General features: G+C 42.0%; 1 protein-coding gene across 2 annotated transcripts; it reads left to right on the forward strand.

Annotated features, from left to right (window-relative positions):
• Positions 1–31,247: 31,247 nt before the first annotated feature.
• Fbxo3 (F-box protein 3) lies at positions 31,248–59,767 on the forward strand. 2 transcript variants are annotated; one of them, XM_075961577.1, is made up of 11 exons: positions 31,248–31,408; positions 33,814–33,903; positions 36,888–37,051; positions 42,593–42,707; positions 44,590–44,794; positions 45,876–45,921; positions 48,350–48,434; positions 49,170–49,292; positions 51,356–51,471; positions 53,224–53,414; positions 58,067–59,767. In XM_075961577.1, the coding sequence occupies exons 1-11, from the start codon at positions 31,305–31,307 to the stop codon at positions 58,259–58,261; spliced, it is 1,434 nt and encodes a 477-aa protein (XP_075817692.1). In that variant the 5' UTR covers positions 31,248–31,304; the 3' UTR covers positions 58,262–59,767. The 2 variants fall into 2 exon arrangements, with proteins under 2 accessions (XP_075817692.1, XP_075817693.1); XM_075961578.1 differs by lacking the exon at positions 58,067–59,767 and adding an exon at positions 54,334–56,435 and having other exon boundaries at positions 31,249–31,408.
• The last annotated feature ends 1,181 nt before the right edge of the window (positions 59,768–60,948 follow it).

Below are 60,948 nucleotides of genomic sequence, written 5' to 3' on the forward strand. Positions count from 1 at the left end.
ATAGAAATTTTGGGAAATTATAGCATTATCATAAGCCCCTGAGTTTTGCAATAATTTGATGTGTAGCCAGCTGAGATGTTTAAATCCAACTGTCCACGTGATCTCTGGGTTTGTCTGTGAGATTGAGTTAAAAACGAGATGACTCACCCCAAATGTGGATTGCACCGTCCGGGGGCTGAAGAGGCAGAAAGCTGAGTAGAAAGCAGTATATAACCTCTTTCTGCTTCACGACAATGGGTGCTATTAGTATCCAGGCATCTGTACTGGCCTGACCTTGGGGTATACGTCCTCAGCTGTAGCCACTAAGAGTACCGCCTGTGCACATTCACTATGTTCCCTTTTAAAAGGGCCCTGCTCACCTCCCATCTCTCTCTTTCTCTGTCTGTTTGTCTGTCCCTCCCCTCCTCTACTGCTGTCCCCAGAGGCCAGTCTCCCCTCTCCCTTCCCCTCCCCCTAGCGTCTTTCTCTCTGAATTACAGCAGGTACAATATCCTAACTGCCTCATCCTCCTAACACCGCCTTCCCCGACATGATAAACTGCTTCATCAAACTGTGAGCCAAAAGAAATCCTTCCTTCCATTAGGTATTTTGCCATAGCAATGAGAAAAGCAACCAATATACAAGCTATAATTAAAACACATTTAGTAACTTTTATAGCCATTTGATGGAGCAATTTTACATCTAATGACTCAGTGATAAAAATATGGGGCTTTTATTTTGTATGCCTTTTTAAAATTGTGTGTTCCTTGTCATCCGGTTTTTATGGCATTACACAAAAGCATCAGCAAATGGTAGATTGAAGAATTAAAAAATAATTGGCCCCACTCCACACAAGTTTGAGAACATTAATCAGAATATTACAATCTTTGTGGCAAGTTGAAAGGGTTTTAAAATTATCTGGTCTAACCTCCCACTCGGTGATAAATTGCCTTTTACCGTTTTTCAGCGATGAGGTTCTGATTCTTGGCAGTGTTGTGACCATCAATGCTACTCAATATGGCTTTCTCTGAGTACTTGCCCTGTCAGTGCCATCCCGGGCATTTATGGTCCATACGGCAACACTGCTCAGCAGGTACTTCTAGCCTCTCATAGAAGAGGAGATTGAAGCTTGGAGTAAATCTGGCATTTTTAACTAATCCAGACCATTTGATTCCAGACTCAGGGTATGGCCTCTGGCTTTTTCAGTGTATTTGTACCCAATACGCTTCATTTTATCTAGTAGAATGATATGTTTTCTCTGCTGGAAGTTGCACTTATTTAAAAAGAAAAGGACATGTAATATAGCCCATGAAAACAGAGTGTTTGGGGGGCAAGAGAGATGGTTCAGTGGTTAGAGCACTTCTTGCTCTTCCACAGGACCCAAGCTGACTTCAATCCCTAGAATCCCCTGCTTCGGTGCTGAGGCAGAGGGTGAGATGGGAGAGCAGCCTGGAAACTAGCTTTGATAGCCTTAGCAGAAACAAAAGAAACCCTGCCTCAAAGTAGAAAGGGAGAATAACATCTAAGAAAGTCATATGTGGCATGTGTATACACACACAAACATATTTTTTTTAAAAAAATGTATAAAATAATAATCACTTCTACAAGTCCACATACCACAGAGATTGTTTGATGATAATAAAGTCTAGAACATATCAGCCACCATATCCATAGGTTCCACAAGCAAAAATTTAACCAACACCAGCCTCAGAACATCTTTTAAAAACCTGCACTGATGGACAGCTTGGTAGTTAAGAGCACTTGCTGTCCTTGCAGAGGACCTGGGTTCCAGTTTCCAGAACCCACGTGGTGGCTCTCAACCATCAGGAACTCTTTTCCAGGAAGCCAATTACCTTCTTCTGGTTGCCAAGGTTGCACACACACACACACACACACACACACACACACACGGTGCACTTACACACGTGTAGGCAAAACACCCATGCACATACAAATAGATAATTCTTTAAGAACATGCACCTCTAGTGAGCATGCCCAGATTCTTCTTGTCATTGTCTAACAGACTATACTAGCTCCTCACATGGTGTTTACACGGTGATCGTGAAAGGGCTCTGGAGATGGGTTTTACGGGAGGATGTGTAGAAGTCATATGCAAACCAGGTGACATACATGCTTGCCCATCCACAGATTTTAGAATCGGAGTGGAGCTGAGAGTCAGTCCCCACAGTTCCCAAGGGGTGACTTATTACTTGCATGGTCACACCCTAAGTATTAATTATTAGGTTAAAGAAAAGCCAAATGCTAAATTCACTCAAACTATTTTTTAAGAGTGATTTTTGTAGCAAAGATGGGATAGAGACACATGGGACTTTGGGTAAAGTTATTGTTAGCGTTGTTACCCGAAATAACAGAAGCGGAGAACTGGGAGCCTGGAAGGGAACCTAGAAACATGTTTCTTTTTCCCGAAGGAGAGGAGGAGATCCAGAAAAAGTCAAGACAGTGAGCCTGAAACTGCAAGGAATAGCTAACTGCTCAATACCTGTCCAAGATTCTCCAGCTCACAGTCCTGGATACAAAGGCTTAAAAGAATAAAGTGTTTCAGGACCACTCAGCACTCCTGCGAGCAAGAGCACTCTATTTGGGCAAATAATAAACTCGGAATCTGCTTATCAGCTCTCCTAATGGAAATGACAACCAGCAAGGCAAAAATGCCTCTCGATTCTCAGGATAACACAACCGGCTCAGGGGATCTCCAGTTATTACTGATGGAATCCTCCCAGCGATTACACCTCGGAAGAATATTAACGCGGGCAGCCGGCAAAGACAGAGCTGAAGGAGGGGGAAGTAAGGGCTGCAGCTGGCCCTGCACAATACGGCCGATATTCAAATTGGGCTCTCCTGAGCTCTGTCTAATATCAGCCAGCACCATTTTTTTAAAAAAGAGACTTATCAGTTGCAGTCAAGGTTTTTATTTTACTTTCCCCCCATTCTTCACTGCCTGGATGAGGGAAGTGGGGGAGAAAAACGAAAAAATAGAGTCACCAGCTACATTGCTTTTTAACTTAATGCCCTTGAGTAAGGGCAGTCACAACGAGGCGTGCTGGAGACAGCGGAGAGAGGAGAGCAGTGCTGTCCAGGAGTCTGGGTTGCCGCAGCTATCCGGCAACATTTTCTTCAGGTAAAACCTTGCTTCCCATTGTCATGGCATCTCTGCATCAAATTATTTGAATTCCAGACACATCGACAGCACAATGAAGGGCCCCTGCCAATTTTTGCAGCTTGCTTGGAAAAGAGCACCAGGAAGCCTGCATTAGTCATTTCTACGACTCCCAGGTTCCTGCTGTAAATTCAGCTTGCGGGCCTGCCTCCAGGTGAGGCCCTGTGGCTTCGCTCTCTAATCTTGTAACCCTTTGCAGCCAGTTCCTTCCCATAAACATGTGCTTAAAACCCTGGCTCAGATTGGCCACCTCTCAGAACCCTTTTTTTTTTTTTTTTTTTTGTGGGGCTGGAGCTGTCACCACCGCCACCGTTCCTGTTTTTTCACTCAGAAATTTGACAAGGGCCCTCTCATCACGGCGTTGCTGAGGTTAACCCAGCTCGTTTAAATGAGAGATTTTCAAGGTGTCCCTCCACCCCAAGTTCTTCCTCCTCGTTGTTTTTTGTCTCCCTCCCACTCTTTCCTTCCTTTCTTCTTTCTTTTAATTTTAATTTTTTGCTTTGTTTTGTTAGGGACAGAGGCACAACTAACCCAGAATGGTCTCAAACTCACTATGTAGCGGAAGCTGGCCTTGAACTCCTGATCTTCCTGTACCCAATTCCAAAGGGCTGGAGAAATTTTTGAATAATAGTTTTTATGGTTTAGGAAAATTTTCACAATCTAAATAGGGGAAATTGCACATTGTTGTGCAATCTCAAATTTCCATATATTTTATGCATGCACATAGACATACACAATACATATTTAACTAGAAGAAAATATAGCAAGGTGAGTGGTAATTATTCTGTTTCTTCTTTACCTTTTTGTTTATTTTCTAAAACAAGCAAATGTTGCATTTGTAGCCAGGAAAGAAACGCTACTTATAAAGATAATTTCTACCACCAGTGGCGGCATACGCCTTTCTGAGTTCCAGGCCAGGCCAATCTGATCTACAGTTCCAGGACAGTCAGAACTACACAGAGAAACCCTGTCTCAAACAAACAAACAAAGATAACTTCTACCAAGAATGTTTTTAGACAAAAAAGATTGTTTTCACGGGCCCCTGGGCAACAGAGCTGCTCCGAGAGACGTCATCTGTAAACTGGAGAGTTGGTCCTAAGGAGCAGAAGTGACTTCCTTCACCCATTGGCATCCAGAGAGCAGGCACAGGCGTGGGAAAGAAGGACAAGGAAGAAAGGAATGAAAGAGTGAATCCCTTAGCTGGCCAAGTGAGAAGGAGACAAACTTGCTAGCTGATCTGTCCCAGACCCTGGGTAAACTTCCAGTCCAGTAGCTTCTATACTAGGCAGAGCCACGGGTTCTTTTTCCCATGAGGCCTTGATGATTTTATAGTGATTGGATCAGACCAGAACCTTGAGCATATTAGACAAATGCTCTAGCACTGAACTACAACCCAGTCCCCTGATTTGTGCGTCTATATCTGCCAATGGCAGGCAACCGGAGTAAGTCTCCGGGCTACGTGACACATCCAGAAGTCTACTGCTCCAGGTCTTTAGCAGCAGAGGCCACCAGGTCCAGAATTACCGAGTCAGGTTTGGCATTGACTAGATCCCCAGTGCTCTTTATGAACTTGAGAAGTACTGATCACATGTATTGAAGAGGATATGATGTTCTTTCGGTAGCAAAACATGTCTTTTCAAGCCAGTGAGAGGTACTCACCTGTCATCCTAGCTCCGCAGCAAGCTGAGGCTCAAAAGGCCTCTTGAGAGCACGGATTCTAGATCAACCTGGGCTAAACAGAATCTGTCTCAGTAAGCAAGTAAATAAACATTTGCTTTAAAGGTAATATTGTATGGGGGAAATACCTAGAAACAGATCTGACTGATGGCCTGAGTGTGAGATGACAAAATACATCCCTCTGCCCTCTCTGGAGTTGCTATGCTGCAGAAGTTGGCCATTAGTGTTAAGAATCTGTTTTCGCCCGGTGGTGGTGGCGCACGCCTTTAATCCCAGAGGCAGGCAGATCTCTGTGAGTTCAAGGCCAGCCTGGTCTACAAGAGCTAGTTCCAGGACAGGCTCCAAAGCTACAGAGAAACCCTGTCTCAAAAAACCAAAAAAAAAAAAAAAAAAAAAAAAAAAAAGAAAGAAAAAATAATCTGTTTTCTAGTTCTTAAAAAAGATTTATTTTAATCAAAAAAGTATGCCTACTTGCATGTGTCTAAGGGGTGTGTGTGCACGTAACTGCAGGAGCCCATGAGGTGAGAGGCAATGGGTCCTCCTGGAGCTGGGGTACAGACGGCTTTGAGCTGCCTGACGTGGTTCTGGGAACTAACCACTGCTCTCTGAAAGGGCAGTCAGCTCACTTAACCACTGAACCATCTCTCTAGTGCTCGGTTGGTAAGATCCTAGCAATTTGTTTAGCAACTAATCTTTTTGTAGATACCGTAAGCTAATTTTTTTCATGTTTCTAAACCATTATGTCCTCAAGGGAATGTTATACATTCACTTTGGGTTTCCAATTTTGCTCAAAACATTAATTTTATAATCACTCTTCATCAGCACTGAACAACGCGTTTTAAAGAGAACATTTTTCAGAAGTGTGCTACTGGCTTTCCATTTTGGAGACTGTACTTTTCTATCATTGCCTACTCCCACTAATTAAGTTTGATCAGCAAGATGGCAGTCACTCAATTCTCCCATCCTATGCTTAACAGTGACTTAAAATTTTATGTTCCATAATGTCTTTCCAATATACTCCAACATTTGACTGCAGCAAAAAAAAATCATTGTATAATTTCTTGGATGGCATAAAAATATCAATACTATCAAAATAGATTTTTTGCTACATCATCCAATACCAAACTTGAAGCTCGAACAAGAAGTATAGAATAGACTGGAAAGTGTCCCTTCGATAGCTCAGCTGGTAGAGCGGAGGACTAGAATAGACTGGAAATGTAAAGGCTTGTCTGCCTGCTACAGTCTCTTACCTTGTTTGCCAAATGTGTGATGTTGCTGCACATAATTCTGGTTTTAGACCTATTTTCTGCAGGCAAAAACCTGTCTCTACTTCCTTGTTATTAACCAGGCAGTCTCCCTTTCCCAAACCCTCACCAATGAACAGTTTTCTTCTTAGAAGTTCAAAACTCTCCTAGTGTTTGGTTTGTTTATTTGCTTTGGTCTTGGGTGTTTTGTTTTTCTGTGTATGAATTTGTCTGTGTGTATGTGAATGAGGACATGCCATAGTGGTGTGTGTGCAGGTCAGAGGACAACCTCAAGGGTCAGCCTGTGCCTTCTCTCTTATTTAAGACAGGGTCAGACTATCTGGTCCTTGAGTTCCCAGGGAGTCTCTTTCCTACCCCTCGCTTTTTGTCATAGAAGTTCTGGGAGTGCAGATGTGCCCCCGACACCCCCTTTGCCCGGGTGCTGAGGACCAAATTCATGACCTCTTGCTTGTGCAGCAACAGGCACTTAACCCTCCGCTTTAGATACTTTTCTATTGCCGTGATAAAACACCATGACTAAGGCAATCTACTAAAGACACCATTTAGTTTGGGCCTTACGGTTTCACAGGGGTAGAGTCTATGACCGTTAGGGTGAGGAGCAGAGCAGCAGGCAGATACGAGCAGTAGCTGAGAGCTCACATCTTGATCCACAGACATGGGGCCAAGAGAGAGCTAACTGTGAAAGACGTGGACAAACTTCCCCCAGCAAGGCCACATCTCCTAATCTTTTCCAAACAATTCCACCAACTGCAGACCAAGTGTTCAAACATATGCGCCTATGGGGACCATTTTTTATTCAAAACTTCACACCCACTGAACCATCTTCCTAGTCCTGTTTTTCTGTTTTGTTTTGTTTTTGTTTTGAGACTGAGTCCTGTTATGTAGCCCAAGATGGACTCAAACTCTATCCTCCTCCCTAGTGCTGGTATTACAGTATATACCACTATGCCTGGCTCACAAGTCTTATAGCTTTATCTGTTATATGTGGCTTCCCCCACCCCTCCTCCCTCAAGGACATAGGTCTAAAATAATCAAGAGTAATGTGTAGCTTTTCTTTTCTTCCCTCCCTCCCTCCCTCCCTCCCTCCCTCCCTCCCTCCCTCCCTCCCTCTCTTCTCTCTGTTCTCTCTGTTCTCTCTCTCCTCTCTCTCTCTCTTTCTTTTTTCTTTCTGTCCCTGAGACAGGGTTTCTCTGTGTAACAGTCCTAGCTGTCCTGGAACTCACTCTGTAGACCAGGCTGGCCTCTAACTCACAGAGATCCGCCTACCTCTGTTCCTGAGTGCTGGGATTAAAGGCGTGCACCACCACCACCACCTGGCAGCATTTCTTGTCCTTTTCAAAACTGGTTCATTTATTATTGCATCTGCCATAATTTGTTTTCGTATTTCATTCTTTTAAAGTGTGTAGTACTTAGCTGGGCAGTGGTGGTGCACACCTTTAATCCTAGCACTTAAGAGGCACAGGCAGGCAGATCTCTGTGAGTTTGAGGCCAACCTGGTCTACAGAGCTAGTTCCAGGACAGGCTCCAAAGCTACAGAGAAACCCTGTCTTGAAAAAAAACAAAAAACAAAAAAAGTGTAGTACTGAGCCTGAGGAGATGGAACCAAGTTTGACTCCCAGCACCCATATGGCAACTTGAAAAGCCTACAACTGCAGTTCTCAAGAATATGATGACCTCTCCTGACCTCTGTGGGCACCAGACACCCACAGGGTAAACTGATCTACAGGCAGGCAAAGCCTCCATATACGTAAAATAAAATAACAAAAAAAATTAATGTAGTATTCATTGGTGTCAGTGTGACATTATGTTATCAAATGTCGGATGGGTGTCATAAAGGAAGACAATGTGAATTGCTGTCCTCTATCCTGGATAATCTTCTCCCTAGACATTACCTTGTCAAAGCTGAATCATGTCTAATGTGCACACGATGCCATTTCTCATTTCCACATCAATTTGGTTTGTCTCTATCTATATATATTATACCATATTTCAACCTTGATTTCTTAACATGTCATTGAAATGCTCTCTGCCTTCTGTTTATCGAGTGTGTGGTAAATACCACCAGGCCTTGCTCTTGTTTTCAGTCTTTAGTTGATACATTTTTCAATCCTTAAAGAAATTAGAATATGAAGAAGGTGGTGATTATTAAGGTAAGATGTTGATGGGGAGAAGGTTCTGCATTGGCAAGAATTTTTGAATAAATTGTTGCTTAAAACCTCCTACCTGTACTGATGGTAAATTTAAATAATGTAAATTTGATGAAAAATTAAATTTATTTCCTTTCTTCCTTCCTTTATTTCTATCTTATATAGCCCAGGATAACCTTGAACTCCATACACAGCTGGGGATGACTTTCAACTTTTGATCCTCCTGCCTCTACCTCTTGAGTACTGGAATAACAGGTCTATAATTTTCTCTCATTAGGCCATCACATTTGATTTATTTGGTGCTGAGGATCAAACCTTGATATTTGTATGCCAGGCATGCATATAAAATAAAATATTTATTTTACCAACTGAACTATATCCTTAGCCTCAAAGGGTTAAATTTCAGAGATAATGTTTTATAGATAAACATCAGCTGTTTCATGCTAATACTTGAATAGAAAAAAATTCAGTCTCCTGTTTGCTTTTCTGCTTTTTTTCAGGTTATGCTTGACATAAACACTAGCAGCCAATCTATATCTTAACCCAGTATTTTTTTGCTCCCCATCCTATTCATTTTCTGCAAAAATATAGCCAATTGTTTAGTTCGTTCTCTTTCATTTATCCCCCTATTATCCTGTTCTGAAATTGATTTAAAAAGACCTGAGTCTCTAAACAAAAGCCCAGTAGATAGCATCTTACCTGAGAACTTCCATGTACTTAATATACAAAACATACAATTAATAACCTGTTAAATATTATATTACTAATGATCAGTTGATGCTGTTAATAACAGCATAGCCCTAATAATGAGCAATTTCTATTATATAATTATATCATTAAGCACTAACTTCTAATTTATGTTTAGATAATTTATTCTGTGAATTGCTTGATGATGAGTTACATAATAAACTTCTTGTGGATTTCAATTGAGAATTCACAGTACCTTTCAGATACAGCACACAGAGCTGTAGGGAACACTAAATTATTCAGTGCATGACTAACAACAGGGCTTTGATTTTTCTTTTATTATATGTTTACCAGCTAGTAAGATGTGTCAGCAGGTAAAGAAGCTTGCCATGCAAGTCTGACAACATGAGATTAATCCCCAGAACCCATGCAGAGGTGCAAAGACAGAATAGACTCCCAAAATTTGTCCTTTGATGTCTACATCATGGCACACCTTGCCCCATCACACACACACACACACGCGCACACACACACACACACACAATGGAGTTTTGAATTACACACTTGTCAGTATAAGTAAGGATTAAAAAGCAGTTTCTTAGCTGAGCATGACGGCACATGTCTTTAATCCTGAAACTCAGGAGGCAGAGACAAGCGGCTCTCTGTGAGTTTGAGGTCAGCCTGGTCTCCACAATAAATTCTAGGCCAGCCAGGACTACATAGTAAGACCCTGCTTTAAAAAAGTAAATTCTTGTTCATAGTTCATTTTTAAGTGATGTTATATCTTCTGTTGGTTTTGACTGTGGGTGATTTTCCTTGTGTGGAAGCTCAACAAAATTCACAAAACCAGGCACCTTTAATCCTAGAACAAAAAAGGCAGAGGCAGGTGGGTCTCTGTGAGTTCAGGGTCGCTTGCTCTACACAGCAAGTTCAGATCATCCAGGAACACTTTGGTAGGGAGGGACCTAGTGAATCTGGTCTGTTTCAGTGACTTCCTGAAGCTGCTGATTTGTCTATTTCATGAGTCTTAAGGTGCTTCCCTGAAAGACTGGATGCTTTAGTTCCTTTAGAATATCCTGAGTCTTTTTTTATTTTAATTTGTTTATTTATTAAGGATTTCTGCCTCCTCCCCACAACCACCTCCCATTTCCCTCCCCCTCCCCCGATCAAGTCACCCTCCCTCATCTGCTCGAAGAGCAATCAGGGTTCCCTGACCTGTGGGAAGCCCAAGGACCGCCCACCTCTATCCAGGTCTCCTAAGGTGAGCATCCAAACTGCCTAGGCTCCCCCAAAGCCAAAAAAAAAAAAAAAAAAAGGGACAGGGAAAAAAAAAAAGAATATCCTGAGTCTTAAAGAGCATACCTCCAAAATGGCATTTAAAAGTTTTATTTTTTTCTTTTGTGCAGGTATGTGCCACACATGAGTGGAGTGCATGCAGAGGCCAGAAGAGGGCATCAGAAGCCCTGGAAGTGGAGTTGCAGACCATGAGGGTCCTGGGAATTGAATCCAGGCCTTCTGAAGAGCCAGCAATGCTCTCAACTACTGAGCCATCTCTCCAGACTGAAGAGGGAATGTTTTATCTCACAGGAAATTACTATACAACACACACACTGGTGTAAATTCACAATCTCTTTCAAAAAAGGACAGCACAACTCTGGCATGCTTGCTTAGAAACAATGGTCAGAAGGGACCTGGTAAGATTGTTCAGTGGGTAAAGGCACTTTCTAGGCAAGCCTGGTGATAGGAGTTCAAACACCAGATCCTGATGTAGGAGGGTTATCTGTCTATGTGTTAATTTCATTGGTTAATAAAGAAACTGCCTTGGCCTTTTGATAGGCCAGCCCTTAGGTGGGTGGAGTAGACAGAACAGAATGCTGGGAAGAAGGCAGTGAGACAGATGCGATGAAGCTCCGACCCAAGATGGACTTAGGCTAGAATCTTCCCGGTAAGCCACCACCTTGTGGTGCTACACACATTAATAGAAATGGGTTAATCAAGATGTGAGAATTAGCCAATAAGAGGCTGAAACTAATGGGCCAGGCAGTGTTTAAATGAATACAATTTGTGTGTTGTTATTTCGGGGCATAAGCTAGCCAGGAGCCAGGTGGCAGGAACACAGCCTGCTGTTCCTTTTACAAGATCCTATGTGAGGATAGAAGTTGTCCTATGACCTTCATGCATGCACCATGGCACCCCCACCACCATACACCCCAGAAGCAATAGAAAAAGGAATCAATGGTCAGAGATGTATTCGTGTTTTCTGTTTCTAGAAGTAGGCAAACTGTTCAATGTAAAGTTCCTATTACACAATCCCAAGTACTTGAAGTAACTCGTGAGTGACTGTTTCTCACAACTCAGATAGTAAAGTTTAAGATTAGCAGTGACTACCACAGGGCCCCAGCCTGAGACTAGCACATCAGACATTGAGCCCAAAGTGCTTTGTGGGCACTGAGGTGGTAGAATGGAGGCAATGCAGGGGAGGTGATAATGGAGCTAGGTCATGTCAGGGAGTCAGGCAGAGACGAGAGATGGAGAGGAAAGCATCTGTCTGAGCAAGATGCATACAGACAGAGGCCACTGAGGGCATCTAGAGATGCTGGAGGAGGAGAGAACATTAGTGAGGCCATGTTTCCTGTGAGGGAGCTGAGCTTGGATAGTAACCACTGGTTCTATGACCTCTGAGGGTGGACATGGAAGCTCGATTGCAAGGGAGGGGCATGACTGAGCTGGAGACAAGGAGGGAAAGGCTGTAGAGGGCACAGTTATCCAACTCTGCTTTGACTGTATTGACGTTTAATACATTTAATACATATATGTATATGTTTTGAATAATACATATATACATATATGTATATGGCTTGAATAATTGCCTTCTTGACTTCTAACGTAGTCTTAAGAAGGACTAAAAATAAATTAGTAGAAGGAGAAATGTGGGCTGTAACTTTAGTGGTTAGGTCAATGGAGTTGGCCTTAGAGTAAGGAAGGTGTCTTAGGGTTTCTTTTTTTTTAATTTTTTTTTAAATATTTATTTATTATGTATACAATATTCTGTCTGTATGTCTGCAGGCCAGAAGAGGGCGCCAGACCTCATTACAGATGGCTGTGAGCCACCATGTGGTTGCTGGGAATTGAACTCAGGACCTTTGGAAGAGCAGGCAATGCTCTTAACCACTGAGCCATCTCTCCAGCCCCTGTCTTAGGGTTTCCGTTGCCTCAATGAAACACCATGACCAAAAAGTAAGTTGGAGAAGAAAGTGTTAATTCAGCTGACACTTCCATATCACTATTCATCATCAAAGGAAGTCAGGACAGGAACTCATACAGGGCAGGAACCTGGGACAGGAGCTGATGCAGAGGCCATGGAGGGGTGCTGCTTACTGACTTGTTCTCATGGCTTGCTTAGCCTTCTTTCTTATAGAAAGCTCAGGGATGGCACCACCCACAATGGACTGGGCCCTATCCCATCAATCACTAGTTAAGAAAATGCCTTACAGCTGGAATTTTGGAGGCATTTTCTCAATTGAGGTTCCCTCCTTTCAGTAACTCTAGTTTATGTCAAGCTGACATAGACCAGCCAGCACCGCAGGTGTGGTGGCCTGAATGAGACAGCCTGGGCTCATTTATTTACATGCCTAGGCCCCAGTTGACAAGTTGTTTGGAAGGACTAGGAGGGCTGTGGCCTTGGAGGAGGTGTGCCACCCAGAGTAGGGGTTGAGGCTTTAGAAGCCTATGCCAGGCCCAATGTCTCTCTTCCTGTTGCCTGCAGATCAGGATGTAAAGCTCCCAGCCCCACTTCCAGTACCATGCCTGCCTGCTTCCCACAACTAACCTTCCAAAACTGTAAGTAAACTCCCAACTAAATGCTTTCATTCATGAGTCACCTTGGTCATCGTGTCTTTTTATAGCAATAGAACACTAAGACAAGATTGTATTTGTTTTTGGCAAGAAGAGCTAGCTAAGAGGGAAAGGCAGAACCTTTAAGAGGAAGGTGGGGGGACCGGGAAAAATTGCTCAGCATTAAAGAGCACATACACTCTTCCAGAGAATCCAAGTTCAGTTCCCAGTACACCCACGAGACAGCTATGGCCACCTGTAACTCCAGCTCTAGGTTCTAGGTGACTCAACTACCTTTTCTGCCCTCCACAGACACCTGCACCCACATGCTCATCCCCCACGCAGATGCACATACATACATACATACATACATACATACATACATACATACATATTGTTATGATTTACGGCAGGTGGGAGACTGCGGCAGGTAAGGGGCAGACAGATATGCCATGCAGAGAGAGTTTGCGTATGGATTTTAAAAATATAAGAGAAAAGTGGGAAATTGATGGAGCATAAGGATACATGTGAAAGAGGCAGGCCCACAAAGCAGCTGATGTTAAAAACAGATGATAGCTGGAATGAAACTTGGTATAGGGCTGGAGAGATGGCTCAGTGATTAAGAGCACTGACTGTTCTTCCAGAGGTCCTGAATTCAATTCCCAGCAACCACATGGTGGCTCACAACCATCTGTAATGAGATCTGGTGCCCTCTTCTGGCCTGTAGGCATAGATGAAGGCTGAATACTGTGTACATAATAAATAAATCTTTTAAAAAAAAAGAAAGAAAGAAACTTGGTATAGCACTGGTCTAATTTAATACACACAAGGCTCTGGATCTGATCCCCAGCACCGTAAAACAGCAAGGATGACGTTAGCACCTACTGCATAGGACTGTTAGGGATATTGGGTACGTTTGTTTATGTAACACAGAGAGGTCAATACACAGCATCGCACACAGCTCATGGCAGGTGCTAAGGAAGAGATAATGATGCTGATGTTGATGATGATGATGGCCCTGATAATGAAAGCCTTTAGGGGACAGGAAAGATGAAGCCCACAGGTAGGCACAGGGGCACTAATGTGAGAATTCCTTCCACATCAGAGGTAAAGAGTCTACCCTCTCTTTTTAAGTCCCAAGTGACAAACCACAGTATTCTACCAAAGTTCAGCCTGGGGAAGCAGCGGGTTTAAAAGGCACAGGTGCAGGGGTAGTTACAGGCTTTTAGAGAAACCCAAAGCGGCCACACTAGAAAGTCTTCAACAGGAATGATTGTTTTCCCATAGTAGATGGAGTTCCCCTCAGTTAACCTTCCCCAGCCTCTGGACGCTAGTACCTCCAAGAGCCCTAGGCTACTGTCTGCAATTAGGGAAAGATTAAATTCAAATGGTTGGAAGGTACAGGAGGGAGCCTCTGAAATCTCAGGTGACGGATAACGTCTTTTCCCACCAGCTTGCTCTCTAAGGGAGGGTCAACAGTCCAGATCTCAGGGGTGGTCTGCAAATAGTCACTGCTGTAAGTGAGACAAGGAAGAGGCAGTGCTGCGCTTAGCCTCCAGTCGGAAACCACCCTTTAGACCAGCTGCCTTTGTCTGGGGTTGGACTCACCCTTCCCACTGGTTAAAAACTCCCGAGGGTCACAGAGTGTGCACTCTCAGTCCCTGTCCCTTCTACTCACTCATTTAGCTGGAATGTCTTGTCCCCATGGCAGGTATAGTCCACAGCCAGGAGCAGTCCTGTTCGGGTCATATTGTCTCTCACGTCATCCCAAGAATAGGAGGAAGCTAAGATGTTCACACGCTAACCTTAAGGTTGGTATGGACCAACGATGGGGCGTTAGTGTGGAGCAGCAGTGTCTGCGTGTGTGCTTTAGAGTTTCCCCGTGACGATGGTTGGAGTTAGGATGGTGAGAATTAGGTGGGCAGGTGTTCTGAGAAAGGGATAGGGTGCCTAGGTGGCAGAAGAATATTCTTTCCCTTTCCTTGGGGTCCTGTATGGCAACCGCGGCCATGGACCCCAGTATTTGAAGTTCTCCAGTTAATCCGTTGCAGTGATACAAAAAAGGGGGGGGGGGTCCTTCAACCTCAACGTCTGTGGTAGAACTTGAATGGAATGGTTGAGCAACCAGTACCAACGTCATCTGATTTCTAAGGAGCACTTTGCTCTATGAGTTTGGTTTCATCCCAGCAGCGGACACCTCCAGGAGTGTGTACCCCCGGAAACTCTGGGACCTGCTTCGGGTCTTCTTGGCCCAGAAGGTAAGTCCGCGCCATCTGCACATCTTCCAGCCTCCTGAGGGTCCCCTTCTGAGGGACTGGTGGAGTGATTTCGCCTGGAGAGGATGCATCAGATGTCAGAAATCTCAGGAAGCTTCTGCGCAGGTTCACGACGCTGCCGATGCTGTCTCCATGCGCCTAGCGCCACCTTCCGGACATTGACGGTCACTTTGCCCCTGCAAATGTGAGGAACCAAAGAGGAACAGGTTAATGGGAGAGGGGTGGGAATATTAGATGGTAACCCGGAGTGAGGAGCCCAGGCCCAGCAAGGACTCCAGGCTTAATGCTGAGGCTCCTCTCTAGGACCTCACCTGGTCACAGTGCACGGATTTTCCCTGGGGGCTGCCTCCGGACCCTCTAAGCAAAGTGCTCTCCTTCATCCATTCAGACTTCCTCGAAGTGAAGTTGCAAATCTAACTGAATCGTATAAACTGGTTCTCTGCAAATAGAGAAACCATAGCCTTGGTATCTTGAAACAAATGTATTACTTGCCAGCACAAAGAACAAACACAGTTTTGGCGTCTGCATTTACCTGTTTGCCCATGTGAGAATATGGGCATCACTGTTGGGTTGCCAACAGCAATGCATAGGGGTACAGTGCATGCCAGAGGCCCTGGAGTCATTCCAGCACCAACACCAAGATACTCAACAAGACTCCTAGTGTGGTTTAGTGAAAAGAAGACAAACAATACAGCGTATAGCCCAGCGTTCAGGCTGGGACGCCCTTTTTAGAAAGGATGAAAGGAATGCGTTACTAATACTATCCAGTCAAGCTCTGCTCCGTCATGCTCTTCCCACTTCTCTGGGGCTAGTCTCTGAAAGTCTAGAGAGGCTTACAGGCAAGGTTGGGGCTTAGACAGAGGAAAGGGGGAAGGGCAGCTGATAGAGGTGAGGAAAGAGGAGACAGACTCAGGGGAACCTGGAGAGACAACCAGGAGATGCCAGTTGGTCTTGAACCCTGTTGCTCCTCGGTGGCAAAAGACAGGTTGGTGTTTTCTTGGCTTGTTCTGTTTTTGAGATGGCCTCACCCTATGGTCTAGACTGCCCTACAATCTGCGGTGATCAATTGCTGTGACTTCACTCATGAGCCACGTGACTGAGACATCAGCTTTTACTGTTTTGTCCACAGAACTAAGCAGCTTCAGTACAGGGGAAGAGCTGACAGGAAGTGCAGGTTTGGCAGGCTGTGTACAAAGGAAAGGCTGTGACTTCTTCCCTACTCTTTTATGGAGTGGACAGAGCAGGCCTGCAGGAAGGGTAGAGCACCCTTGGGTCCTAGGCAGAATCTAGCCAGAACTGTCCTGGGAGGCTTAAGGAGGTGCCCTGGAGGGTTCCCTGAGGGGTTCTAAGCCCAGCCTCTGCTGACTTTTGACTAAAAAAGCAGAAAAGTATCTGCTTGGGAGTCTGGTAGCAGTCTACACCTCTGCCCTGTCCCCAAGCTCAGCCAGAAAGGATTTGTTTGCAAGAAAATCCAAGGTACTCATGAGGCCCATAGGTGAGGGGGTGACTCCAAGTGGCTTTGTGGGAGCACAAGTACAGTGCCTGCAAGTATTCAGCCTTTAGCTTGGTGTTGCCTGTGGATACACTGGTCAACATTGGTGCACAAAACCATGTGAAGATTAGTGTTAATTATCAGTTTGATAAGATCTAGGCTTACTGGGGATGGACCTCTGAGCATGCCTGGATGGGAATTCTGATTGAAGACCTATCTAGTATAGATAGCCTGGTTCTATGGCAGGGAATCCTGGACTGTATAAAGCGGAGAAAAGTTACTGAGCACTATCAAGCATGAATTCATTACTGTAATGATCTGTCCTGTCCCTTTAAGGGACAAACTCCCCCACCTCCACTGAGGCAAGCAGATCTTCCTTCCAGCCTGAGTCTCTTCCTTTCCAGCTTTCTCCCTAAGAGGCAGCTTCTGCCTTTCTCCCTTTGCCCCACTTCTTCCCCTTCCTCCTCTCTCTTTTTCTCTCCTCTTTCCCCTTTTCCCCTTTCCCATTTTCATTTTCTCTTTCCCCCCATAACCCACTAAATAAATATCCAACCTCACTCTGCATGGTGTGTCTACCCTGTCTGTTTTGTCTCTCACCTGCTGCAGCTGCGGCTCCTCATGGGACTGGCTGCCTTTGTGGCCCGCTGTAGTCTTGTGACCCACTGCCTGCTGGGGACCTGCAGCGTTTTACTTTTACCATAACAATTACTCTCTGCTTCTTAGCTACCTATTAGATCAATCATGCACCTTAGGCAGGCAAGGTGAAACAAATCTAGCACATCTTTACAGCATTAACAAAGGCAGCAGAAAAAAATGTAACACACCTTCACATAGTTAGAGTAACATTCTGCCCCATAAACAACTGAAACACATCTTTACATAGTTAAACTATACCACAGGTGACAACTTGCATCTCTCCCTGCAGACATAATGTGATTAGCTTTGCCTTCTCTACAGTGCTGGCTATTGCATTTGTTTGGGTTTTTTAGGGGCTATTGTTTTGTAGTTTTGGTCAACTTAACAAAAGCTAGATTCATTTGTGTAGTGATATTTTATGTTTTAATAAATAAAGCCTGCCTGAAGATCAGAGTGCAGAGGTAAGCCACTAGAGGCCATGGAGTGGTGGCTCATACCTTTAGCCCCAGGGCTTGGAGACAGAGGCGAGGGATCTCTGTTAGTTCAAGGCCAACCTGGGCTACAGAAGATTGAGTCTGTCTAAAAGAGAAACAGAGTCCACACAAAGGTGATCCCGGCACTTGGGATCCCACACATTTAATCAAGGCACTGGGGAGGTGGAAACAGAAGTGATCTGGCTGGGTGGAGAGAGGAATATAAAGTGGAAGGAGCCAGGAATTCAGTGCAGTCTGAGGATCACCCCTGCAGTCAGAGGACAAAGTCTGAAGAGACAGTTTGAGGACAGAATCATTCCTTTAGTCTGAGAATTAGTAGAGGTAAAAGGTCTCTCTGGTGGCTGGCCATACTGCTTCTTTCATCCCTCAGCTTTTACCCCCTAATATCTGACTCCGGGTTTTATTTATTAATACCAACTAGAATTCATGCTACAAATTTGGGAAAAGGGAGCCTCGGCTGAGGAACTGCCTCCACCAGATAAGCCTGTGGACAAATCTGTGTCCCTGAGCAGGGGGTTGTGGGCAGTGGTTCTGGGCAAGGCAGTGAACAGAGTTCCTCCATGGTCTCTGCTTCAGTTCTTGACTCAGCTTCCCTCAATGATGGACTGTAGCAGGAAAGTCAAATTAGACCCTTCTTCCCCAAGATGTTTTGGTCATGGTGTGTATCACAGCAACAGAGAGGCTAACTAGAACACACAGGCTATAATAGACTGTCTCTCCTCGAACTGTAAGCCAAACTAAACCCTTTATTTCTTGGGTCTCTTCTTGTCAAATATTTGGACACACTAACAAGAAAAGCAATGAATATAGTACAGACACCTCTTAAAGACCACAAGTCTCAGAGCTGACTTTAGCAAGTTGAATGTCCCTGAAGAGAGATATGCTTGGACACAGTCCAGGAATGGAGTCATGTGAGAAGAATTCTGAGCGCTTGTGAGAAAACTCCAAGACAAGAGTCTTGTGACTTCAGTTTATTCACAACCACAAAATTGTTCTTGGGATGTGTTCTTGTGCTCCTTCCAGGTGTGGCCAATAAGACTGAGTTTAGTTCAGATTATCTATTACAACTGGGAACTGTTACTTATTTGCCTCTATGGAAAAACATGTTTTTGCCATGTGTGACTTCCACATGGGGCTTGTCCACCATGTGTGGGTGGTCTGCCACATGCTTCCCTACCACGTGCAGCTTGTCCTTGTGACTATACTCTTTACTCGTGTGACTCTACTCATCTCTCAGAGTATAAATTACCTGGCTATCGTGTGAGACTTTAGTCTGACTGATTTATTGGCTCCATTCTCCCAGGTCCTACTGCCTCTAGAGCAAAAAAACACCTGAGTGCAGGTATCTTTTTTTCTTAGGCCTGGGAAGGCCCAAATAAGAATGGATTCTGTGTAAAATCCACAAGAAAGCAAAGCAGAGGTGTGGCCGATATTTGTGAAGTACCCGCGGGAAGGTGGTAGTCCATGGGATGGGTTTGAGTTGACATTCTTTTTAGCAGGAAGATCAGGCTGGGCATCTTGCAGGAAGTCAGCCTGATGCATTCCGCACCCCTTTAACATTTAGTAACCCAAGAGAAACTGAAGTTTACAGCTGTCCCACTGGAAGATAGCTCCAGAGCACAGGAGACCATGTCTTAATCTTTCTGAGAACTCACAAGCACAGAACTGGGTAAAACTCAGTCACTAGAAAAGGGACCTGGAAAGAAAGGACCCTAGGGAAACAGAGAGCAACTGTGTCAGATCACCAAGACACCTCTCTGCAGGGTCTCAGAAGTAGTTACTGTTGACTCAAAAGGTAGACATTCTATCAGGACCCTGGAGGCTGTGGAGGCAAGGACTGTGGGACCAACAGAGGCAAGAGACAGGCCTGCGGGACCAACAGAGGAAAGACACAGGACTGCGGGACCAAGAGGTGAGGCGTAGGACAGGTCTAGATCACTGAACAGAGGTACAGCTGGGAACCCAAGTGCACTGTATCCATGGCTGTGACTGAAGCCCTAGTGACACTTGAAAGTTTCTGCTTGTCCTTCCCTTGGTCAGATGACAGGTTTGGTGTCGCCTTTGCCATGGCAGTGTTAGGGGTCCTTCTTATGGGGTCTGGCAAGGGCATTGCATCCTTCTTTGATTTGGTGTATTCAATAAGTTCGCTGACCTGGTTTTTCTAACTTAGTTTTAATGTGTGCTTGAGTTCATAAGTTCCCTCCACAGCAAACATGTAGAGGTCAGAAGGCAACGTGTGGGAGCCAGCTCTCCTCTTCTACCACATGGACTCCAGAGACCAAACTCAAGCCATCAGCCTTGTTGACAAAAACCTACTTAGTCATCTATTGGAGAAAATTTGCCCTTTGGGAGGATTGGGCAATGTCTAGCGTGGGCAAGATCACAAGGACAAACTAAAGTTCAGTTCCACCAAAGTTCACCTGGGAATGTTGAGTTTAGGCTTGCTTACAGAGCAGTGGGTGGGGGTTCTGGGCAGGATAGGTGACCTTAAAGCAGTCACCCTGGAAGGTCTATGCCTAGAAGGCACAGTGGCTTCCCTGCATAGATGGAGACCCTCCTCTAGTCCTTCCCTGAGACCCCAAAGCAGAGATGGCTAAATATTCAGGTGAAGGTCTCCTGATTCTCCCACCCCCCCTTCTCTGAGGGAGGGGGTTGACAGTCAACAAGGCCAGCTGTGGCAATCTTTCCCAGGCAGGCCTCCTGAACTCTGAAGATGGTGCCATTTTGGCTTAGAAACTGGTCCTGGGGCTGAAGAGATGGCTCAGAGGTTAAGAGCACTGGCTGCTCTTCCAAAGGTCCTGAGTTCAATTCCCAGCAACCACATGGTGGCTCACAACCATCTGTACTGAGATCTGGTGCCCTCCTTTGGTGTGCGGGCATACATTGAGGCAGAGTGTTGTATATATGATAAATAATAATAATAAAAAGAAACTGGTCCTGTCCAGCCCCATCTCCCTGGCTATATCTCTGGGATGTTCATCCTGTCCTCTTGGGTTGCCAGCTGTTGGAATGAAACACAGCTTAAAGATTAAGGTCTTGTCTCTGCTTATTGGTGCTGGCGGAGGCAGGCATCATGGCCGCAGGTATTCAGCATCAGTAGATGTGTTGGACCCTAGTGTCCAATCACCGAGGAGGAGGAGTCGCTCCAAGAGACCATCTCTCATATCACAGCTGATGTAAAAGCATGAGGATTTTATTAATTCTGTCATGACAGGGTCTTCCAGCAGTCGGGAGGCCAGAAGACCCTGAATGTCTGGTACAGGCTATTTTTAAAGGGAAAAACCACAGAAAGAAGGGGTGTCTGGGGGTTGTTCTTTAACTATTATGATTGGCTTATTCAAAAAGGCTATTACCAATAATTGGCTGGAGTGTGGTTGCCAGATCAGATGAGGTAAAGGGAAACTTCTGAGGGTCACTTTGCCTCTTCCCAGGGACTAAGTCAAAACATCAGTAACTGAGTCAACACCTAAGGTTTATCTTGCCCCTATTCAGGGATGGAAAGTTTCCAACATCTCAGTATGTGCATGCATAGCTGTTATGTCCTTGGTTCCCAGGGGAGGTGGGGACGTACTGAGAGTTGTCAGAAATGGCTTCTGAATTGTCTTAAAGTTCTACAGACGTACTTGCCCAAAACAAGCAAAGGCAAGTAACACTGCTTTTTTCCTGAACCACTTTATAACTGGACCAATCATTAGAAGGTACCACCTTCCACTCTGAGGGAAGGTCTTCTATTCTCAGTTAATCTTTTCTGGAAATGTCCCTACAGACACATCCTGTCTTAGACTCAGCACCTCTCTCTTGCTAACGTGACAGTCCTGCCTAGAAAGTCACTGATACATGCTGCAATTCATCACCCCAGTGATTTTCCCTGTCATTTCTTTAGCTCCCAATCTTCTGCTATGAAAACACCTAGTAACGCTCTCTTCCAAAATGAGTGTGGAGATCAAAAGAAGCTCCAAGCAAGTGAAGTTTGGAATGAATGTGTGCTGTTGATAGGAGCACAGCCAGGTCAGGGACCCTGGCCTCAGCCCCATGGGAAAACGTCCACATACTTGGAGGTGAGGCTCAGGGGAAAATGGCAAAGCCAAATGTGAATGTTGATAATGTTGATGCAGAAACCATCCATCCCTGCTGAGTTCCCCTGTTCCCCCATTTTTATGGTCTGAAGATTGCTCCCCTATAGGGACTGCACCTGTGGAGATTAGCTAAGCACAGCTTCTTGATTTAGCTGTATACTGTAAACCTGTCTCCTCTTAGTCCAGCTGTATGCAATAACCCCACCTATATAATAAACACACTGAACTTCCATTGCTAAAACTAAAAGCCCACACCACCCAAATCCAGCTCTTTCCGTCTGTCTTTTCTTTATTCCCTCACTTCCCCGAGTCAGGGCAACCTCCAAACTCTGCATCTCCGTGTTTGATGTTAAAACGCTCTTCAGATATCCAATTCCTTTCTGCTTTGTTTACTGCAGCATACTTTGTCTTGGGTTGGTGCCACTTCCTGTTAGCACCTTTTCTTGGCACAGGTATCACATGACTCTGGAATCTCTAACATCCAAGGCAACCCAGGCTTCTCAATTCACAGGTTCACACAAAGATCTCTCTAGACCTCCATTCAGGGACACCCCTGGCCTCAATGACTTTCCTTAGTCTTGGAGGAATATTCTTCAACCCCTTTTTTCTAACCATATGGCTGAAGTTGTCAAGTTCTGCTGCTTGCTGGGGCTGGAACATAGTCCCTCATATAATTTTATCTTCAGCAGCTTTCTATTTTCCATGGTTTCCTTCACTGCCTAAGATTGAACTGTCCTGGAACTTGCTCTGTAGACCAGGCTAGCCTCAATCTCAAGAGATTCAGCAACCTCTACGTTCTGAGTGCTGGAATTAAAGGCATGCACAACCACACCCGGCTCTAAACTGTTCTTTAAACAAACTGGAAATTTACTTGGGTGGGATCTTGCCCTGAGGTGACCAATCCCTTTGTTTCATTTCTTAATCTGTTTATCTCCTTGAACAGGGGATTAGCTCCACTCCTCTTCCTGGTGCCCTTTTCTCCTCAGCTTGCTCCTTTTCATTATAAGTCTTTATAAGCATAAATACTAGTAACCACACGACAGAGTCCATACTAGGCTATTTTGAGATTTCCTTTGACAAAGGAATTAAGCCAGAACTCTTCACTTTGGCCTCAGGCAGACTCTTTGGATAAGGAGAAAAAGCAGCTACATTCTTCACCAAAATATCACAAGAACGATCTCTAGGTAACATACTAAAACTCTCCTCTGTTACATCTTGAGCAGCCCCCACAGTTCAAATCACTCTTATCACCACTGTCTTCCATGCTTCTTCTGGGATCACCCATGAAGCAGCACCTAAAGCATTCCACTGCTTTCCTAGCCCAAACTCCCAAAGTCCAAATTCCTCCAAACCAAAACCATGGTCAGGTCTTTCACAAGAATACCCCAGTCCCTGGAACCAACTTCTGTCTTAGTTAGGGTTTCTATTGATGTGAAGAGACGCCATGACCATGTCAGCTCTTACAAAGGAAAATATTTGATCAGGTGCAGCTTACAGTTTCAGAGGTTTAGTCCATTATTATAACAGTGGGGAGCACGGCAGCATGCAGGCTACATCTTGGTCAGAAGGCAACAGGAAGTGGACTGAGACACTGGGTGTGGCTTGAGCATATGTGAGACCTCAAAGCCTACCACCCCAGAGACATACTTCCTCCAACAAGGTCACATCCACTCCAGCAAAGCCCAATAGTGCCACTCCCTTTGGGGGCCATTTTCTTTCAAACCACTACACATGCCATACTCAATCACAATTTCTACTTTTCCCCAAACCTTTGGAACCATCCACAGCAAATTCAGTGTCCACAGTCATTGGGCGTCCCAGGCATAAGAACTCTCCATTCTCCCAGTGACATCAAAGCAAAGAACATAGCAGAGTAATAACCTTGTCTCCTGCCCTGGTCCCACTTTTATATAATCTGCTCAGTTGTGGGAACCCATGGATTTTATAAGCTGAGTTTCTCTTACATATTGCTCACATTCTCAGAGAACACTTGTTTTTCAGGCCTTGACTTGTGTGTTTTGATTTTGTTTTTTTTTTAGAAAAAAATTAATTGGATCTTCTGAAGCTCTGGCTGGCCTGGAACTTGCAAAATTCCTACTGATTCTGCCTCTGAGTGCTGGACTCACAGACCATCATCCTATCTCTACCTTTCAAGGCTTTAGATTTTATGGATCCTAGCCCACGTATGGATTTCAGGTTTCTAAAGGACCAGTTGTAATATCCTAAGTAAAAGATTCAGCTACTGACCTGGGTGATAGAGGTTCTCACTATTCAGGACTTCTTCTAGAATGACTATCTATATCCTTTATGGATTCTTTTAGGGTACCCTAAATGCCTTGACTTCAACTGTTTCTTTAACCGATTGCTTTTTTTAAAAAAAAAAGATTTTATTTATTTATTATTTATACAGTGTTCTGCCTGCATGTATGCCTGCAGGCCAGAAGACATCAGATCTCATTGCAGATGGTTGTGAGCCACCAACCATGTAGTTGGTGAGAATCGAACTCAGGACCTGTGGAAAATCAGGCAGTGCTCTTAACCTCTGAGCCATCTCTCCAGCCCTCTTTGACCAATTTCTAAGTTATTGGTAACTAGAGCTATTTTTTTTCTACCATAATAGTTGAAACTTAAGCTATTTAAATTATCTCCGCAGACACAAGTATGAACACTCTCATGTGGTCTCACCTGCAGGTTTGGCTGAGGCGAGCTCCAAAGGGAGACCTGACAATTAACAGCCCTGATTTTTTATATTGAAGGAAGGAAAAGATTGTTATTTGAAAAGAACAACCACTAATTAGGAATAACATGTTCTGAAATCAGCCAGTTTATGGAAAGCCTCACTGCCGTAGCTCATCATTGATGGCCTTGTGACTGACCTCCAGCCTACTAGTGACAGCCAGCACTTAGCACAGCAGCTCCTAATGCTATCATTGGACATGTTTTCTTGTGAATAAATATTCAATAGACAAATAAAATAAGTTGATACTATCATTATTCTATTATAAACCATTATAATGTCTGTGAAATTTAGACTTTATATAGGAGCCATTTACAGGCAAATTCAGCAAAAAGAAATCATAAAGAAGAACCAAATCATTAGGGAAATAGAATTAGAGAAGGAGACAGATTATTTGTGTGCCTAGTATATTAGATAAAGAACGACTACTTTTAAAGTATATGTCTTGTGTGATATTTTTATCCCAATGTACAAAATATAGGTGATTAGGAAGAATTCATTTTTAACTGACTTTCCTAGTTGTTGTTTTTTCTAGTTCAGTGTAGTTTTTTTTTTTTTTTTTTTTTTTGTGTGTGTGTGTGTGTGTGTGTGTGTGTGTGTGTGTGTGTGTGTGTTTAGTTTGGGCTTTCAAGACAGGGTTTCTCTGTGTAACAGCCCTAGCTGTCCTGGAATTAGCTCTGTAAATTAGACTGGCCTCAGACTCATAGAAATTTACCGGCCTCTGCCTCCCAAGTACTGGGATTAAAGGTGTGCGCCACCGTTGTCTGGCTCAGTGGAGTTTTTGTTTCTTAGTATGCACAGGAACTTGCACGCACACCCGACAATACTACATGCAGAGCTCTGAGTATCTATTGTGAGTTACCTGCCGTGATATCCAAGCCCAGAAATCACAACATCACATTCAGGGTCTGCACCTCAGACACCAGAAGACAAACCCTTTGCTATCTACTGTAGCCAGACTTTCTTTGGCCCACCGGCCCACAAATAATGACCTGGAGATTTATTATTACTTATAAAAATTTGGCCTTTATCTTAGGCTTGTCCTCAACTAGCTTTTACAACTCAGATTAACCTGCTTCTATTAATCTACATTCTGCCATGTGGCTTTTACCTTTCCTCAGTACATTTGACTTGCTCCAAGTCTGCTGGCCAAATCCCCATGCGTGCATTCCTCCTCCTCTTCCTCTTCATCTCTTTCCCCAGAAATCCTGCCTATCCTCTCCTGCCTTGTTACTGGCTATTCAGCTTGTTATTAAACCAATTAGAAAGCATCTTAGGCAGAGACACATCTTTCCAGTGTAGACAAATATTCCACAACAATCTACGGAAGAGGTGGTTCCTCTTCACAGCATTGAGGTTTCAAAGTCTTTTCTTTTCCCGTCAGTTTCCAGGACCCTAGGGTAGTAGCTGTGGTACCCAGTCATAATCCCGCACACTGTAATCCTCAGGAAAGATCCAAATCCACAAAGTCTAGAATTCTCAAAAGATTAAAATTCTGAATGCTGAAATCACGAAAGCTAAAGCAGTCAAACCATAATTCTTATTAAAGTAAATGCCCCACAAGGGAATTCTGGGTGGTTGCATTGTGTCCGGTGGAACAAATACCTGAAAACCCAGTAAAGAATTAGCCTGGACATCTGTGAGGAAATTGAACAGGTGCTTTAGCGAGGAAATATTGTCCCTCTGATCCTTCTGACTCGGAAGTTGGGAGCTAAAGATGGGAAACTGCACCAACAGGAGGTGTTTTTAACAGAAAACACAGCCAACCCCTCACAGATGGAGAGTAAATATTATCTTTTCTCACTCCTTCCCCGGGCTCCCTGGAAGATCCCATTGGCTGATCAAGACAGCCAAATAAGAAAATAAGAAAAGCAGCGTGAAGGAGCTGAGAGAACAGAAAAAAGCAGAGACCAATTTTTCCCTTTTTCCTGGAGAATATTGACAACAAAATAAAAGCAGAACACTAGCCCACCCAAGTTTGAATAGCAAATATTTCTGATGGCACAGATATAGCCTAGCTACGCTCTTGGCACAGACCATTGGTCACCACAGGATTAACTATGGCTATCTACCTGTTTAGGTCTCAGTAGGACACAGTAGGATTCCAGCACTTTGACTCTACAGGACTTTTGAACAGGTGAGCGCCAGAGTTCAGCATCCTAGACACTTTTTTTTTTTTTTTTTTGCATGGAGATACAGCCATTCTCCCTCCTCTATCTAGAAGGAGACACCATTTCGGTGATACAGTGTTGCAGGCTTTTGGATTACAAGTCATTCTTGGACACACTCTCAATCCACTATGTTAGAAACAGTTAACGGGAAACACTTAAAATGTATTTAACTGGCAAGACTATCACCACCCCCAGCCCAGCACCTGGTCAAAAGGGTTATATCCTTGGGCGCCAGAAAAAAAAAAGCAAAATAACCCATTTGTTTAGTGAATTCAGAAATACTTAAGTCTCTGCCAAAGAGAGCTCAAAGCAACCCAGTTCCAGGATTCGGTTTGAGTAGTTGCTACCATTCCGCCTCTAATCCTCTTACGCCCTTCCCATGCTTCTCACTAGCCAGGAACTGGCTGTGTTCCACAAGAGCAGCTAAATCCATGCCACGGTTTTGCATGACCCATCCACCGGGCTGCTTTTTCAGCAACAGTGGTGGCCCCCAATCTTCAGCCACCCCTGTACTTTTATCCTACTTGCTTTCCGCCATAAAGCATAAATCCACTCCTGGATTTTCCTGGGCTCTGCTGAGGAGGACTAATCCCCAGCAGCCAGGTGATGGTGTCCTAATGGTGATCCTCCCTTCCGGTCATTTCTGGCCTCCCACGCACATGCGCTACCTCATTACAGTCAAGAGGGTGCGGAAATCCCTCAGCACTGAGATAAGGTTGCAGTTGGTACACAACCTTCATGTACCTGCAGTTCAGGGGCCGGGTGTATACAACTCCAGTACTGTGTGGTGGAAATAGAAACTGGGGGTTTGGGACAACAGCGCACAAGGCACCTGACTCCACGGCCATATTTCATATCCTCCCCCAATCGACCCTAGCTTCCAGCTTTCTTCTTCCACTAAGAGGTGCCCCTAGGTTGGAAAGAGCAAGATACAATAAATTCCAGAAAATGCTCATGGTTGCCAAAAGATGGTGTTTTACATATGGAGAGAGGCCACCAAAAAAAATAACATTTTAGAAGGAGCCACGCCTTCTAGAGCAGTGGTTCTCAACCTGTGGGACTCTACCCTTTGGGATTGAACAGAGGTCACATATCAGGTATTTAACCAGTAACAAAGTTACAGTTATAAGGTAGCAATTAAATATCCTACCCGTGGGGGACACTGCAGCATGAGGAACTCTATTAAAGGGTCCCAGTATTAGAAAGGTTGAGAACCACTGTTCTAGAATCTAGAGCTTGGCATCTGTTCATCGCCTGCCCCACCTCCAAGCAAGTTCTTTTAGGCATTTTAGGAAGGGAAAATCAATCATTTAAAAATAAATAAAAGCATATAGTGAGAGTGCATTTCCCTCTTTCACCTCAAACTTTTGTATGATTTTGGTTTTCTTTAAAATTTAGTAATTTATTCAGTGTTCTAGTTAGCTGTAGTTGTCAACTTGACACAATCTCGAGTGCTCTCCAGGGCAATTTGGATGTGTCTGTCCCCAGCCAACTGTTACAGGGTGACCCTTCCACATTCGAAAGAACAGACCCAGTAGTATGCTCCTGCCAGTGCTTCCTAGTCTTCAGGGCCCAGATGTGTGTCTACGGTAAAGCAGGAATTATGGGTTGATGCGTGAGGATCTTACTGGAACACACAATAGAAACTTTGAAGCCAGTGAAGCCAAGGGGGTCAAAACCAAGTGGGACGTTACCTGCTGTCAGATACAAGGTAGCAGTGGAGTCCTAAAGGGAACATATATCAAAAGCATTGGGGATAGACTACTCCAGAGAAGAGGAGAAACTTAAATCTGCATATGGCCACTTCATTCAGAAGCTTGCGCTTGCAGATTTGCCAAAGGCATTATAATGGCAAGAAGATACTGACATTCGTCTGTGTCCTTTAGAGAACAGCTTTCTAAACAATTAGCCATCTTGGGGGGTAGTTATCCCCACTCAGACCAAGGTACACCTCCTCCTGTCTTTATAATAGAAGACCCAGAGAACTCAGTCCTGTGAGCTCTCTTGCTCCTTTGTCCAGCCATTATTGGGGGTAGTACAGAGGGGCAATAGGAAGCCACATTCCAGGAAAGGATGGGCTCTTGTGGATCCTGTTCACCTATGTTGCTCCCCCAATCATCTCTACTTCCCCCTATCACGTTGGATAGAAAAACAGAGCCTGGGCCTGGTGGGAGGAGCTGGTAATCCCACAACACTTTCCAGGAGATAAGACAGGAACTGGCAGCATGAGTCCCTGTTAGGACTTCTGAGCCTACCTATCTGTGAAAAGCAAGGCCTTTAACAGAGGACTCACTTTGACTTTTTGGGCAGGGGAAACGAATCATGTATTCAAGGGTACACCTTATCCTTGTCTACCTGATGCTTTAATATGGCACTGTGCGATCCTGCTTCGCCATTTTCTCCAGTATAGATTTTTGGCATTCATTTTCATTTTTAAATATTTTGCGTTAAAGTAACATTTCTCTCAGTTACTCCATCTTTTTCCTCAGATAGGGCATAGACAAAAGAAATTATTCCATTTAAATATAGGTTAGTGAGCCAGTGAGTTTATTGGCTTTGCTTAAGGAGTGTGAACGAAGGATTATTTCCAGAAAAATGGAAGAAGGCAGCTGCATCCCCGAAAAAGTGTCCCCTCACCTGGGTGTATAGGAATATAGGCAGTGGATGTTTTGCTTTTCTGGGCAGAGGGAGGGATCATAAAAGCATTAATGAATTGAGAAAATGCACTATTGTAGGGGGCTGAGGGAGATTATATCTACTTTTCCAAGTATGTGAGAGAAACTTTCTCCAGGGGTGAAACTGCTTAGGTAATGGAAGCACTTGCTAGCAAGCCTGACAAGAGAGAATGGATTCCAACAAGGTATCCTTGACCTCCATGTCTGCTCACACACATACCTTCACTCAAATGTATACACAGTACAAAAATAAATGTGACTTTTAAGAAGGGAAACTTTCTTTAGGATATTTACAGTCACCAAGGAAATGTGGTGACTGTTGTACTCACAAGCTTGGGAAATCAACGTTTATTAGCAAAGGTTATTATCTTTAACCCACGATAGGTCAAAGACAGGAGGACCAGTTCACAGAACTTAGATACAGAGAGCTAATGCTCCATCTCGCTACTAGTGACGGAAGTGCCTGGTACACGAAGTCCAGGTCTTTCAGATCTCTCAAGTCTCTCTACACACAGCCCCTGTGAAACCAACATAAAGGAGAATTCGCTCCTCCGTCCACCACTCCACCCCATCTCCCACGCCCACCTTGTTATCAGCTTTACAAAGTTGAAGAACTGCCTCTTCCGGTCCTGCAGTGGTCCCAGTCAGTTCAGCCCCTCACGCTTGTGGAACTCAATCTGGATATATATTTTGGTTTTTCGAGACAGGTTTTCTCTGTGGCTTTGGAGCCTGTCCTGGAACTAGCTCTGTAGACCAGGCTGGTCTCGAACTCACAGAGATCCGCCCGCCTCTGCCTCCCGAGTGCTGGGATTAAAGGCGTGCGCCACCTCAATCTGGATTTATAGAATACAAATTTAAAAATTCCTTTTCCATACATTTTACTCTCAGGCTGAAAATTTGAAACTCATCAGAGGGGCAGGAGAGAGCATATCCTCTGGGCCAATGTTAGAAATAAGGTTGAGGTCTCAAAGACAGAGCCCACCACTCCAGCTATCGCGTCTGCACAAGGTAAGTTTCCTCTAGATAAAGAGGGTGTGCTCAGAAGAGCCAGCACCTCAGACTCGGGCAGGGCTTCTGGTTATCGGGTTTTTATGCTAATTCAGGTAGTGACTGTGTCTTTCCCCATTGGTGGAAATTTCCTCATTGCCTCAATTCAGTTGACTACAATGAAATAAAAAAAAAATTGGTGGGGGGTGGGGGGTCACTGCTCCAGGTCATCAAATTACTGGAAAGTGTTTTGTTTTGTTTTGTTTTGTTTCTTTCCTCCAAGACAAGGTTTCTCTGTGTAACAGCCGTGGCTGTCCTGAAACTAGCTCTTGTAGACCAGGCTGACCTCGAACCCACAGAAATCTGCCTGTCTCTGCCTCCCGAGTGTTGTGATTAAAAGCGTGCGCCACCACCGCCCGGCCGATTATTTTTATGTTTAGGTCCATTTTGCTTTGTGGGCAGTGGTCGAATGCTAACCTCCCGATTATTTTGAAGTTGGAGTGCCTTTCCTTGTGTGTCTCTGCCATTCCTTCGGTAGAAAGGGCTCAGAGCCGCAAAGCAGAGTGTGGATGGGGGTGGGGAGGAGGAGTCAGGCAACTGAAGATCTTGGATTTGAAATGAAGTAATGGGTTTGGGACCCAAAGGCCGGGATGATTAGTGCCAGGTTTAGGGAGAGGCTTGGAGGATAGCACATATAAAATGGCAGGAAGAAGAGAGAGAAGACTCGGGAACGACTGACAGGGTTCTAGCTAACCTTAGGAGACGGGATGGGAAGGGAAATAAGCAGCAGCAGACCAGACACAGCGCCGGCCAGCAGTGCCCAGCGGGGCAGACAGGCCGCGGAGTGGGCGGGGCACAGGCCGCGGGGTGGGCGTGGCACAAGGGGGCGGGGCCCGGCGACAGTTACATAACTAACCTGTGCAAGCGCCGCGGAACGGTTCGGGCGGCGGGGGCGGGGCCGGGGTGGTGCCAGGCTGCAGCGGGCCGGGCAAGATGGCTGCCGTGGAGGCCGAGACGGCGCCGCTGACCCTGGAGTCGCTGCCCACCGACCCCCTTCTGCTCATCTTATCCTTCGTCGACTACAAGGACCTGATCAAGTAATGGGGCGGCGCTCATGGCAGGGTGGGAACGTGGAAGGAAGCGGCGAAGGAGGCAGGGAAGGAGGCCCAGGGTCGCTGGCTGGACGCGGGCTTCCTCCGCACCAGGGGGTGACTGCAGGGTAGCCGTTATCCTGCAGAGCCACGGCGGGGGCTGGGGGGAGACGCGGAGGAGGGGGCTGGGCATCCAGGCTCCACTCTTGCCCAGGTTCCTGGGGACTTCGCGCCCTCTCCCTCAAGCCTTGGCTAGGCCGGTTTGCCGAGGAGAGAGGTGGCTCCCTGGTGCGGAACGCCGCGGACCCTCGCTGGCCCTTGGGGACCTGGTCTGGCGCCGTGGAAAGGCCACTGTCCCGGCCCACGAGCATCCCTGTCGGGCCTGGGATCCAGGGTGACCAGAGCCCACGTGGGAAGGTAGAACGCGCTCGAGGAGGTCTGCGACCTTCTGACTCCCTCTGGTGCCACCGTGGTCACCGGCAGCATGCACTTTCTCTTGTGTTTGCGACTTTTTTTGGCTGTCAGTTTTCCTTTTTACGGTGGGTGGTTGGATTTTGTGTTTTGTCACCGACTTCCGGTGAGGCCTTACAGGTTGACTGCGGTTACCTCAGGGTTTCCCAGATTACCAGCGTTTGCTCCAAAAAGAAACACCGGGCATGCTAGTGAGGGTGGCCAAAAACTCAATTCTTTCAGAGAACGGGACTGTTTACGTTGGAGGAAGAAACGGCGCAGCTGCGCTCCCCTTTTTACCCCACTCCATGTCACCCCACCCCCATGTTAGGATTGTTTACATCCTTAACAGCATGGCCAGGGTTTCTTGTGCTTTCGTGTGTTTGTAGAGGAGGTAAAAAGGCTGTCTCCTATGGGGAAGATACAGTTTTGTTTTTTGATTGATTGCTGGATCCTGGCGCTTTGATGATTGAGACCTCGGGTTTTAGGGGCCTTTTAGAGGTATGGACTTCCTGGAGTTACAGGTTGGTTGGCCTACCTAAGTGGTGGCAGAGGTATGTCCTGGATTTTCAGTTATGGCCTCCACCGTACCTGCGCACACTTAAGTTTGTCCAGAAAACACATTCTCCCCTACTCAGCCTGTACTAAAGCAGAGAAAGTTTTTCTGTAAGAAAGGCTGTCCCACTCAAATTGATTCATCTGAAATACTCTCCAGCTATAACTGATCTTGACAGCCTTCTGTCTTTGATTGCTGCCAGAGTTATCTTCTGAAGACAACCTGGCTGTCATTCTTAAAAGCCCGCAATGGCCCTGTTTGCAGACTGTGCCCTGAACCTCTGCAGCGTTTAAGGCCCTTATCATCTAGCTTCTTATCTAAGGCCTCTTAGGCCTTCCCCCATTATCGTGTGCGCACAGTCTACTCTAGCTAGAGCAGACATCAGGCGGCACACCACACACTCGCTTCTTGTCCGGAGCACTCACTCTGCTCAGCTTGGCAACCTTACTCTCCCACCATCTTCCTTCAGCTACAGTTCGTCATAACCCTGTGCGCTTCTAGAGTGGAAGGATTGTTTATTTTTGTATTCATTCGTTCAATCAATATTATGGAGTGCCTGTCATGTGTCAGTTAAATGTAGGCATACAATAGTGAATTGGAAATATGATCTTTTAAAGATGTAGTTTAAATACATTTCCGTCTTAGACAAGATGGAAACAGATAAGTGCAGAACAGTTGTTAGGAAGGAATTCATATGTGGTACTGTTGAGACATGGAGGCTGAGGTGACTAACTAGGAGGGCGATCCGAAGTGTGGCAGAGTGCAGTTCTGTCCTCGTGCAAGGAGCCGTGTTGAGAGGCTCGGGGTCTGTAAACAATAGTGTGGCCTGTTCAACTAGAAAAACGAGAAAGCTGTGCTGAAGGTGGTAATGACTAACAGGCAGGCTGCCTGAAGGGTGTCTGGTGAGATCACGTAGTTTTTGTAAGAGCAGATTTCAATTCAGAGCTTTAGGTAGTAATCAGAATTTTAAGCAGAAGTGACATGACTCCTCCATAAATGTTTGTGGAAATGAGTGGCGTTGAACACTATTTTTGTCTACAGACTCATCCAGCATACTGCAGCTTTTTTCTTGCCCAGTACAGTCCAACTTTGCCAAGTGTCCAACCTGTTGCCAGGCCCTAACGGTTTGGTATTTATGTGCTTGGCTGCTGTATTAAACTGTATTACTCTATCGGGAATTTAGTTTGAATATGAGACAGTATGCTACTTTCTTCTTACTGCTCACAGGGCAATTATATTAACTCATACATTAAATAGATTTTCAGAGATACTGCATTACAGCTATGTGGGTAGTAAGTGGAAATAGGAAAAATAAAGAGAATCAAACAAAATTTAACAATGACTATTTTAATCTTTGTTTTTAATTTTTCCTCCTTTTATACTAATTGAATCTGGTTCCTGCCAGTTGTTGCTATGTCAGTCGAAGACTTAGCCAACTTTCAACTCATGATCCATTGTGGAGAAGACATTGCAAAAAATACTGGCTGATAACTGAGTAAGTATTTTGTGACCATTTGATCTTTTGTGGGTGTAGGCTATTGTGTAGGTGTTTTGTTTTGTTTTAAGAATAAATTTTTCATTGTTGTCTCTTGTCCGGGCTGGCCTTGACCTTGTTGCAGTCCTTATGCTTCGGCCTCTTTGCTGGCATTACAAGGGTGAGCTACCACGCTTGGCGCTAGAGCAGTTGTTCTTAACCTTCCTAAAGCTGTGACCCTTTAATACAGTTCCTTATGTTGTGATGGCCTCCAATCATAAAATTTTTTTCATAGCTACTTCATAACTGTAACTTTGCTATTGTTATGAATCATAATGTAAATACCTGATGTGCGGGATGGTTTTAGGCAACCCCTGTGAAGGGGTCATTCAACCCCCAAAGGGGTTATGACCTACAGGTTGAGAATTGCTGCACTAGAGTAATTTTTATTGATACTCATAATTGCTCATGTTTATGGGATAAAGTGTAATTCAATACACATTTACAGTGTATAATAAGTTAGGCTAATTAGTATTTCCTGCTCCTTAAGTGTGTATCATTTTACTGTATTTGGAGTTTTCTACCGTCTTCTTTTTAGTTCTTTATAGTTATACCACATAGTAAGTTGTAGTAAACTGTAGCCATTGTCTACTAATACTTCCCTTTCTAGTTAACTCTGTTTTCCAGTGATGCTCTGACCCCCCCCCTTTCTTTCTCCCCTTCCCAGACTCTAGTGTAGAATATATAGTTTGAATCCTGACCTTTGACTACCATACTACTACCATGCACTGGTTTTCCTTTCCAGCCCTAGTTCCTGCTAGTGGTCCAGTCAAAGTTACCACATTGCCAGAATAAAATGTAGATGACAGTGAGATTTAGGAGAATAGAAGGAAAGGCAGGAATACCTAACATATTTCTTCAGTTGTGGGAAGTCAGGACTGCTAAAGTTGGTAGAGAACTATAGCTTCTAAGTGTATGTATATATGTGTATATATAATTAATATAGTTAATATATATTTAGTATATAATATACTTCGGTTTTTCAAGGCAGGGTTTCTCTATGTAGCCCTGGCTTTCCTGGAATTGGCTTTGTAGACCAATCTGGCCTTGAACTAAGTATATTATTGAAGCTGAAAGCATTAGTTCTACCAGGGGAAAAGTTAGTAACAGCTGTCAAGCATTGGGAGGAGGAAGAATGAGGAAGGAGGAATTCTAAGTGTCAGTATATCCTCATTTTTCACTTTGGGGCATTTGTAAAATCTATAAATCACGGACCCGAGATATAAGGATTTGTAAATATAGAAAGAGTTTTCATAAATAACTTCTAAAGGTATAGAACTAAAGACTATTTTTTTGTTTTGCTTTGTTTTGAGACTGGGTTTCTCAAGACTTTTAAAAAAAAAAAATCCCAAGCTCAATTTTTACAGTACCCAGGACCTCACTCATGCTAGGCAAGCTTCTGCAGTTGCCTTACAACCGCCAGCCTTGTTGATAGCTGTACATATTTATGTTAATGATACATATTAACAAAAAGATGCTTTATGCCCTCCTTGCGCCCCTTCCCCCAACCAAACTGAAACCAAACAAAACGTACTCCTGGAGTCGGGTGTGGTGGTATATACCTGGAGTGTAGCACTTGTGAGACCGTCGTGGAGGATTCTGAGTTTGAGGCTAACCTGAACTACATGTACTGTTTCAAAAAACCAAAATGACCTCTGCTCTCTGATTTATTCTTTCCTTCATATCTAAACCTTTGATTCTACATTTCTAGTTTTCATTGTAGCACCCATCCGTGAACCCAGGCCAGAGTCAGGAGTCATCCTAAGTCTTTCTTTATCCCTGCGCTCACCTGAATCCCTAGCTTAGCACGTCCAGTCTCCACCCACACTCATCCCACCTGGGTACCACAGCGCTCTTCAGTCTATGGCCTCTCTCCAGCTTCAGAACCTCCCTAAGTCTTCTGGAATGATCTGGAATGGTCCTGGTTTTCTCCCTTAAGTCTACCACAGCATCCTAAACCACAGCATCAACTCTCCCCTTTCAACTTCCCCTTAAGCCCTCAGTGGCTCTGCATCTTCTGTAGGAAAAGATCTAAGCCCATTTGACAGTACTTTCAAGTACCCTTTGTGGTTGCTTATCCTCTGTTAACATTTTATTCTTTGTTCATGATTAGACTATCCACTTTTTGAAGGGGAGAAAAGTGCATTTTTTAATGTTCTTAGTAGGCAAGTAGACAATAAATGTTTGTATAATTAAAGCAAGAAAAGATAATGAATCATGTATTTGTTTTAAGATTCTCTGGCTTGATCAATGAAGATGTGCTAGAGCAATATTATGCCATTGGGTTCTAAATATTCTCAAAAATGGGACAACTACTTGTGCTTTTTGTATTTATAATTGAGTCCAGGTTCCGTAGCACACACTTGTAACCTAGAGGCCGGGGACTCATAGTTCATGTCAGCCTGAGACTGTCTCAAAAAAGTTTGTTTTTTTAACTGATGTATTTTTAGGAATAAGTTGAAATTTATACTGATAATACTATTCATAGATTTTGTTAAGAAATGGGAAACTTGGGGGAAAATTATGTAGAAAGTAGTGACTGATAAATAAGCCTACCATGACAGAATAGTAGTAAATATTAAAGTTTTTGGTCTATCACTTCTCATTATCTAGTTCTCTTTGTAGCTAAAATAAATTAAGAAAATAAAAAGGCAGAGTTACTACAAACTTCCATTAAAGGTGTGTTGGTAAGTATCAAAAATTATGTGCTAAGCTAAGTTTATGGTACACATTTCTAATTCTAGTTCTAATTCTAGTACTTTGCATCTAGAGGCATGAAAATCAAGGCTATCTTTATGTGCATAGCTAATTGAAGACCAACCTTTACTATATATGACCCTGTCTCAAAAAGCAGAGGAAAAGAAAAAAGGTATGTTAAAAATCATTTTAAAAGCTTTCTTAATCTTGTGTGTGTTTTGTTTTGTTTTTTTTTTAAATCTATTTAGGGAAGAGAAATCCCGGAAGAATCAGTGCTGGAAATCTCTCTTCATAGCTACTTACTCAGATGTAGGAAGATACATTAACCATTATGCTGCTATTAAAAAGGCCTGGGATGACCTCAAGAAGTACTTGGAGCCCAGGTGTCCTCGGATGGTTTTATCTCTGAAAGGTACTAGGAATACAGGGTCCCCCATTCATATTTAGATTTACATTAACAACAGACTAGTTGAAATAACTTTGATCTGTTGTGTACCTGGGCTAATCCAACCGCTTAGTTAGTTCACCATACACATTTTGTTAATAGACAAGGAAGCATAGTGCTGATGTTGTTACAAGAATCTTGCCCTTTTTTGGTTAACCTGGGAACCCATATGGATATTAAATAAAAGCTGAGCTACTTTATCTTTATAGCTGTTTTATATAAAGAAACAATGCTAAAATTGCTTGAGAATAACCATTATGGGTTTATTTTTATTTTTGCAATATTGGTGATTGAGTCCAGGACCTCATGCATTTTAGGCAAGTATTCTACCATGGAACTAACCCAGCCCTAAAGATGATTATTGTTATTATTGTTTTGTGTGTATGTATGTTCACATGTGCTCCCGCATCCCTATTTGGAGGCTAGAGGACATCACATGTCTCTCTGGATCGCTCTCCACTTTATTTACTGAGCTCAATGACTGAGCTAGTCTAGGTAGCCTGCTTACCCCAAGTATTCTTGACTCTACCTCCCAAATGCTGCCTCACCTGCTCAGTTTTTATGTAATTTCTGGGGATCCAAACTCCAGTTTTCATGCTTATGTGACAAGACATGTTTATTCATGGGATCATTTCTCCAACCCAAGATTAGTTTTTAATTGAAAACTTTTGTCAATATCTTTTCTTGTTTGATGTCTATCAAATGTTAGGAAAGAACCTGGGTCTTTAAGCATGTTAGAGTAACACAAGAATCTAGAAATTTTTCTTTTGGCAGAGTTTTACAAAGTAGTCAAACCAAGATTTGAACTGAAGTCTATTTGACCCCAGAATCTATGTTCTTTCTATTCTATTGCCTAATTATGACTAGAAATAGTAACAAGCTGTTTCTGTTGGATTTGTTAACTAATCCCTGTAAAATACATTTGTAACTGCTTATCTGTGTAACATGAATAATAAAAACAGAAACAGATAATTGAGGTTCAATCTGAAGATCAGAAAAGCAAAGCAGCAAACCACTAGAGAGACCTTTTACCTCTACCAAATCTTCAGAGCAAAAGGGTGATCCTTCAGTACTCTCCACCAACCTCAGACTCTACACTACTGAGTTCCTGTCTCTTCTCCCTTTATATTCCCCTCTCTGCCCAACCATATCGCTCCTGTCTCCACCTGCTAGTGCTGGCCTTAGAAAGGCATGTGATCCCAAATGCAGGGATCACCTTTGTGTGAGCTCAATTTCTCTTTTAGACAGACTCAATTTTGTGTAGCCTAGAGTGGTCTTGAACTCACAGAGATCCATTTGCCTCTGTCTCCCTAGTCCTGGGATTAAATGTGTGTGCCACCATTGCTTGACTTTTGTGGTTGAGTAGTGGCTTACCTCTGTACTCTGATCTTCAGGCAAGCTTTATTAAAACAAAAAATATATATATATATATATCACTATAATCTGCTTTCTACTTTATGTTTTTTCAGACTTATTCACTAAGTGGAATCATGAGTTTACTGTGGTTTTGCTAAGCTAAAACTGGAATCTGTTCTTTTTTACTCTTTCTCATTAGAATGAGTCTTTTTGAATTATCATTCCTTTATTCTTTCAGATTTCCATTGTAATTTCTCATGAAAATGTTACTTTCAGACAAACCATGATTTCATGAAAAGATGTTTAAATCCGGGTTAGAAGGCAGAATAGATGGTTTTAGTAGAAGGAGTAGGGTGGAACACTGGAGTCCCCCGTTAATAATCTTAACAGCTTATCCTCTAAGAAGAAGTGAGTGGTAACATTCACCTGGCATGAGCATAAACTACTTCAAGAGGACATAATCTGAAGATAAGAATGCAGTGGTGATATGCAAAATAGGTGATAGTTTATAATAGCACAAAGGTAGACATGAAACTAAATGTTTTTGTTGTTTGTTTTTGTGTGGCCCTGACTGTCCTGGAACTCATTCTGCCTGTCTCATCAGGGTACTGGGATCAGAGGTGTGAGCCACCACTGCCTGGTCTCACTTTGGAAGTGTAATCTTTAATTGTGGTTGAAGGGAGAGAATTTAGCCCATTTTGTTTAGCATATCCAAGGTCTCCTTAGAGGGTGACTCTATATTAGGGCATTTAGACTGTCAGAGAGTAGTGTGATTGTTCTTTTGGACAGACTTACAGCTTTCCTTCTTTTGTCCTTTGTTATTCCTAGGCTCCTTGTGTCTGTTCTGTATTTAGCTGTCAGATTCCTTGGCCACTTCTGCATTACCACAAGGTGCCAGTTCTCAGGGTGTGTCATGAGTTTGGAATAAGGTTAAGGTCTAGACTATCTACAGTACTGGAAATGCTAGGAATTTCAGACTTAGGAGTTTCACAACTAAGAACCTAGCTGCTGACCTCAGGTGTCGCAGCTCTTGTTCAATTTTAAGGTTATAAAGGTGTCAGGAAAAAGGAAAATTAGCGGGTAACTAGGCATTGGACACGAGGTAATCTTATAGAGTATCTTGAGATTATATTATATTGATGTTCTTAATTGTGTATTTTCAAACCATATTTTCCTTGTGTGTTGGCTTAGAATTGAGTTGGGAGTTTAATCCTTTAAAGGAACAAACAGTAAATATTTTAGAGTTTGTGGGACCCATGGTCTCATAGAGACCTGTATTCTGTGTTTAGCCCTGCTGTTAGTCTATTGTTTCTGGAAAACAGCCATAGATAATACAGAAACAAAAATGGAGTGGCTGGATTCCAATAAAAAGAATTTAGCCTCTTGACTATAATTTACCAAACCCTGGTTAATTACAAGTACCTTCATTTCACATTAGAGAAAGGATATGAAGAGAGTTTGGGTGGTGTGTGTGTTTGATGTCCAATCTTGATTTTCTGGAATTGTAATCATGTATTTCCTTATCTTATTTTGTTAACTATGGTGTGTTTTTGTTTGGCTTTTTAGTTTTTGAGACAGGATTTCTCTGTGTAACAGCCCTGGCTTTCCTGGAACTCATTTTGTAGACCAGGCTGTCCTGAACTCTCAGATTCACCTACCTCTGCCTTCCAAGCACTAGGCTTAAAGGCATGTACACCTGGCTTCAAATTTAATGGTTTTTGTTTGCTTTTTGAGACAAGGTTTCCCTGTAGCCCTTGCTGTCCTGGAATTAGCTTGATAGACCAGGCTGGCCTCAAATTCATTCTCTGCCTCCTGAGTGCTGGGATTAAAGATGTGGGCCGACACTGCCCATTTTTTGCTTATTTTTTTAAAAGATGAAAAAATACTATATGTGTGTGGGCATTTTATCTGTGTACATCTATGCACCATATGCTGTGCCTGGTATTTTTGGAGGCCAGAAGAGGACATCAGATGCTGCCATGTGGGTTCTGGAACTTGAACCTAGGTCCTGTGTAAGGTGAGCCAGTGCTATTAAACACTGAGCCATCTCTCCAGCATCTGTCTTTTTGTTTTTATTAGTTACTGGGAGGTTTGCTAAAATTTCCTATTGTGGTAGGCACTGTTCTGAAGTAGCCCAAGATTTTCAGCTTATGGTATACATGCATGGTACAGTTATTTCTCCTTATATACATATAAGTCAGGGATATAAGAAGTTATTTTGATTCCCATTTTTTAATATATTTCAATTATTTACAGTAACTTCTCTATTTTTTAAGAAAGGTCGGGGGCTGGAGAGATGACTCAGAGGTTAAGAACACTGGCTGTTCTTCCAGAGGTCCTGAGTTCAATTCCCAACAACCACATGATGGCTCATAACCATCTGTAATGAGGTTCTGGTGCCCTCTTCTGGCATAGAGGAGTACATGCAGGAGGAACATTGTATACATAATAAATAAATCTTAAAAAAAAAAGAAAAAATATTCTTTAAAAAAAAAGAAAGGTGAAGAGATTTTGCAGGTATAGTTAAGGTCCCAAATGAATTGCATTGGATGTTAATTAAAATGAAAATGATCTTGAATGGGCCTACATTAAAACGCATCTGGGCCTTTCAGAAGGCAGATTCATAATATGTTTTTCCTGTTTACTTTGAGTAAGCAGACTGGTATGTTGAGGAGAAAGCTACCTAATAGGAAATGTCAGGGGGCTCTGAGAGGTTCTTTGAAAAAACTGCAGGTTGCTGAATTCTGCAAATAAGTGAGCTTAGAGAATCTGAAGCAAAAGATGAGTAAGATGAGCTAGCACCTCAGTTAACACCAGGATTTCAACACTGTGATTTAAATAGAGGTCGGGTTTACTTGAATTTTTGATCTGTAGAAACAGATAATGAGTTCTTGGCATGGTGTCCTAGGGGGATAAGCTCAGTGTGCTCATCCTCTCAGCTAAGCCGGCAGAGCCCCTTAGTGTTGATTTGTGATTTTAATTTTTAGACTATTTCTTTTTTTTTAATATTTATTTATTTATTATGTATACAATATTCTGTCTGTATGTCTGCCAACCAGAAGAGGGCACCAGACGTCACTACAGATGGTTGTGAGCCACCATGTGGTTGCTGGGAACTGAACTCAGGACCTTTGGAAGAACAGGCAATGCTCTTAACCACTGAGCCATCTCTCCAGCCCCCTTTAGACTATTTCTTATGTCTCAGCACTGCCTGCTCTTTAGTCAGTTCCTGTTTTTATTGAAGCTTAGTTCTTTTGAGTGACTGCACAGCACTATTGGATCTTGGGGTAATAATTTTTCTTCTAGAGATTTCCTTCTGCTTTTTCTGCAGACCATCAGGGGGCTGATCACATTAACCTGGTCTAGGGTTGATAAAGTTGGGAAAATGCACTTTTTGTCCATGAGGACTGGTTTGTTTCCAGTTCACTTTTTCTTAGGAGTTGGCTTCTGTAACCTAGCAAAAGCATGTTTATTTATTTGAACCAGGGCCTTTTCTACTTCGTGGACTCTGATGTGCCCCCCCCCTTTTCTTTTTTGGTTTTTCGAGACAGGGTTTCTCTGTGGTTTTGGAGCCTGTCCTGGAACTAGCTCTTGTAGACCAGGCTGGTCTCGAACTCATAGAGATCCGCCTGCCTCTGCCTCCCAAGTGCTGGGATTAAAGGCGTGCACCACCACCGCCCGGCTCCCCCTTTCTTTTTTAATCTATTAGTCCTATAGTATTGCCTAAAGCTGGGCTCATTTCTTTGGCCACTTGTTTTAGAATTGATGATTGCTTAAAATCAAGGTGATTTTAGATGCCTAATTGACCTCTTGTGGTTTTAGTTGATTATTTTCTGTTTTTCCTTTTTTGGAATTCACCTTGAACTCTCACTCCAGGAGACACAAGCATGTGCACCAGCTCTGGCTACTTTGTGGGGGTATTTTGTTGGTGGTTCCCCTTTCCATTTTACTTTGTGCTAGTGTTTTCCCTGTTAAGAGGAAACTGAGGACTTTATTCAGTGTTTAAAGTTAATTTTCAATTCATTGCCCTATATTTTGTTAGTATATGTTGAACAGAATTCACTTGCTATAAGATTGTTTCATGATTTGGTAACTGATCTACTAGATTGACGTCTCATTGTACACAGTTCTGATTCTGGTGTGCTTTTGCAGAAGGTGCACGTGAGGAAGACCTGGATGCTGTGGAAGCTCAGATTGGCTGCAAGCTCCCTGATGATTATCGCTGTTCGTACCGGATTCACAATGGGCAGAAGTTAGTGGTTCCAGGGTAAGATGTTTGATGTTTGAGTAATTCTCAGACATTGACATTACACATCTTGTTCACAGTTTTCTTTAGTTATCTTATATATAAGAAAATGTATGTTTATATATTATGAATGTATGTATTGTTGAGAGGGGGAGTTCCCTTTTCTTTATAGCAATATATAAGATAATATAGGTTAAATTAAATTTTATCAGAATAAATGTGTCTCATAGAAACATTATGCCTGACAACACATATTTATGATTAAAGTGAGCTCTGGTTGGGGATGGGAGCTGTGGGACACAGGAGAGAGATATATGTGCGTGCATTTGTGAGTATAGTTAACTAATCTGCTAAGGACACTTGATGTGTTTATTACCCTGTTACAAGCTAGGCAAAATGTTTTAGGAACTTGATGCAAGTTCTCTCTACTATAGTTGAGTATCCCCTGGCATTCTCCAAGGGCATCCTCCTGATAACACAGAGTACTATTCAGAAATGAAATAGCAGGGATGGGGCATAAACAGGCCAGTTTAGGGGGTTGGAGAGATGGCTTAGTGGTTAAGGGTGAATATTGCTCTTGCACAGGTGCCCAGTTCATAGCACCCACATTGGGCAACTCACAATGGCCGGTAACTCCATCTCCAGGGACTCCCAATGACTCTGGCACCTACACTCATATTCATTCTCTCTCTCTCTCTCTCTCTCTCTCTCTCTCTCTCTCTCTCTCTCTCTCTCGGTTTTTCAAGACAGGGTTTCTCAGAAGCTATGGAGCCAGTCCTAGAACTCTCTCTAGACTAGGCTGGCCTCGAACTCACAGAGATCTACCTGCCTCTGCCTCCTGAGTGCTGGGATTAAAGGTGTGTGCCACCACTGCCCAGCCTGAGAGTATTTTCTAGTGCACACTGTCCAAAAATTCCCTATCTAGCCCTAGTTTCATTCTTTCAGTCATCTTTCTGCCTTAGTCTTAGTGTGGGGGTTACAGCATGAACCACGACACTAAGTTCCTTAAAAGCAGTAAAGTTATAATTCTTCTAAAATGACTGACGTTTAAGTACTTTAGACATTTAATTTTTAAATCTAAATAAGAATATTCTGATTTAAAGAATGAATTTGAGCCAGGCAGTGGTGGTGCACGCCTTTAATCCCACCACTCAGGAAGCAGAGGCAGGCAGATCTCTGAGGCCAGCCTGGTCTGCAGTGTTGTTTTTTTACTCTTGGGGGCCTGCCACCCAGATCCCAAATAAATACAAAGGCTTATTCTTTCTTATAAATGTCTGGCCTTAGCTTGACTGATTTCTAGCCAGCTTTTCTAAATGTAAATTATCCCGTCTATCTTTTGCCTCTGGGTTTTTATCTACATCTGTATACCTTTCTTTACTTCTTTCCCCATAGCTTGTGTATCTGGGTGACTGGCCCCTGGTATCTTCCTCGCTCCTTAATCCTTTCTTCCCAGATTTCACCTCCTATTTATTTTTTCTGCCTGCCAACCCTGCCTATCCTTTCTCCTGTCTATTCTTTATTAGACCAATCAGGTGTTTTAGACAAAGTAACACAGCGTCACAGAGTTAAACAAATGCGACAAAAGAATGCAACACATCTTTGCATCATTAAACATCCACAGCATAAACAAATGTAACACACCTTAAAATAATATTCCACAATATACAGTGTGAGTTCTAGGATAGCCAGGACTACACACAGAGAAACCTTGTCAGATAATCCAAGCTCACTCTGAACAGAGAGAGTGTGGTACCAGGCTGGCCAAGGATGCATAGGAAGAACCAAACCAAAACAAAACTTTTCAGCGTGAAATTATTCACCGAGAAGATGAACCCCAAACCCCACGGCCCTGTGTGTTTCTGTTGCTCTGCTGTTGACAACTTTGTGTCTGTGTTCTCCTCAGGTTGCTCGGAAGTATGGCGCTGTCAAATCACTACCGCTCTGAAGATTTACTAGATGTTGATACTGCTGCTGGAGGATTTCAGCAGAGACAAGGACTGAAATACTGCCTCCCTTTAACCTTCTGCATACATACGGGCTTGAGTCAGTACATAGCCGTGGAAGCTGCAGAGGGCCGAAATAAAAATGAGGTGTTCTACCAATGTCCAGTAAGTGGGAAGTGTGCTTGACTATGGCTTTAATGTGTTCTGACCATAAATGTATGTATTAGCCACATTCAGGGACATAAAATAAGCTGGAGGATTATACTTTTTATTATATTTGATATTTATTTGTTTGTTTGTTTGTTTGTTTGTTTATTATATCATCACATGGTGATGTGGATAACCAAAAGGAAGATTTGCCATTGGACAAATAGTACAGACGTGTTCAGATGGAAAGTTGTGATTCACATTAAGGAACTTATTATCAGAGTTCTTGATTGTAATATGTAAAATTATCTTTTGAGCATCCTAGAATTGTTCAGATCTCTTGACTCTGAATTGAAAGCCCTTCTAGGATAACAAGCAATCTGTTTTATCACTTCTACCTGCTAATTATATTCTTGAAGGATAGTTTCCTAACTTGTCTTAATAGTAATAGCACTCTATGTTTTCATTTGAGGGTGCCTCCAAACATTTTATAGAGTAAGTCCAAGCTAGAAATTATCATAGTAGGAACTGACAGGTGTTGCTAAAATTCCTTCTCAAGGAGAGACATAAGTACTTTCTATTCCTCCTCCTAAGGTCCCATTGACAAACTGAGGCATGAGCCCACCAAAGTTCACTCTGGGGAACCAGTGACTATATTTCATAGTGAGGGACTACTTAGAGGCATTGTGGGTACCCCTCCATGAACTGGCCGCACCTCAAAAGCTTTACCCAGCAGATATGGGACTTCCCCATAGCTGTACGATGGACTCTCAGCCCTAGTCTTCTATACCAGGTATTAGGGAACAGCTGGAGACTCGGGTAAGAACCTTGTGCCCTCCTGGGCTCTGCTGTGGAGATGGGGTATAAACAACCAAAACAGCTGGGATGATCTTTTGCTTGTGTGTGGTGGGAGTACAGCTGACCTCTCAAATGGTGATTGCTTGGCCTGGAAGACAGTTAACTCACAACAATTAGGATTATCTGAGTATTGATTAGAACAATGAATTCCTTTTTATCTATTTTGCTTTGTTCCCAGAGGTCTAGTTAAGGAATAAGAATAAATGTATTTGTATCAGTTTTCGTTTTACCCCCCATGTAGGACCAAGTGGCTCGGAATCCTGCTGCTATTGACATGTTTATCATAGGTAAGAGAAACAGAAAAGTCTCTTTTCCCTTTTTCCTATTGGTTAAAAAAGAAAATAAATTGGTAAAACTGAGTTACTTGAGCAGCTAGCAACTTTATACTTAGTACTTCCTGGATTATAAAGTTCTATGTCTGTGTTTTCTCGTTGGGGCAGCCCTTGTGTTTTCTTTGCATTTTGTTTACAAAAAAAAAAAAAAAGGCGGGGCTTGAGGTTGAGAGCACTGGCTGTTCTTCTAGAGGTCCTGAGTTCGGTTCCCAGCAACCACATGGTGGCTCACAACCATCTATGGTGAGATCTGGTGCCCTCTTCTGGCCTGCAGGCACACATGCAGACAGAATACTGTGTACATAATAAATAAATAAAATCTAAAAAAAAATAAGAGAGAGGCTTCCTGAATCAGCATTACCTGCAAATCCTTGCAGCTCTTAAATTTTTTTTTTTTTAAAAAGGCATATCCTATACAGTCTTAAGTTAATTTTCTTTAGATAAGTGATATAGGTTCAGTATTACCTTACTGTTGCTGGGATAGGATACCCTGACAGAGAGCAACTTGGGGAGGAAAGGGTTTGTTTCAGCTTACAGGTCACAGTCTGTCACTGATGGAAGAATGTCACTGCCGTCTGTCCTGCTGAGACTCTGCTCACAGCAGAAGCTTCCTACCTACTGACTCTTCCTTTTCAGGGGGTTTCTGACATGGACATCTTTCTGTGTATTCGTAGTACAGAAGATGCTAAGGGCTAGCTCAGTGGTAGACTGTGTGCCTGGTCTGTGCAAGGCCCAGTTTTACTCCCCAGCTCTAAGAAAATAAATAAACGTCGGCATTTAATTTCTCTTCTAATTGAAACCTAAAACAGAAAGCAAGTGTCTTTTTTTTTTTCCCCATACTGTGACATGGTACGGGTTTGTGATATGTTTCACATTATCTAAAGTGATCTCACCCTTATCCAAGTTATGCAAGTTTTTAAATTTAGGCCTTAGCTTTCAACTTATTCTGAAACAAATGGCCTCCTGTTTCTAAGCTAAGCATCATCAGGATGCTTGTGTTCATTATCCTCATTGACATCTTGGTATAGCATATTTTCAGAGATGACCATCACAGCCCTAGCCCAGCAGTGATTAATCACTGATTAATCAGTTGTGAGTTAAAGGCCTCCTGGCCAATAAGGAGAGTTACTGTTAGGTTCTGAGTTTCTTTTATTCTCATATTTGTCTGCTTTAAAACAGAATACACAACCATTGCAACATGTATGAAGTCTGGTAATTAAAAAACATAATTAGTGATATAAATTGAGCATCTGCTACTTAATAAAGAACTGGGTTAATTGAAACCAGATTACAAAAAAATTCAGGGAACAACATACTATAGATTGCTAGGCATTTAGCTGTCCTAACCCCCCCCTCAAAATGATAAAGTTTGATCATGTTGTATTACCTAGTATGTTTATACTTAATTCGTATAAATACTTGCTATGAATTCTTTTAGTATAACATGGACCAATAATATGGATGTGTTAATGTAATGTAAATGTTTTCCGCTTTGAGTTAGTCTCCGAGAATATGGAGGGCCACTGTGCAACTGCATCTGTAGTAGTGAGCATCTTGACCACTTTGGTATTGACCTGATGCTGAGAATTCTACAAAGTCATGTCTCTGACTGAGCCTAGCTTGTGCCAGTATTTTGATTGTATATCAGAATATGTATAAGATGAACCCTGATCATTGAGAGGAGGTGCCTGATAACCTTTTCTTAATGCTTTTTTCCTAGATGTAATTTCCTTTGCTTTAAAAATTAGTAGACAAATAGTTTTTATCATTGTACCAAAAACAATTATTTTAAGTGTGTGTGTTTATGTGTGTGTGTGAATAAATAGGTGGAAATAGCTGTAGAATTTCCTAACAATTATGCAGAGGCTAGGGATAGTGATGATAGGGACACAAAGGACATACTGTAGATAGAGTTGAGAACAGAAGGGCTGGAGAGATAGATCATTTGTTTAAGAGTAGTTGGTGTGCAAGTATAAGAATCTGAGTTCAAGTCCCAGTACCCATGTAAAAGCTGGGTGTGCCCATGCCTATAATCCTAGCAGTTTATGGGGCAGAGACAGGAGGATTGCTGGACCTTGCTGGCTGGATACCAGTTTAGCTCTAGGTTCAAATGAAAGGCTCTGTCTCAAAGGAATAAGGTGGAGAGTGGTGGAGCAGGGATGTGATGTGTATGTACAGGCACATACAGATGCACTTACTTGGCATGCACCATACTCACAATAAATAAGAATTGGGAAGACAAATTGGACTAATAGAGTACTAGTAGAATAACATCTATAAACATTTCTAGTTCTGATATTATACCTTAAATATAGTGAATTTATAGTTGATTATTTCCTCTAGAGTTTTCCCATTTGCTCATTCTCCCCTTTTTGGTTTATAGGTGCTACTTTTACTGACTGGTTTACATCCTATGTCAACAATGTTGTATCAGGTGGTTTTCCCATCATCAGAGACCAGATTTTCAGGTATTTTAATTGGGCTTTTGCGATTGAAATGACTATAAATCAGAAAAGGCTAACTACTGCAGATCTGTCAGGAGTTGAGGTTTCTCTGAAAGGAAAGATCAAGAGGAAAAACTAAATGTGATTTAGTAACATGACAGTAGCTACATGATTTCTCTTTGCAAAGTAAGAAAGTTAGCCAATTAATAGGTTTATTATGAATAGCAAGTAAACAACTTACTCTTGGCAAACATTTATTTTCTCTAACTGGAAAATTCAGATGTTAGCAGTTAGTGTTAGAGGTGGTAGCAGGTGATACTAGTTCATAGTAGCCTTGGCAGAAGCAATAGTTTAAGTGTATGCCATGGGCTTCTCCATTAGAGGCAGGAATTACTAATTATGTATAGGAGGTTAAAGAGCCTTACATTCTTAGGGATTTTCATCTCCCATTTAATAAGTATGGTCAGGTTAAGAAGACTCCCAAAACTTTTATAGCATTGAAAACCAAGAGAAGCCCTTGTTAGTTTCTATGCTGGTCACTGATCCATGGTTTGAGTCACTGACCACAGATCTTTGATTACCATCTGTACTGAACCAAAGTTTCCAAGGTTTTACAGTATTATGAAATTCAAGTTCTACAGGATTGTATCAATATGACTTAAATTTGTAAAGTATAAGGAAAGTATTGTGCTTTATCTTTAAACTGCTTAAGAATTGAAGCTAGTTGATTTAAACATGTTTAATTTCCTTCCTTGCTAGATATATTCATGACCCAGAATGTGTAGCAACAACTGGAGATATTACAGTTTCAGTGTCCACATCATTCCTGCCAGAACTCAGCTCTGTACACCCACCACACTATTTCTTCACGTACCGAATCAGGTGAGAATTTTAAATGACTGTTGTAGTTGTCAGTTTGTTTCTATGACAAAACATCCCAAAGTCGACCTATTTATTTTGGTTTATTTTGGCTCAGGATTTCAGTTCATGGCCACTTGGTTCTGTCATTTCTGGGTCAGAGTGTGATGAGGCAGAGTATCACAGAAGTGTTGAACAGTGCCACAGGGCAAAGCTGTTCACTTCAGAATAGCCAGGAAACAGAAAACAAACAAACAAACAAACAAGAGCAAACAAATCTTCAACACGGGAGCCCTTGAAACCATTTTATATCTGAACCATAAGACTCGCCTTTCAGTTAAAGTGCAGATATCTTTTGGCAGTTTTGTATTTGCCCATTTGGATATGGTCTATAAAATGAGTTTTTGTTTTTTTTCTTTGGGGGTGGGGGTGGTGTGGTGGTGGTGGTGTTCTGTTTCATGGTCCTACGGATTAAACCAAGAGCCCTGTACATGATTGGCAACTACTCTGTCACTGAGCTGCAATTCCCAGCCATAAAGCACATTTAAGAGGTTTTATTTATTCTTAAAATTGTATTTATTTTTTAGTGTATGTGTGTTTATTTGCATATGTGTGGGTTCATGTGTATGCAGAAGCGTACGGTTGATATCAGGAGTTTCCTCTGTCATGATCGACCTTAGTTTTGAAGCAGGTCTTGCCGTTAGCCTAGAGCTTGTCAATATAACTAGACTAGTTATCTATTTTATTTGGGGATCCTGTCTGCCTCCTGTGCATTGGGATTATAGGCAGGCAACCACACCTACCCAGTATTTAAGTAGGTTCTAGGACTCCAAACACCAGTCCTTATGTTTGTGTCCATTGAGCCATCTCCCTAGTTCTAAAGTACACTTAAATTTTTAACTTATTGTGTATGCATGTGTGGATAGTTTCTAGAGGTCAGCTTGTGGGAGGTGGTTTTTTGCTATCCTGTGATCCTGGGGATGCTACTTAGGTTGTTAGGTTTGGCAGGAAATACCTTTATCTGTGGAACCATTTTGCTGTCCTGCTAAAGCACATTTTGAAAAATAGTTTTCTGCTGAAGTTTGCAGAAAATTTAGTCAATTTTCAACAATATAGTGTTCACAAAGGAGTTTGATAAGTTACAGTTTTTTGTATGTGTCCTGAATATAAATTACTGTTACAGTTGCTGCGGGAACTGAACTACTAAGTTGTAATTGTCAAAACTCTATTTTAGATTTATAATGTAATCTAGAAGTTTTCACATTGCCAAACAGAAAACCATGCGTATAAAGTTTCATGTGGCCTGTCTTCTATATTCAATTTTAAAGAGCAATAAATATTTATGGAGTATTTCATGTGTGTCATACATAATATTGAATGCTTGATTTGATTAAATACCAAAAAACAAATGCTTTAAATTCCCTGTACTTAGAAATATTTTGTGCTTAAGCAGAAAGATAACCCATTGCTACAAGTGTAGTTTAGATGTTTGTTTTTATTTAGATCCTGCTTAGAATTAAGACTTGCTTAAAATAGAAACACCTTCCTGCACTGCATTTGGTACTGCAGGGTAGTCAATATGAAAATTAGAGGCACAGATTCCTAGAGAAAGAGGAAATGATAGTATCTAGAAGTAGAAGTTGAAGTAGAATCCCAGTAACTGGAGCCATTGTACTTTGGGCTTTTTAGAAGCTAATGAAAAAAAAAAATTGTGTTGCATAGATTTGTATGAGTGAATGTCTGAGATCTTCAGAAGTTTGTCATGACACTGTGTCTAGAAAGTGTCTACCCAATGGATATTTATTTGAGCAGCCAAAGATGATTGCTACCACAGTGTTTGCATGTATTTTTGTGGCCCCTTCTATTGTTGGTTGTTACTGAAAAATACTTAAATAAATTAAGTGAAAGCATTTCCATGGGGAGAATTAGCGTAGTTAAAGCAATGTCTTTGAGAACTTACGGCTAACTAACATGGACTTTGGGTTAGATTTGTTAATTTCCCTTGAAGGTCTTCTATAGTATTAACTCAAATGCTATAGTATTCTTTAAAAAGAAAGGTAAAACAAATGCTCTGCTCTTTTCTCCAGGATTGAAATGTCAAGGGAGGCACTTCCGGAAAAGGCCTGTCAGCTGGACAGTCGCTACTGGAGAATAACAAATGCTAAAGGGGATGTGGAAGAAGTTCAAGGACCTGGAGTAGTTGGTAAGTCACCCAAGTTTGCATTTCTCTGTCATTTGCAAAATGCTAAAGGGGATGTGGAAGTAGTTGGTAAGTCACCCAAGTTTGCATTTCTCTGTCATTTGCTTCAAAGAAAGTTTAGACTGTGTACCCATAAATATAGTCTGTGGGGGTCATTAGGCTATCATTTTAGTCCCTGAAATTTCAACTTTACTAAAACCATAGCAAATTCAATTATACAGGGATAGGTTTTGCTTTCCGTGGATCACCTAGGATTCTTTGATTGTTATTCTTGTGGACTTCTTTTTAATGTTATTATTATGTTCTGTGCGTTAGGTGGTACAGTACAGTAAAATAAATTTCATATCGGTATTCTTTATATAATTTGGAGGTGAATGATGAAGTTAATAGCACAGATTTAATTTTCCTTTGATGCTGCTCTTCCAGAAGACCCAAGTTCAGTTCCTAGCATGCACATTAGGTGGTTCACAACCACCTGAAATTCCAGATCCAGGGATCCAATGCCTTCTGGTCTCTGTGAGCAATTACACTTATATACACATATGCACACACACATACATAAACACATAATTAAAATACACAGTTTTATTATTTTTATTTATGCATTTATTTATTTATTTTTCATTTTTGAAACAGGGTTTCTCTGTAGCTTTTTGGTTCCTGTCCTGGAACTAGCTCTTGTAGACCAGGCTGGCCTCGAACTCACAGAGATCCGCCTGCCTCTGCCTCCCGAGTGCTGGGATTAAAGGCGTGCGCCACCACCGCCCAGCTTTATGCATTTATTTTTGGAGACGGGTTTTACTGTAGCTCTGGGTGGCCTAGAACTCTATTGACCAGACTGGACTTGAACTCAAAGATCTACCTGCATCTACCTTCTGAGTGCTGGGATTAAAGGTATGTGCCACCACAGCTGACTGAAATATATAATAATATCTTAAAAAGAGAGAATTTAGTATTAAGGGATTATATTACAGTTTTAATTCTTTTTTGCCATTTGTTGGTGTGAAGACCCTTCTTAGTAACTGACATTTATCCAGACTGAATAGAACATTTAGGGATGCACCTTGGAACCTGTGTGTGTGTGTGTGTGTGTGTGTGTGTGTGTGTGTGTGTGTGTGTGTGTGTTTTCGAGATAAGGTTTCTCTGTAGCTTTGGAGCCTGTCCTGGAACTAGCTCTTGTAGACCAGGCTGGTCTCGAACTCATAGAGATCCGCCTGCCTCTGCCTCCCGAGTGCTAGGATGAAAGGTGTGCACCACCACCGCCGGACTTCAACTGTGACACTTTTCTATTATTCGTGTTTTAAAGATTATGTCAACTTTGAAAAAAATGTGTGACTTTAAAGTTTTGTTTTACTTGATATTCCCCACCTGCTACCTTGTAGAGAATTTGGGAAATAAAAATGTTAAGGGCGGGTGAAATGGCTCTGCAGACAAAGGTGATTTGCTCCAAACCTGATGACCTGAGTTCCATCTCTGGGACCCACAATTGAAAGGAAAGAATTCACATAAGTTGTCCTTTGCCCTTCACATGCAAAAAGTCCTCAGCCAAAAAAATCTGATTAAAATGTAAATCAAGAGGAATTAAGCCCTCGAGATCTCATCACTGCCAGTACTTTGTTGCATATCCTTTTAGAGTTTCTTTTCCTAATTGTGCAGTTTACTTTCAAACTACTTATACAACATCTCGAGAACATATTTATTTTAAGGAAGAAGTGCTTTTTATATTTGGGCTTATTGTTACTGTTTTCTCTGCAGGCGAATTTCCAATTATTAGCCCAGGTCGGATATACGAATACACAAGCTGCACCACATTTTCTACAACATCCGGCTATATGGAAGGGTATTATACCTTCCATTTTCTCTACTTTAAGGACAAGGTCTTTAATGTTGCCATCCCCCGATTCCACATGTCATGTCCAACATTCAGGGTGTCTATAGCCCGACTGGTAAGTTAAATTTTTTTTCTAGTGCTGGAGTACATGACTTTGTATTCTAAGGACCATCTTTGTTTAGGTAGATGAGTAGTTCATAAATGATGTCCTGTTCCCCCCCCCGCCCCAAAAAAGAAGTGGACATTTTGAGGAAGTATCTTAGGGTTGTATTAATATATGAAGGGAGATAACCAATAAGTTTATTTTAACTCCTCCTTACTTTTCAGCCAAGAAACTATTACTTGTTTCGCAAGTTAAACTTTTCCACTGTTGTCAACAATAGCTATGTTGGCCTGTGTGTATCAGATGATGTGAAAAGACCAAACGAGACCAATTAATACTGACTTTTGTGATTAAGAATTGGAAAACAATTTCCTACAGTATTTTTACTAAGATTCCCAATTTAATATCTATAGATATCTTCACAGAGAATTTATTGGGTAAAAATATACTTTTAGCAGTCCCCTGTGATTATTTTTCAAGTCAACCAGGCATATTTTATAAATCTTTTCTTAAGGTTACTTAGTGATAGGTACAGCAGTAACCCTAACTTATGGACTGTAAAATAATACGCAAAGTGTGTGAAATCCTATGTGACAGCTTGGGAATAGGATATTCAGAGTCCATCTGAGTTGTAGACACTGGGTGCTTAGAAATGCTGTCCTAGCTCCTGGAATGGGTGAGTTTGAGATAGTCCTAGAAAAAGGGACAAGCTACCAACCTTACTGAAAGAGGGTCCATTCTCTTAGTGTAAAGGACCTGTACTAGTCCAGATTTATAAGTGAACCTTTAGCTTTCTTCCCAATGGGAGAATGCTAGAAACATGTTCCCAGTACTTGCTACTCTCTGTGATGGATGGGTGGAGGGGAGGAAAAGGAGGGCTTGAGATTATGTAGCCCAGACCGGCCTCAAACTCACTGTTTTTTTGCCTCAGCCTCCCAAGTGCTAGATGTGTGCCACCATGCCTACACCAGACCAGACTTCCAGTTTTGGTTAGCCCAGAATCTATGAGCTTGGTACCATCTTATCCTTAAATGGTTGATATTCATCAGTGAAGCTGTCTGGGACTGGAATTTGCTTTGTGGGGAAATTACAAACATGGACTTAATTTCTGTAATATGTATATTTTCTATTTCTTGTTTCAGTTTAGCTAATTTGTGCCTTTCAAGGAATTTAGTCATTTCACCTAAATGTTGAATTTACTAGCATAAGGTTATTCACAATATTCCCTTGATATCCTTTTAATGGCTACACGATCTGTAGTCAAATATATCCTCTTTTATTCTTAATATTGGTGATTTACATCCTTTTTATCACATCTTTTCTATTGATATTCAAAAAGGAACAGCTTTAGTTTTGATGGATTTTCTCTACTGTTTGCTTTTTTCTATCTCAGTGATTGGTGCAGTTTGTCTTTATTTCACCTACTTTGGGTTTAATTCACTTTTATTGCAGCTTTTAAAGGTAGAAGTTTAGATAACTGGTTGTAGGCCTTCCCTGTTTCTAAGCATTGTTTTAGCTGTATTGCACAGATTTTGATGATAGTTTTGGTTAATATTTAGTTCAAAATATTCTCAGATTTACCTTGTAACTTTGACTTATGACTGCATAGAAATATGTTAATTTTCAAGTATTTGGAAATTTTTCAGTTGTCTTTTGCTTGTTGATTTCTAATATTACTGTGATTAGAGAACTTACTGTGTATTGCCAATATTTTTTAATGTTTTATGGCCCAAAATTATGTGAAGAATTTATCTATCTTGGCAAATGATCTTTGTGTATTTGAAATGAATATGTATATTCTGCCATGTAAGAATTTATAAATGACAGGCCAAGCTGATTGATTGATTGACAGTTTGTCAGGTCATCTGTATATTGCTCTCTTTCATGTTTGTTGCTTCAGCTATTGAAGAGATTATTGTTGAAATACTCAGTTAATGTTATGGCTTTGTCCATTTCTTGCTTCATTCTCGTCAGATTGCCTCATGCATTTTGAAGTTATAGAATTGTGTGCCAGTACTTAGGATTGTTGTCTGTTTATGGGAGAAATTCTTCAGTTACCATCTATAATAATGTTCCTGTCCTAAGAGTAAGAGCATTGAGGTATGTTTGGACAGGCGGTCAAAATGGGTCAGCTTGATCCTTTTGTTTCTTGTTTTTAATATTATTTCAGTGAATGTAAAGGTATGGGTTTTACTTAAGGACAGGGGTTCTCAAGCCTTTGTGTCTCATCACCTCCTTAGATGTATAAGCATCATTGACGACTCCTAAGAACTTGTTTACATGGATGTGTCAGTATTTACCATATTAGAAATTAGAAGAGAGCGTTTATAATAGCATCAGTTTCTTTTAAAATTACAGTAAATAAACCCTTTACATGTTCAACCCTCTCAATTTTATTTATTTAGAGTTTTAGTTTCTGCTTAACTACAAGAAAATGTAGATGCCCTGCTTCACAGAAAATGTTTTTCTCAAAGATGAACAGTCAATAGAAATGAGAATTGTGCCTTAAACTAAAAAAGATAGTGGGGTTGTGCTTTTTGACCCTATTTTTGTTTTCTTCCTTGATATGGAAGTTGAATTGTGTTTTGCTTTTTTTGTTCTCTACCAGTCTGACTAGTCATTAGGGTTCATAATTTCTTTTCCTTTATACTTGCCACTGTAAATACACTTTGCATAGTTCAATGACATCCCTGGATGGGGTATTTATTGGGCTTGAGGGCACTATGGATATTCCTTGTGTCCGTTCTTCTCTGCTCCTCTCTTATGTGCTGTTTGTATAGTACACTTCCATCTGAGTATTTCTCTCTAATCACATTTGATTCCTTTAACAGTTGTTTTCTTCATTAATTTAATAATTATACTACCTGATGATCATGTTTTAAAATTTCCAAAGCCTTCGCTATCCCTCCTTTTGTATTTCCTATAGAATTTTGAAAATGTCATTCCGTAGATTTAAAAAATAATGAAATGCCATATTTCTTTGTGTATATTTTCTGATTGTTACTGTTGTGTTATAATAAATACTAAATGACACAGTTCTTTCTCCTAAATTTTTCATTTGTCTGTTCATGTGTCTGAATACTGTAGTACTCAATACAACCAAAACCCCTGTCTTGGATTTTATATTCTAAACGGAAGAAATAAGCTAGCATGTGCTCTTGTGTCAAGTAACAAGTGTGGTGGAGAAAATCAGGGGCTAAAAAGAGTACTAGTATAAGATGTGTCTGGAAAGGCCTTAGTGAGAGGTAAGTAGAGATATAAAAGGAGTGAGGAAAACAAGTCGATTTGGCTAATCAGCCAAAGAAGTGCTGGCTGTGAGGATTCTTAAGCAACTGTGGACTTAGTAGTATGTTTGACACAAGGAGGCTTGAGTGCAGAGAACAAGGGAGATAGCAGTTAGAAACAAGATCAGAGTAGCCAGTCTAGGCTACATGAGAGCCTATCTTTAAAAAAAAAAAAACGGGGGCCAGAGCAGTGCTAGTGATATTAATGCCATAAAAGTCATGGTAGAAGGATTTTTACTGACATTATGTGCTAAGTTTCTCAGTATTCAGATTACCAGTTGAGCTCTGGCTGTTCAAATTCTAGCCAGTATAACAACAATTGAGTCTTGTGGTGTGTATAAGAAAAGCCAAGTTAAAGCCACGGCTTGATTAGGGATGCCTGCTTAAGCATAATGACAGTCCAAGGACGTTTGACACTGCGTGTCTACCATCACAGGAGTCTGTCCCAGGGCCTCCAAATCTCCCTTTTCCTGCAGTGTTGACTGATCTTAGGACTGCGCTTGTCTTGGGAATCAGCAGTGACACTGGCTGAGTCTGAGTTAGAAAAGGGCAATGCCTTGAGCTTAGTTCTTTCTCCCGGAGCACGTGCCTTTGGTGTCATGAGACCTAGTGTGAGAAGTCCAGTTCCTATGAAGCCGCCATGCTGGAGAAGGCATGTAGAGACCCCGCTCCACGATGGAAGGAGGTGCACACTCTTCAGGCTCCGGCTATTTGGATCATCCCAGTCCAGGTACCAGACTTAAGAGGGAAGAAGTCCTTGAGGTGAAGCTTGGTTCTAGTCACCATTCAACTGTAGCATCATGAGAGCCTTGAAGCCAGAAGTGTTCCATTGAGTGCTTCTCAGATACCCAACCACAGGAACTAGGAGATAATGAGTGACTGCTGCTGTTATAAGCAACTGAAAAAAGAAAAATATTTCTTTTTCAAAAGTGCTACTGATCTTTAAGATGATGTGTCTTTGGAACTTAATAAAAATATTTTAAGAACAGTGCATAAAAATTAGCAGTAGAGGTCATACCTGATTAATATTGTCGCATCTTTTTTCTGTTAACAGATTTATAAAGAATAAACACATTACTATGAGTTCTTTAAAACTTTATTGTGGGTTATTAGGAATAGTATACTTACCTCCATGTATGAATTACCAGCTACTATGTAAAGAATAGGTATTACTGTCTTAATGTATTTACCATTCAAACCATATTGAGCATTATTTAACATGTGGTACAATATACAGTCTAGAATCTTGCATTATAAGATTGTATATTCCAAGTTTGTAAAGACTTGTGCCCAGCATGTCTAGTTATCTGTATTCTAGGCTATAGAATTATAAGAAATGGTAGATATTCTTCTCATCAAAAGATTTTTTTCTTTTTTAAGGAAATGGGTCCTGATGAGTATGAAGAGATGGAAGAGGAAGCTGAGGAGGAGGAAGAAAATGACTCAGCAGAGATGGACGAATCAGAGGAATCAGATGAGGATGAGAATGAGTCAGATGAGGTTCAAGGGGAGGAGAGACGGAGGAGGGTCTTTGATGTTCCCATCCGCAGACGCCGCTGCTCACGTCTGTTTTAGCTGCTGTGGAAGGAAATGCTGGGATGACTATTCTGTTAAATAGATTTGTCAATAATGTAAATAACTGTGCTCAGCATATAGCAGAACTAGCATGAAATTGTGTACCAGACCTGCGTTGTACATGTCACTACATTAGGAGTTGGATCGCTTTGGGTTGTTTCATAGGTAGAGGAAGAAATGGGAATCTTGTTTTCTCTTCCAGGAGGAAGTGGAAGAGTGGGTCTATAACTAAAGAACAGATGTTTCTTTGTTTAAAAATATTTTCTACTTAAAAAAAACACAGAAGTGAAGGAAAAATTGTTTTGGATGAGGATTTGACATGTGGCAGAAATACACAAACAAGCATAGAAAGAAACTGTATGACTGTGAAAAGATCCCTTTTTAGTTGTTTAAAACTAACAAAATTTGTAATTAGCTTCATCCTCTTCATGGTTGTTAATATTTTATACTCACAGGGAACTAACTGACAGCTTGAATGGGAATAGTTTGCTCTCTCTGTCTGTCCTTGAATTTAGTCTTTGTCACACAAACCTTGTGTTGCAAATTTTCATCATTAATTTAATGTCTTCAACATAACTTTGGACTTTAAAGTTAAAGTTCTCACGCTATGACCTTTCTCACACTATTTACAGATTCTTCATTTTAAATGTAGTTTGTTTGTAAAAGTATGCAGAATGTTGCTAAAGATTCTTCACAATGTCTCACAGAGTCTAAATTTGTAAATACGCTTTCTGTTTTGTTTCTTTATATACATTTGTCTAACTTTGTGGTAAGTGATCTGAATTTTATGTTAGGGTTAAGGATATTTTCCTGAAACATGAAAATTGTTTTTTGTAATTACATAATTGAGAGTTTGGAATGAAATCCTTCAAGTGTCAAAAACTCATACTTTAAAAACGATTTTGTGTAAGTGCCTATTTCCCAAAAACTTAGTATTAAGACAGAAGATGGTAATGGTATTTGTTGTCTTGCAGCCAGAGTGCAGTATGTCCATTCTGAGTTGTCTGCTGGCTTTGATTATGCTCTCTTTGTTCTCCACCAATTTTCCTCTTAAACAGTTCTTTCATGGAGACAATTTAGGAAGAGAGAGCCATAATCAAGGTTAAGTGCCCCCTCTATGGGACCATGAGCAAACTTGCTGCTTTACGATGACAAGTCAGAATATTTTGAGTCATTTTCCTACTTATTTTTCTTTTCTTTTCTTTTTTTTGGTTTTTTCCAAGACAGGGTTTCTCTGTGGTTTTGGAACCTGTCCTGGAACTAGCTCTTGTAGACCAGGCTGGTCTTGAACTCACAGAGATCCGCTTGCCTCTGCCTCCCGAGTGCTGGGATTAAAGGCATGCGCCACCACCGCCCGGCTTCCTACTTATTTTTCTTAAAACGCTACAGTCTCCTGATGTTTCAACAACAGAAGCCAACAGTAACCTCATCTGGTGTACATCACATCTGTTGAATGTGTCATTTTCTCTTGTGTTTGATTAAATCTCATGTTTTATTTGTTATGGCCCCAAAGCATACAAGATGTTGACAGTAAGTTGTCATCAAGTGCCTGACCCAGAAATGAAATTAAAAGTGATCAAGGACTATGAAAGGGAGGGGAATTCGCTGATGGCTGTTCCTTACTAAGCTTCACCATAGCTATACCCTCAGAACAGGAATAAATACGTGACATAAGCTGTTGGAACATGTGCCTCATCGAAGGCAATGAATTAGAATATTCAAGAAAGGTCAGCATCAGGTCTGGAGAACCTTGTAATGACCTGACTTGGTACAAGTGTGTTCTTAACACCATGATGACCACAGTCAAAGCAGGCTTTGTCTGCAATGTTGAAAGAGAAGAGTGGACCTGACTGGGATATCGGAATTACTGAGAGCTGTGGGTGATCTAAAATGATTCGTTAATTGTTATAAAAATGCAAAAGTCAGTGGTGAACCTGCAAACTCAGTGTGAAGGTATCTGAATAGCTAAGTTTTAAAAGCTAGGAAAGCTGACTGTGGAGGGCAGTAACTGCCAGAGCAAAGCTCTCTTCTATCTAGGTTTGTAGAGAATACATTTTCACAGTTAGGAAATCCCTGGCCACACAGTCACCTGATGACTCATTTCTTGGACTATGACCATTGTTAAGTGATACATAACTATTATCAGGCTGCCAAATACTGTTCAGGCTACCCTGTTTGAAAAATGGTTAGTTGTTTCATTTAGGCTTTGATAACAAAATGCCTTTTGTTTTGCTTTTTTTCAAGATAGGGTTTCTCTGTGTAGTCCTGGCTGTCTTGTGTTGTTGAAGGTGTGGGCTGCATCCCGCCGCCTGGCTAGCTTAACCCCCAAAATAACCACACAGAATTTGTATTAATTAAATTACTGCCTGGCCCATTAGTTCTAGCCTCTTATTGGCTAACTCTCACATCTTGATTCAACCCATTTCTAATAATCTGTATGTCACCACGAGGTCATGCCTTACCAGGAAAGATTCAGCATTTCTGACCTGGTGACTCCAAGGCGGCTCTCTCTGCCTGCCTTCTTTCTCCCAGCATTCAGTTTTCTTTTCCCCACCTATCTAAGTTTTGCCCTATCAATAGGCCAAGGCAGTTTCTTTAATAAACAATAAAAGCAACACAAATACAGAAGTACCTCCTACACCATTTCCTCTTTTGCTGTTTAAACAAAAAAGAAAGGCTTTTACTTT

This window comes from Microtus pennsylvanicus, chromosome 2 (assembly GCF_037038515.1).
Source record: "Microtus pennsylvanicus isolate mMicPen1 chromosome 2, mMicPen1.hap1, whole genome shotgun sequence".
Classification (NCBI taxonomy): Eukaryota; Metazoa; Chordata; class Mammalia; order Rodentia; family Cricetidae; genus Microtus; species Microtus pennsylvanicus.

Excerpts from the sequence above, each read along its gene's own strand:
- Fbxo3 (XM_075961577.1), top strand. The coding sequence starts at position 31,305 with ATGGCTGCCGTGGAGGCCGAGACGGCGCCGCTGACCCTGGAGTCGCTG. Across the intron at positions 37,052-42,592 it reads GATGGTTTTATCTCTGAAAG|AAGGTGCACGTGAGGAAGAC; the intron begins GTACTAGGAATA and ends GTGCTTTTGCAG. Across the intron at positions 45,922-48,349 it reads TATTGACATGTTTATCATAG|GTGCTACTTTTACTGACTGG; the intron begins GTAAGAGAAACA and ends TTTGGTTTATAG.